The following is a 72,089-nucleotide window of genomic DNA, read 5'->3' on the forward strand; positions in this document are numbered from 1 at the left end:
TGTTAACGGTGAAGTAGTCGCCAAAAGGGAGTACATTGTGATGTATGATTTTATGAACAACAGTTAAATCAGTTCGGAGGCAAGCCATTCCACTGGTTAATTGTTCTCACTGTAAGGAAACTTCTTTGACAGATCCTGGTTCTCCTTCCTGGTTTAGATCACACATAGCACTGAACTACCACTAAGAGTCCCTTTTTTCATGCAGACCTTACCTTCTCTTGAAAGAGAATTAAACTCATGTATCTAACAAGTGTGAATAATATCTGGAAATGAAAGCAGCGGTAAAGTCTCTCCTGGAATCAAAGGAAAAATGAAGATACCACCAACTAGAATGTAGGAGGAATCCTTGACATAGCACAACCGAACCTTGGTTGTATCATCAATCAGGCTGTCAATCAAGCATACAAAATCACTTCCATGTCAAAAATGTTTCAGAAGAGAAAAGTGCTACTGAGAGGAAGGGATATACTATACATACTTATTTTATTTTTTTATTTATTTAATCAAATATATGTTTGTAATATATATAGATCTAGCATTGTTTATATACAATGACCTCTTAGGAATCGAATGAGGTCAACAGTGAACAATATAAGGGTAAAGTTTTGAGGGTTTGGTGACAAAACCACAGTCAGGTAGTGAGTTCCAGTCATTAACCACTCTGATTGTTTGTTTGTTTGATTGACTGACTGACTGACTGACTGACTGACTGATTGATTGATTGATTGATTGATTGATTTGTATGCTGCCCTTCTCCAAAACCTCGGGGCAGCTAAAGTCATGTTTTCACATGTTGTCCACAGACAAGTTTGGGTTGGTTCAATTTGAGTTTGTATCTGCTGTGTGCTTGTGTATTGTTGTGGTTGAAGCTGAAGTAGTCATTGATAGGTAGGATGTTGTAGCAGATACTTTTATGAGCCATGCTTAGGTCTTGCCAAAAGCAACGTAGTTCTAAGCTTTCTAAGCCTAGGATTTCAAGTCTGGTTGCGTAAGGTATTCTGTCAAGAATAGAAGAGTGGCGGGCTCTTCTAGTAATTTGTATTTTCTACTAAAACCTTCAGATACAAAAGGACATTTCAATAAAGGACTGATAAAATAACCCAGAAAATAATGCAGGGAGCACAGGAGAGAGATCTGTGAACGAGATGATGGCATTAGTATTTTTACTAATTCCTTGCATATCATGCAAGACTTCCATAGTTAAATGTGGATTGCATATTCTTGACTTTCACCTCTCACCTCTTCATTTTTACATCTCATAGTTTTATTCTCTCCAATACATTAACATTTACAGAAGAACTTCTTCCAAAAGATTTAATAAAATTAAGTAAGAAACTAGGATTTTTAATATTTATTTTAAATGTGTTCCTTATGATTTTACCTATTACTTTACCCAGTAAAGACATTTGGATGGAGCAAATGTTGAAATATTATTCCATCCAAATTAATATATATTAGGGTCTTTTCTATATAAGTTCTAGATACCGTATTTTTCGGCGTATAAGACGCACCAGTCACACTAACTCCTCCTAATTATTTAAATAGATTTACTTCAAACATGACTAAGTCAGGGTTTAACTCAGCTGCCTTAATACTAAAAGAAGACACTATTACGTTTCAGATCATACTTTTACAGAACTTTAAAACTGATGTGGCTTTCTGGAAGTATTCTCTGCTATTTAAAAGAAGATACAATAGCACTGGGTCTCATCAGATCAAGCATTTAATTTAAAAAGCTTCTTCATTTTGTTAAGTTGTCTAGAACAATAATAAAGCAGTCTTTAAAAATAAGTCAAATAATTTGAACATTATATAGACATTTATAGTTATTGACTTACCTCCTTGCAGTTTCAGCAGCCCAACATTGCCAGCAGTCCATCTCCCAGCAATTTACCTCCTTGCAGCTGGTTTCACTTTTAATTTTAGCATGTGGCCTGCCTGTGCAAATGCCCCCTTTGCCACAGTTGAGAGGTGATGTTCTAAGTTCAGCTGTGGATCAAGGAGGACTCCCAAGTTGTAGACCCTTTCTGAGGGGGTCAAAAGTTTCCTCTCCCCAGGGTGATAGATGGACAGATGGAATTGTCCTTGGGAGACAAAACCCACAGCCACTCAGCCTTATTGGGGTTGAGCCTGATCCTGTTAAGACCCAAATTTATTTGTTTAGAAAATTTATATGATCACCCAGCTCACAGTGATTCCAGGCAGTTTTCAGAAATAAAACCCCAAATACAAACCCCAATAAGCTTTCACCTCTTTGGTGACAACAATCAAACAAGCCACTTTATGGGCTTTGCCAAAACTGCATTTTCAGGGCCTTATGGAAAGTATCTAGGTGGGGACTAGTGATGGGCAAACCAAACAAAATTCGGCGAGTTCGTGTGAACTTGGCAGCTGGTTCCGGCAAGTTCGCCGAACCTAAGCCCGAATCCACCAAACCCTTTGGGGGGCTGGGCTTTGACATCATTGAGACATCACTTCCTGGCTTTCAGTGCGGAGGCTTTAGGAGTGGGGGTGGGAGATTCCCCTCTGCCTGCCACCCCCCCTCCCCTTTGACATCGGAAGGCAGCTTTGATGGCTAATCCCAAATCCAGGAGCTCCGCACAGATTTCAGAAACTTACATTTTTGTCCAGCTTGATCTTTTGTCCAGCCTTCCTGTCTTTGCAGCTGACAGCAGAGCAAATGAGTGAGCAGGTCTTCCACCCCCCTACCCACTGCCGTGGAGGACTGGGCAAAAGTGGCAGTGGGGATCTTCACTGCTTTAAGGCCCCCCTTGCTCACTTGCTCTGCTGCTGGCTGGAAAGACAGGAAGGCTGGGTTTCAGAGGTTAAGGTGGGAGAAAATTTAGGTTGCAGTGACCATCTATGTTTGTGGTTTGATGTAAAAACTGAATGTGAGCAATCCTATACTGCAACCAAAGTATTAGATTTCAGAAAAACAAATTTTAATGCAATGGGGGAATATTTAAATAATGAATTAAAGGGGAGGGATAAAATGGCAGGAGCGAGCACCCAGTGGACTGTATTAAAAAAGGCCATCTTAAAAGCCACTGGACTGTATGTAAGGCAAATAACTAAAGGTAAAAGGAAGAAGAAACCGCTATGGTTTAGCAATGATGTAAGGGCTATAGTCAATGAAAAAAAGGCTGCCTATAGGAGGTATAAAGAGTCTGGAAGTACTGTATAGCTGATAGAGAGGTGTATAAAATGAGACAGAAGGAGGCAAAACAGATAATATATGCTGCTAAAGCCTCAAAAGAGGAAGAAATTGCCAAATCTGTAAGGAAGGGGGATAAAACCTTCTTCGGATATATTAGTGATATGAAGAAGAAAAACTGCAGCATCACGAAGCTTAGTACCAGAAATAATACATGCATTGATGGGAATAAGGAGATCGTTGACCATTTCAATAGCTACTTCTGTTCAGTTTTCTCAAAAGACACCTTACAATATAATACTATAGATGGATATAGCATTGCTTCCAGCTGTACAGATTCAGCTCCAGTGATCTTAGAAGCCGATGTCTTAGAAGAGCTTGAACGGTTAAAGATAAATAAGGCAATGGGTCCAGATGGCATCCACCCCAGAGTTCTTAAAGAACTCAGATCTGTCATTGCTACCCCCCTGACTGATTTGTTTAACCAATCCCTGTTAACAGGAGATGTTCCTGAGGATCGGAGAATGGCCAGTGTTGTGCCTATCCACAAGAAGGGCAGTAGAGAAGAAGCTGGTAACTACAGGCCAGTTAGCTTGACATCAGTTATAGTTAAAATGATGGAGACTCTACTCAAAAAGAGGATGATTTTTTCCGGACTTTGGTTCTTAAGTAGAAAATGGTTTTTAAGGAGAGGCAAAAAAATCTTGAACAACCAGTTCTTATCTAGAAAAGTTCTTAAGTAGAGATGTTCTTGCGTTGAGGTACCATTGTATAGGTAGTCCCTCTACTTATGACTGCAATTAAGCCCAACATTTATGTTGCTATCATCACATAAATTTACTAAGGAAGTTTTACTCCATTTAATTCTTTTCTTGCGTACTTTTAAGTGAATCATTGCTATTGTTAAATTAGTAACATGGTTGTTAAGTGAACCTGTCTTTCCCATTGACTCTGCTTGTCAGCAGATCACATGACCCTTGACTTCCAGTTTTGGTGCCATGTTGATAGCTGGGCAGTCTCTATTTCTCCTCAGGGCTGCTTCGGGGTTTTCTTGCTTTCTTGTCTGCCACAAGGTGATTGTAAATCTGTAGGAATTGCGATTCGAAAGGAGAAGATCCTGTGCCCACGGAGAAGCAGGCGTGCTCTCTGGACAGGAGAGGATACCTCTGGGTCAAGCATGAAAGAGATCTGGAGAAATGGCGAGCCAACGCCATTGAAAGAATAAGTAAGAGAAGCAGCTGGAGATGGTGAGATTTTGAGATAGTGAAAAGATTTGGAGGAATTTGGATGGATTGTCATTGATCGAAGTGGACTTTGAAATAACTCTTTCTGCTGAGTATCCTTGGAGATGGGTGTGGAGTTTTGCCTGGAGAACAGCTAGTGGTGACTATGTTTTAAAGGCTGTGATTTGAAGCTTTGTTAAAGAACTGGGGATGGGCAGAGACAAGACAGCTTAAATTAGCTAGATCGCCTGTGTTATTTTTTTACAAAGTTACCAAAGTGCGAAAAGTAAATTTAAAAGACAGCAGGAAGAGTAAGAAAGTTTCTTTTTGGAATGTTGCAGATGGTGTATGGATGTAATTAAAGAAAAACCTAAGGAAAACAGCATGTTTAAAGTTGACGTGCACCAGGCGAACCTGTGTGAACACCCTCCTTGCCACAGCCAAAATATGATGTTCCAATATTAGCTGTGGATCGAGGACACCCAAGTTGCAGACCCTCTCTGAGGGGGGCAATAATCCCCCCCAGGGAAATGGACAGACAGATGGAATTGTCTTTGGGAGGCAAAACCCACAGCCACTCTGTCTTGTCGGGGTTGAGTTTGATTTTCATTTTGTTAAATGTGAAAACTGATAATTATACTAATTACTATTAACTATTTGGGTATTCTTATCAACTAACAGACTGGTTTACTACAAATTAGAATAAATTTGGTTACATCTACCCTAAATATTATTATAACTAAGTTATTAATTGACCAGAGTTCGTTATAAATAGTCTGGGTAAAGTTTTCCTTGATTTTTCTCTCTCTGTAACTCTAATATTTATCTCCTTTCTTTCTTCCTTTGTTTTCTTTTTTTCTTTTCTTTCCTAACCTTTTCCTAAAGATTTAAAGTACGATAAACAGAAGCTGTAAAAGTGCTTAGATTGAAACCTGTTAAATGTGCTTTTGTGTATGGTAATTTTAGAACCCTTTAGAAATCTTTTGAAAATGTCAACAAACGTTCCTTCAGTTATAAGTAAGCAATTGAAGCAAACAACTGCACCTCCATTAACTCCTCAAACTCCCAGTTATAAGACAACAGGACAGCAGGATGCACCGACTCTTTCAACTTTGACAGCAATACAAGAAATGATGATCAGGATGCAAGAGTTGATAGACCAAAATTATGAAACTTTGACAGGGACTAAGGAAGAAATTTAAAAAATTGATGAAAGGGTAGGTCAGCTACATGCTATTCAAAACACGATTAGAGATAATCAGCAAAACATACAAAAAATTGAGGAACACAGTGAAAGAATAGAGACAAGGCTGCAATTTACAGAAAGTAGAACTGAATATGTAAATAAAACCCTAGAATAGGCAATTATAAACCTGGAACTTGAGAAGGTAGCTTTCTTCTTAAGATTTCAAAATGTTGAGGAGTCAAGAGATAAAAATCTACCCCAGATTATTTTTGATTTATTAACAACCATAACAGAGAGAACACTGCAGGAAGTATCAGAAGTCATAAAAGAGATGCCTGAAGAAATAGACTCCCAAGGAAAATTCATGTTCACTTTACAAAAAGATCTGTAAGAGATGAAATATACCACCTTTCCAAAGATAATACACTTATCTTCAGAGGAAGAGAAATAATAGTATTGCGACAAATTCCCCGAAGAGTGAGGAAAAATATAAGGAAATATCATCACCTATCAACAAAACTTAGCAGACACAAGATACCCTTCAGATGGCTAGTTCCGGAAGGAATGGTTATACATTTATTGGATAAAAAATATAAAATTTCCACCGAGGATGAAGCAAAGGAATTCTTTGATTGTTATATTAAAGATATAGAAGACCAAGAAAGAAAGTAAGACGGGGAGAGAGATAAAGATCATCTCGAGTTACTAAGCTCTGAGGAAACTTTATTGGACAAAAAGGATAGACTGAGGGAAAGCCAAGATGAAAGTAACAACAAGGACCTACAACCAGGGCAAGAGCAGAAGGTAAAAAAGAAAAACCAAGAGAATTTTCTAATTGAAAACCAAGAAGGTGGAATAAAACTTTTGTCAATAAATATAAACAGATTAAACTCCCTGCAAAAAAGGGGGGAAATCTATCACATGACCCTGTGCACTGTAACCATTATAAATATGAATCAGTTGCCAACCATTTGAATTTTGAGCACATGACCATGGGGTCATAAGTGTGAGAAATGATCATAAGTTACTTTTTTCAGTGCTTTTATAAATTTGAACAGTCACTAAATGAACTGTTATAAGTTTACTACCTGTATTGTTAGTTACCCCTAGTTTTGGAATATTTCTTTCTCAATAGGTTGCAATAAAAACAATGTTCAGACATGACAAACATGTTTTCTTTAGTAATCCTACAAGGAATTCTAGCTTTAAAATGATAGCAATTCCATTTTCCGTATAATATGTTTGCAATTAGCTAATCTGGCACAGTGATATGTTGTCAGTCATGAACAGTAATTAGATAGATTATTTCATTAGAGAATTATGCCATAAATACAAAGTCTATTCTAGTATTTGAAGCAGAGATAAGGATAAGAGACAGACGTGTGCATATTAATATGGTCCCTAGTATTTAGTATTTAGATATTTAAATAGATCAGAGAACTTTGTAAACTTTTGCAATAATTCACAAACTATTCCAGTGACCATGGGTAGATAGAAAAAAGATTTATAATGTCAGAAACAGGGTTAGCGTTGTTAATTCTTTTGTCATATATGCCATATGGAGCTCCTATTGTGAAATGCAATGTCCAGTATTCGGAATACCCAGTTCATGAATATCATCAAGATGGGGACCTCATCATTGGTGGCATAGCCTCTCATGGGGTTTTCCTCTCTTATGCCAAAAATTTCACAAAAAATCCTCCACCTCCAGGGCCTGAAGAGTTTATGTAAGGAATCCATTTTCATTTGTTATTGTAATTATGCTGGTCTTGCAGTGAATGCTGGTGTTCCATCTTATACTGCAGAACCAAAGCTAGTGTAATAATGAAATTCAGGGGTCTTTATGTACAGTTGTTAAATTGTGTACATAACAGATTACAGTATTTGCGTTCTGCAAAACTATGTTTAATTCTATGCAATTTGAAGAAATGTTACTCCCATGACATTTTTTATTAAGGAAATGTGTCTGAAATTAGCTTTGGTGTCATCTAGGTATTTAAAATTATATTAAAATAATATTTTATCAAAAGTACTTGTTTTATTTAAGAGGATGAATTTTTCTACTTATTATCAATAAGTTAGTACTTCAGGTTAAATATTGTACCTAAAAACCTAATATAACAAATACCATAAAATTCTACAGAATAAATCTAAGGAAAATATTGACTATGATGTATTAATTATTTCTTTGAAACACAATACAATATTCAGAATGCTTCCGAAGCATTATCAACATATCCTGGCTTTGGCCTTTGCAATAAAGAAGATTAATGATAATCCTCAAATACTTCCCAATATCACTTTGGGATTCCAAATTTTTGACAATTACTATAGTGGAAAATGGACCTATCATTCCACTATGCTCCTTTTGTATACATTGGAGAATTTCTATCCAAACTATAGTTGCAACATGGATAAGAAGCTGATTGCAGTGATTGGGGGACTGGATTCCCTTACTTCTCTTGGTATCAGGACTCTCCTGGAGATCTACAAAATTCCCCAGGTAGGAATTGCTCCTGAGAATTTAAATTTCTTTACTTTTTCTCTATTCTACTGGATATAACTCTGGAGTTTGAGCAACTGTTCATCATATTAGATGAAAGTAATCTCCAAAATAATAAAACATTCTTTAATTTCTTACTTTAACAAATCAATGATTTATTGATATATTCTTTATGAGATTAGATAAAGTGAGTTCCAAGACAATGAAAAGTTATTTAGTTTCTTACTTCAAGTATATCAATAAATGAGTCATTTATCAATTATTATTATTTTTTTGCATTTTCATCTTCTCAAAATTCCTGTTCCACTGGATACAATTCTGGAGTCTGAGTGAGTGCCATATTGTATGGAAAATGGATATTTATAGTATAGATTCAGTCTAACATTTGAGATTACACCGTCATCAAATACATACTTTAATAATTGAAGTGTGTTGATTATATTTAGTATCCTCCACAGCAATGAAACTTTTCTTTTCCTAAAAGCATAAGAACTATCAGATTTTGACTTTGACTTTGAAAAAATTAGTCAGGAGATAGAAAAAGGATATTTTATATTACATATTATGCTATTTGATAATAATTAACTTCCTCCATTAAAAAAATTCAAAATCCACATTTAGAAAATATTTTTATGTGGACAACAAAAATGACCCACATTATGGTTTAAGTTTTTATATTTTTAAAATCATTTATGATTGCTAGTTTACTTAGTTGGTCACTCCATAACTAATTATGAGCCATCTGGTGAAATTGTTAAGGAATCAAGTTAGAAATTGGAAGAACTTGAGTTCTAGTCCTGGGCCTGTCATTCTCTCCCAGCTCTAGGAAGGAGATCATGCCAACCCTCTTTGAAATCTTGCCACAAAATCTTCAGGAACTTGTTTGGGTTATTGAATACAAAATTGCAAATCCTATAGGTTTATTTTCATGAGTTCAATTAAAGTAATAACGTACATGTTCAGTGGTAAAAAGTAACACACATATGCAGATAAGCTGCATTCAATACCAAGCTTATGACATGAGGTGAATAAAAACTATATAAAGAACAAATAAACATTTACAGCAAGCCGATTTTGACCTCAGAAATGACAGAGAAGAATCTCTCTTTATTGACTAGTAAACAGATTGTTTCTATCTTGAACGTAATATGGTTAGCATACTGATCTTGTAAAACAGGATAAATAATTTCTAAATATCACACAAATGCGTTGAACTAAAACATTTCAACATTATTCAATAATTTCCATGTTTTTTTCTTTATCCATAATTTGCAAGTTATTAAACTAAATTTATATAAGCTCTAGTTCTGCTTTTGTTCATGGTTATTCAGCAAAGTGGAACATCTTGCTCAGAGGTTTTATGTACTATACATATATACTATACTAAATAACTATCTCAAAATTGCATTCTATCTTCAAAGAGAATTGGTTATTTTAAGTGAGCCAGGTTTTGGGTACAACAATAACATTAATTTGCTAAATTGAATAATAATTGGTATTAACATTTCAAAAGGATAGCCATATTTACCCAGGTAGTGTTGACATCTAAACTTAGAGTATGATTCAGGAAAAGTTGCTATGATTCTGGTAAAATACTTTGGAAACAAGTAAGTTTTGATTATGAGATATTTTCTTTAAAACTGAATATACTTTTTAATAGCTTTAATAGCTTGTTCTTTTGGTGAGGAATATGTTAGAATATTCCATGATAATAATTTCTTTGAAAAACCCATTTTTTTAAGATGGCTCTCCCTCATCCCCACATCACTTTCCCCAAGTAAAGGTGTTTTTGCAAGGAATTAGGAAATTTCTTTCTTAATGTGGACTGAGAAGATTACCAGTGTTGTATGAAATACAGTATAAACTTACCAAAATTGCTGGTCTTATTTTCCATTTAAATCTATAGTTATCAGTCCAGATTTCTTTAATGGCTTAGGTAAAACAAAACCATCTGCTGAAGAAAATTTCAAATCATCCACCAAACCTAACCCCAAATTTCTTCACTTAGTTGAGGAATTTTAATGATTATGACCATTTAGTGTAATCATAAGCATTTGCTATCTTTCATTTTTATTTGAAAATAAAGAGGTCAGTCATTGATTTCAATATTCCTCTTTCCAGTCTACAACCCATAATCATTCTAACATTAGGTAAATGATGTAGGATATTATTTATTTATTCATTGTTTGCTAGTTTTAATATATCTGCTATACTGTGTGGAATTTGTACAAAAGCCTCATAGGCTTTATATAAATATATTCATTCTTACTTGAGGTAGGTTTCTCATAAAAACATAGCATTGAAAGGAACACATATACGTATACTTCCAACCATTGAGTCTCCCAGCTGTATTTTTCTTTCTAGATATATTACTTTATTTATATATTTTAAAGGATATCCTGCTCCTGTCAGTCCATTCATTTTGCCACTCCAAATTAGAGCAGTCATAATCTGTTCTCCTGAGTGTTAAGCAGAGTTGTCAGTGTTCTGTTATTTGTAATTCTGGTGGTCAAAAATAATTTCCATTAAGACATTTTTAATAATGTTGAATAATACTGGCTCTTAGACAGCTCCCCACAATACCCCATCAGTTTAACATGTAGTTTGTAATGTTGTCTCTGGATGTGCTTATCAAGCTCATTATGGATCTAATTTTCTATAGCAGCATTCATACTATGATATAAAAACTTGTGAATGAAAATGCCATCAGAATCCTTGTCAAAAGCTTTGCTAATCAAAATAGATTCCATCCCCAGTATTTTCCCTATCTATGTGTTATCCTGAGAAGAAAATCAGATATATCTTACATGATATTTGTAGTAATCATAACACTGTTGTTAAGAGCTTTATATAGGGCCTGAAGAAAGAAGGCTGAGGTTTATTTATTTATTTCATGTATAGCATGTATTAGCCAGGGATCAACAAGGTGGCTGGCTGCCTCTGTGAAAGGATTTTTTGGGGGTGGTGTTATCTTTTCCTGCAGGATGCTTGAATGCTGGTAGATAATTGGGAGAGGCTCCTTTCTTGTCTCTCCATGCTTTATTCGCTGATGAGAATTGAGCCACTGAGCTGTTGACATTAGTGGTGAACAGACCTAGTTTCTTACCAAGTGAGCCACTGCTGCCCCTCAGGTATCCGAGATATAGTTTAGGACTCTGATCTGGAATGAAATTGTACTAGGTATTCCTGAGGAAATGAACAAAGTTGCCTATTTTTTAGATCTGTTTTGTTCAGGTTTAAAGCCAAGATTTAGTACTATAACCAAGATTCCCAACTCCTGATTAAAAGCATGTGGCAACTATGGCTGGGAAGCTCTTGATTAGATTAGATGGGAATTTTTTATTGGCCAAGTGTGAATGGACACACAAAGAATTTGTCATTGGTGCATATGTTCTCAGCGTACATAAATGAAAAGATACATTTGTCAAGTATCATGAAGTATAACACTTAATGATTGGCATAGGGTACAAATAAGCAACCAGGAAACAATCAATATTAATATAAATCATAAGTATACAAGCAACATGTTACAGTCATAAGTGGGAGGAGATGAATGATAGGAACTATGATTAGATTAATAGTAATGCAGCAGTGAATAGTTCGACAGTGTGGTGAGGAAATTATTTGTCTAACAGAGTGATGGCATTCGGGGGGAAAACTGTTCTTGTGTCTAGTTGTCTTGATGTGCAGTGCTCTATAGCAGTGTTTACCAACCAGTGTGCCGCGGCACACTAGTGTGCTGCGAGACATGGTCAGGTGTGCCGTGAAGAAGGAAGCTCAGCTTCTGGTCTCACAGATTTTTGCTGAGAGTGCGAAGAGCAAAAAGTTGTGAGACCGGAAGCTGAGCTTCCTTCTTTGCACCTTCCAAGTTTTCCGGCAGCTGCAGCGCCTTACCCAGCTGGAGCTTCCCTGGCGGCGGCGAGCTTTGGGGGCCGGTGGGAGAGCAGCGGCAGCGGGAGGGCGGCAGCAGCGGGAGGGCGGCGGCAGCAGCGGCACCAGGCAGTAGCTGCTGGTCGGCGGCAGGGTGGTCGGCTGTGAGCCAGAACTCCAGAACAGAGGCACTGATGGCGGCTGGACATGTTGCTGTATGCCGTACATGCTGGCATTGCATGGCTGGCACTTGCCTACTGGCTGGGCCTGGACAGAGGCTCCAGCCCGACGCCCATGCCCAGCGCAATGCCAGCCTGTATGACGTCTAGCAACACGTCCAGCCACCGCTGTCAGTGCCTCCATTCCGGAGCTCCGCCTCATAGCTGACCACCCTGCCACCGCCTCACGGCTACTGCTCAATGCCGCTGTTGCAGTGTGGTGTACGAGAAAGAGAGAGAGAAAGAAAAAGAGAGATAGCAAGAGAGAGAAAGAGATAGCAAGAGAGGGAGAGAGAGAAAGAGAGAGAAAGACAGCGAGAGAGAGAGAAAGAGGGGGGAAGGAGGGTGAGGAAAAGACATAGAGGGAGGGAAGGAGGGAGAGAGAAAGAGAGCAAAAAGGAGAGGAAGGAAGGGAGAAACAAAGAGGGATGGAGAGAGAGAGGGAAAGAAAGAGGAAGGAAGGAAGAGAGAGAAAGGGAGAGAGAGAGAAGTAGAGCGAAAGGGAGTAAGAGAGAGATTTTTTTGTCCAAACTTTTTTTAACCCCCCCCCCCCCCGCTCAATGTTCCCCAGGATTTTGCAAATGTCAGTAATGTGCCACAGCTCAAAAAAGTTTGGGAAACACTGCTCTATAGCATTGTTTTGAGGGTAGGATTTGAAACAATTTATGTCCAGAATGTGAGGGGTCAATAAATATTTTTCACTGCCTTCTTTTTGACTTGTGCTGTGTACAGGTCCTCAATGGAAGGCAGGTTGGCAGTAATTGTTTTTTTTTTTGTAGTTTTAATTATCCTCTGAAGTCTGTGTCTCTCTTGTTGATTTGCAGAAGTGAACCAGACAGTTATAGAGGTGCAGATGACAGACTCAATAATTCTGTGCTTTGTGCATTGATTATATCCTGTGCTAAATAAGGAAGCGCTTCAGACACTCTCACTTGTCCTAGTTATCCTGTACCTTGATTACTGCAAACAAATTGTACACTGAAAAACTATACTGATGAAAAATACAATGGACATTTTTTTCTCCCCTTTATCTTCAATATTTGGCCAAAAGCAAATGCAAAAAAATTAAATTAATAAGTAGAAAAATGTACATAATGATTAGGTTATTCTCACTCTTTTAAAAAAAGTACTAAAAGTATATAAAACAAAATAAATGACTGAGATATTTTTAAAAGGAAGGAAATAATGCCTTCTTTTCAAGAATTACCAACTTATTTTCCCCCCTCATTCTCATTGCCTATTTATAATCTTCGAAATCCAAGAATCAATTCAGGCTTTTCTTCCTTCAACAAAAATGTTTAATTCTTCTATAGAATATTTACAGTCCTTTAAAAAAATCTTTTTTTAATGACCAGACTGGGCAGCTTTGCCATTTCTGAAGATTTCAGCTAATTTTGTCTTTCACTGTAGCTTTTCATAGATTTTCCAATTTTTTGCATTTAGTAATCTAGAGTCACCTTATAGAGAAGATGGGTGGCATAAAAATTAATAAATAGTAATGGTACTTAGATGTATATAGCTCTTCATAGTGCTTTACAGCACCCTGCAAACAATTTACAAAGTCAGCATATTTCCCCTAATATTCTGGGTCCTCATTTTGCCAATGACGGAAGGATGGAAGGCTGAATCAACCTTGAGCCTGCAGCACTGCATTTTAACCACTGAATCATCATTGGTAATCGCATAAAAATATTATGTTTCCATATGTTTTTCTTAATTCTTTATCCAAACCCTACCCCACTCCAAATAGAAAAAAATATCTGGTTTCATTGTGATGTTAGTCTGCAATATATTTTGCATGATTAATAGATTCACTCAAAGTATTTCAACAGTAATTTGTAATTAAAAAATATTCTCTCTTGCTTTTCATACTTCCAACACTGGTTTGATGTTCCTTGAATCATTTTAGACAATTGAACCATAGTCATATAGCATTAATATTTAATTAAAATAATTCATTTAATAGAAAATCTCTTTTAAATTACAACACAATGTAAATTTAACACCAGTTTGCCACATTTTCTCCCAGATACCCATATTTATATCATTTGTACATAACTCTTTCAAATTCAGTTTTCTTCTATTCAGTTCTGCCCATATTAACCTGTCTTTCATTTTATTGTAAGAAAAATATTGGAAGGAATATCTTTCTGTTGCTAATTCACCTTCACATTTTACTCCTTGTTTCTCTTGCATTAAGTCCTCATGTTTGTCTTTGATAAAACATTTCTTATAAGAATATCAATAGTAATATCTTTGTACATAGCTTTGGTTTATAAATATTTCACATACTGAGCAACATGTTTTTAAAGTAATGTTTCTTAAAATCTACATTCATATTCACATTGTCATTTCATAAGAAATCATTCAACCCAAACCTCAGATTTTGAACATCCAGCTCTAAAATTCTATTATTTCTTTAAAATGTCAATTCCTTCATGCACATAAAACAATTTGCAGCAAAGTACAATTTGACATTAGGTACCTCGAATCTACCTTTTTTTCCCCCCTCTGGCATCCTGTAAAATCTTGTATATCCCTCTCATTTTTTACCCCCTTGTGCCATATAAACTGATTAAATTTTTTGACATTGATCAAAAAGTCATTTCCCATTATTGACATAGTCTGGAATAAAAATGTTTGGATTATTCTTTGACATATTTCCACTTTATGGATTTCTTTAGCTCACCTATAGTCCCACTCGAATGATGAAGGACAAATCTCCTGGTCTTCCCTTCTACCAGATGGTTCCTAAGGAAGAGCTTCAATATGAGGGAATTCTGGCTCTGCTTTTGAACTTCAGATGGATATGGATTGGGGTGGTGATTATGGATAATAAGAATGGAGAAAGATTTGTGCAAACTGTGCTCCCCATGTTTTCTCAGAAGGGTGTCTGCCTTGCTTTTATACATAAAATCCCTGTTGTAACGTTTATTAGTGATTTGTTTGAGATGCTGCATAAAGGGGAAAAGATTTATGATACACTGATCAGCAGTAAGGTTACAGTAACACTTTTCTATGGTGAATCTCATTCCATGGGATTGTTTAGATTTGCATCTTATCTATCAGATGAAGATGTAGACCATAAACCTAGGAAACCCCTAGGAAAATTATGGATCTTCACTGCCCAAATGGAGATTGTTTCTTTTGGATTTCAAAGGTATTGGGATTTAGGAATTTTGCATGGAGCTTTAGGCTTTGCATTTCATTCCAGTGATGTGCCTGGATTTCAGCAGTTTATTGAGAATCGAAACCCTTCCACCACAAAAGGAGATGGTTTTCTCAAAGGATTTTGGGAGCAGATTTTTAACTGTAGATTTTTAAGTCCATTTATCCATGAAGAAAAAGTGAACATTTGTACTGGGAAGGAGAAACTGAAGAGAGTCCCTGCCCTCTTTTTTGAAATGTCCATGTCTGGCTATAGCTACAGTGTCTACAATGCTGTTTATGCCATAGCTTATGGTTTACGTGCCATGTTTGCATCTGGATTCAAACACAAAACAATTGTGGATGGTGGACTACAGATTCATAACCAACCATTTTGGCAGGTAATGTACTATATAATACCTTGAATCTTAACTGGAAAAACCTGACAGTACTTGCTTTTCTTTTCCATCTCATGAAATTATTTCAATTTAATGCAGTCTTTCCATTTCCACTATTGGATTCTCTGCTTCCTTTTTGTTCTTAATATAAAGTACGAATAGTTTCTAGTATTAGTGGTTCTCTTAGCAAGAACTGGAAATGATGAAATTAATTTTAAATTTTAGATTTTAGATTTAGATTTAATTGGATTTATATGCGGCCCCCTCTGAGGACTCGGGGCGGCTCACAGCATGTATGGAAAGAACAGGAAACAATAATAACAATCCAATTATACCTTAAAAAACAATCTTAAAATTCTAATCATTCATTCAGCAGTCAAACTAAGCATTCATCGGTCAGGGGGAAAGGTCTAAGGAACCCCAGGCCTGGCGGCAAAGATGAGTTTTTAAGCTTTTTCGGAAGGCAAGGAAGGTGGGGGCAGTACAAATCTCTGGGGGGAGCTGATTCCAGAGGGCCGGGCCCCCCACAGAGGTCGATGGGACCCTAAGGAAACCAACTCTGTGGGACCTCACCGATCGCTGGGATTCGTGCGGCAGAAAGCGGTCTCAGAGATAATCTGGTCCTATGCCATGTAGGGCTTTATAGGTCATAACCAACACTTTGAATTGTGTCCAGAAACAAATTGGTAGCCAATGCAGTCCGCGGAGTGATGGTGAGATATGGGCATTTCTTGGAAGGCCAAGACTGCTCATGCAGCTGCATTTTGGATGAGCTGAAGTTTCCGAACACCCTTCAAAGGAAACCCCATGTAGAGAGCATTGCAGTAGTCGAACCTTGAGGTGATAAGGGCATGAGTGACAGTGAGCAGTAACTCCCAGTCCAGACATGGCCACAACTGGTGCACCAGGCGGACCTAATGTCAGCTGTGGAATGAGGAGGATGCCCATGTTGTGGACCTTCTCTGAGGGGGTCAATAATTCCCCTCCCAGGGTGATGGACAGACAGATGGAAGTGTCCTTGAGAGGCAGTACCCACAGCCACTCCATCTTGTCTGGATTGAGTCTGAGCCTGTTGGCACCCATCCAGACCCTGACAGCATCCAGACACTGGGGCATCACTTCCACTGCTTTGCTGAGTGGACATGGGGTAGAGATGTACAGCTGAGTATCATCAGCGTACTGATGGTAACTCACCCCATGCCCTTGGATGATCTCATCCAATGGTTTCATGTAGATATTGAACAGCAGAGGGGAGAGGACCAACCCCTGAAGAACACCACAAGGTAGGGACCTAGGAGTCGACCTCTGACCCTCCTCTAACACCAACTGTGACTGACCAGAAAGGTAGGAGGAGAACCACCTCCTCACACTTCCAACCCCTCCAGTTGGCGCAGAAGGATACCATGATCGATGGTATTGAAAGCCGCTGAGAAGTCAAGAAGCACCAGGACAGAGGATAAACCCCTGTCCCGGGCCCACCAGAGATCATCCATCGGCGCAACCAAAGCAGTTTCCGTGCTGTAGCTGGGTCTGAATCCTGACTGCCGAGGGCCTAGATAATCAGCTGAAGTTGGAGCGCCACCACCTTTTCAACAACCTTCCCCATAAAGGGAAGGTTGGAGACAGGATGGTAGTTGTTGAATATGGCTGGGTCCAGGGAAGGCTTCTTGAGGAGGGGGCACACAAGTGCCTCCTTGTACGGAGCCAGAAAGGACCCCTCCCTCAGAGAAGCGTTGGTAATCTCCTGGACCCAGCTCCATGTCACCTCCCTGCTGGCCGAAACCAGCCAGGAGGGACACAGGTCCAGCAAACAGGGGGCAGAACTCACAGCTCCAATGGTCTTGTCCACTTCATCAGGTGTCACCAGGTCAAACTCGCTCCAAACAGATGGACTAAGAGGGGCCCCTGTCACCTCAACTAACTCATTGTCAGCCGACTCTGCACTCCAATTGGAGTCAAGATCAGTCCGAATCTGAGCAATTTTGTCTGTGAAAAACTGATTACAAGCCTTGGCACTACCCTACAAGGGCTCCCCACTCCCCTGGTTAAGAAGGGAGCAAGTCACCCTGAACAGGGTGGCTGGCGGGATTCTGCAGACGCAATCAAGCCGACATTGTATGCCTTGTCGACCTGATCACCACATTGTAAATCTCAATATGAGCTTTTACAAGTGTTCGGTCAGATTCGGATCTGGTATTTCTCCAACGCTTCTCTAGAGTTCTCTTCTGGTGTTTCATTTCCCGGAGCTCCTCGGTAAACCAAAGAGACCTCTAGGGTCTGTTGCCAGAGAGAGATCGCAAAGGCGCAATTTGGTCAAGAGCCTCTGTTGCAGCCCTATTCCAGGCCTTAAAATCCAGCTGCAATAGAAAATGATCTGACCATGATAAAGGCAATGTCCCTAAGCCCTTAATATCGGATCATTACTCAACTGTCCCGAGAGGAAAACCATGTTGAGAGTGTGCCCCTTCTCATGGGTCGGGCCCTGAACTACTTGGGTCAGATCCATGGTTGCCATGGTGGCCATGAATTCCTGTGCCAACCCAGAGGATCCGCCGAGTGATGGCAGATTAAAATCCCCCAAGACAATAAGTCTGGGGGACTCCACCGCCAGCCCGGCCACCCCCTCGAGTAGCGCAGGCAGGACTGTTGACACGCAGCTGGAAGGCAGATACATGAGCAACAAGTCTACCTGTACCCCTAGGTCCAACTACATAAGAAGGGACTCACAACCCGCAATCTCAGGGGCAGCAAGCCTACACAGTTTGATGGTCTTCTTGGCTATAATTGCCACTCCTCCCCCCTTCCCTGGGGTTGTGGCTGGTGCCACACCTAAAACCCGTCTGGGCACATTTCCGAGAGAGGAACTCCTCCCTCTGGGCCCAGCCAGGTCTCAGTCACACATGCCAGGTCTGCCTCCTCCTCCAGGAGTAAATCCTGGATGAGAGGAGCTTTATTTAAAGCAGACCTGGCATTGAGCAGCCACAGCCTGAGCCCAGGGTCCAGATTTCACTTGTCTCCAGTTCTCCGGGTTGAGTCCATGGGGCCGGAACAAGGAACTGCTTTCAAGCAGTGGTACCTTCTTCCCCACAAGCGGCCTACCCCATGTCTTCCACCATATCTGCCTCTCCCTAGCACAATCGGAATATTTCAGCCCTCTTCCACCCCAGATAAACATATAATAAATATATTTTGAATGATTAATTAAATGCATATATTTTTACAAGCCCAAATCCATTTGATTTACAGAAGCCTTTTCATGTTCAGTATTTATAATACATTTCCTTTTTTATTGTATTGTAGCTTCCTAATTTCTTGAGACATTCTGCATTCAATAATAGTATTGAAGAAAAGATGACATTTGATGAGGATGGGAATTTAATAGCTGGATTTGATGTAATCAACTTTATTTTTTCTGAAAACCAAACAGTGGTGAAAATAGGACAGATACATCCACATTCTTCTCTAGACAAAATGTTAATCATCAAGAAAGATGCCATAATATGGAGTAGCTGGTTTAACCAGGTAGATTCCAGGAATTGATTACTTGGGAAATTTTTATTCCATGTGTGATCACTGAATCTTAGCCATTATTTTAAATATGGTTGAATTATGAAAGATAGTTTGTTATGATATTTGGTCTTATTCATTAATAGAATCTATTGTAACTGCTCTCTAGTAGATGTGTTAAGTTCATTAAGTAGAACAATACAGTTAATAGAATAGAATAAATGTTTTATTGTGTGATTTGACACACAAGGAATTTGTCTTTGTGCATAGGCTCTCAGTGTACATAAAAGAAAAGATAAGTTCATCAAGAATCATAATATACAACACTTAATGATAGTCCAGGTACAAATAAGCAATCAAATCCTATTAGGAATTAGTCAATATCAATTGTAAGGATACAAGCAACAATATTATAGTTACAGTATATAGTTTTCAGTGGGATGAGATGGGTGATAGGAACAATGAGAAAATTAACTGTAGTACAGACGTAGTATGTAAATACTTTGACAGTATTGGGGGAATTATTTGTTTAGCAGAGTGATGGTGTTCAGAGAGAAAACTGTTATATCTAGTTGTTCTGGCGTGCAGTGCTCTATAGCATTGTTGTGAGGGTAAAAATTGAAACAGTTTGTGTCCAGGCTGTGAGGGTCTCTAAATATTTTCATAACTTTTTTTTAAGAGAGTGCAATATACAGGTCCTCAATTGAAGGCAGGTTGGTAGCAATTGTTTTTTCTGCAATTCTAATTATTCTCTGGTGTGTGTCTGTTATGTTACTTATGTCTTACAATGTAAAAAACATAGTAAGCTAAAAATCACATTTATCTCTAAATATGGTGAAATATACAGATATGAACAAAACAGGCATTATTTCAAAGCCAACAATATGCAATTATTTTCTTGCTGAAACTATTTCTACATACAACTAGGACAATTAATTATATCAAAGTTGACTAATACTAGGAATATTCAAACACTCTTCAAACCTTTAGGGGAAAGTAGAATGATTTTCATTTTCATTTAAAAAAAGTTAAAATACAAAGCTAAAATAACAGATTAATGACCAAATGGTTAACAGATAGAACATCAAACAAAAAAGGCAAGAGTGATATCTATTTACTTACTTACTTACTTACTTACTTACTTACTTACTTACTTACTTACTTACTTACTTACTTACTTACTTATTGGATTTCTATTTCTATATTTATTTATTGGATTTCTATAATATATCAAGTTACTCTGTTATCCAGAGTATACGGAGAGGGGCGGCATACAAATCTAATAAATAGATAGATAGATAGATAGATAGATAGATAGATAAATAAATATTCAAATGGTATTCAACTGTATAGGAAATTTGCCATGAATTTTTATCTATCCACAATCATCTCAAAGATTAATTCTGATTTACCTAGGATCCAGTATTTTATTAATTATCCTTTGTCAAGTGGAGTATAATGCTGTGGTCTAGAGGTGGAACTCTTGCCTCACAATCAGGGGGTTGTGAATTCGATCCTAGGTATGAGCAAATGTAAGGATCTCCTGCTTGGGCAGGGTTGGACTAGATGACCTGCAAGGTCCCTTCCAACTCTGTTAATCTGTAAATCCATTTTCCAATCTTCTTCATTTGACCATTTAGTCAGATTTCTGCTGCTATAAGAGAATGAAAACGTGAGCTTCAGAAGGTACACATAATTCCCTCAGTCAATGCTATGTTTTAATATCAATATCTCTTTCCATCTCCTTCACTGTATTTACTATTTTCAAATCTAGTTCCTTTTGTGAATCTAATTTAACTCCAATTACTTGCATTGGAACATTTTTTTGCAAGCATTATTGTTTCATCAAACTGTTTTAAAAACATTTTCAACTTGGATTTGCATTTTACTGAATGGTCTTTTTTCTACCAGTCACAGTTTGTTGCTTGAAATCTGATACATTTTAGCTCTGAAGTAACTTGGCAATGGAAAGATAACCCTTCTCAGAGTCACTAAGGATATTTCTCAAAATAGAGGTAGCAAGAATATTTTCAAATGTTTCGATCTAGGATAAAAAAAGATTTTTGAAAAAACAATCTCCAAGGCCAATATAGATGTAAATCAAGTTCAAACCTTGCAGTATTCCAGGGCATGCTTTTCTTTGAATAACAAAGGTTATTCAAAACAAAACAAACAAAAGTCAAAAACAACAAAGGAAATAAATAAATAAATAAATAAATAAATAAATAAATCCAATAGGGGGTTAAAATAAGTCAACATTCAACCAGCTGATCAATTTTTAGAGATAAGAAACACAGCAAAATAGAAGCTTTAAAAATGTAGCTAATACCCATGCATCCTTAAGAAAATGTTCTGCCAAAAGGAAAAAGATGGATGACCTGGTTTTCTATAGTTCCCACTAGGAATTGCAATCTTCAAAATTCATCATATTGGATGAGTTCATGGTCATCTGAAAAAAAATTGATCATTCCTAAATGCTGTCATTCAAAATCTGGTAGCAGGACTATAAAATTGGCAGATAGTCAGCAGGAGAGAAACATCTTATTCCTGTTTAGCAGCCACGTTGGAGAAGTATCCCAGCACTGGGAGGATTCTTGAATGTTACCAGTTGTGCAACATATATTCTATTCATCTTTCTCTTGCCATTTGTTAGTGGGCTTCTTAAAACCAATCACAGATATAATCAAATCAGAATAAAATGGGAGGATTATTTTTCTGTTATATGAATGCTGAATATCTTTTGATGTAAACAAGAGAGAATTAGTATTTCTCTTCATTCTTTCTTTATGCAGACACAATTATCCTGTGGCTCTGGGTCCACTTATGAATACTATAGTAGTTTTAAAAGCACATGTCCTTAAAAAGAAATCTTTTCTTAATTATATTTATATATATTACTGAAGTTGGATACATTTTTTAAACTATTATGATTCCTGAAAATTGAAATTGATCTTACAATGATTAAAATCAATGAGCATATGGCATAGTTAGTTGAAGAAAGTAACACCCCCCCCCCGTATTATGTATTATAAAAATATTTGAAAATCTAATCCATGGAATTTGAGTGGCAGTTCAATATTTCAAAAATGATTTAAATCAATGAGATTATGACTTAGTTTGTTGAGGACCGTTATGTAACATTATAAAAATATTTGAAAATCTAATCCAAGAAATTTAAGTGGCAGTGCAATATTTCAAAAAGAATATGCCCTAAAAACATAGATGCAGTGGTGAAATCCAAACTTTTAAAATACCGATTCTTTGGGCATGGTTTAGTGGACATGGTATGGCTTGGTAGATAATTTTCCAGAACCTGTCAAAACCTGCTGGATTTCACCCCTGCATGGATGTATTACAGATATATTAAACAGAAAGAAAAGCCCCCAGAAAAGCAATGTTTCTCTCAGAGTATCAATTTTAAGACCATAATTTATGTTGTTGGTTTGTTTCTTTATGAGCTAGTCACAGCCCGTTTCTCTCTGTACGCCAAGCTGTTTTCCAGGTTCTAGTAAACAAGTCATAGAGGGTAAACCATTCTGCTGCTACTCTTGTATACCATGCCCAGAAGGAAAAATTGCAGAAAATGAGGGTAAGGATAGAAAATTATTTTCATTCTTTTGCTTCCAGAAAGATACATTATTGTATATTTTATATACATGACTGTATGTGTATTTATGTAGGGTTCTCCCGGTTTGGACCTATTCACCCGATGACATCATGATGATGTCACGGAACCTGATTGGTCAGTGCTGGTCCGTGGGCATTGCCTTCTCTTTTTAAAAAAACTTTTTGGGGGTTTATTTTCAAATTTAAAAAAAATCCTTCTGTACATGTGCAGAAGCTGAGTTTCCGGCACTGCACATATGTCACCATTTTGATTTTGATTGGGTTTTTGGGTGTGTGTGCGTGTTTGTTATAAAGCACGTCTGCAGCCATGCAGTATTGTGAGGAAGCAAACCGACACTCAGGTAAATTGGAACCTACCCTTTATATTTATATATAAAGAGGATATGAATATCCATACACATACACATACACATACACATACACATACACATACACATACACATATAAATATACATATTATAATGCTTTTCTGTCAAAAAGTATCAAGTACAGTGGTACCTCTACTTAAGAACGCCTCTACTTAAGAACTTTTCTAGATAAGAACGGGGTGCTCAAGATTTTTTTGCCTCTACTTAAGAACCGTTTTCTACTTAAGAACCTGAGCCCAGAAAAATTTCCCACAAAATTTGAGAGCAGCATGAAGGCCCGGCCAGTTTCCTACCCCCCCCCCTTTAATCCCAGCCATCTCCAGCTTTTCTGGGTTGCCACAGGAGCCTTTCGGTGGCGCTTAAGGAGGCTTTGGCAGCCCAGAGCAAATGGAATGTTTTCCTTTCTCTGGACACTTGGAAAGGGAATAAACCACTTCACTGTGGTGACTCCCTCGCACTGCCTCCCATACACCCGGTGCAAAGTTGCCCCCTGGAGCATATATTGTGCAGAAAGGCAAAAGGGAGCACTCACCTCACCTTCTTCCTTCAGCAACGACTGTCCTCCTCCTCCTAATCTTCTTCCTCCTCCTCCCACCCAAATTCTGAGCTTTTATTTATTTATTTTTCCTAATGGGTTTGCCCACATTATTTGCTTTTACATTTATTCTTATGGGAAAAATTGCTTCTATTTAAGAATGTTTCTACTTAAGAACCTGGTCACAGAACGAATTAAGTTCTTAAGTAGAGGTACCACTGTATACCCAAATATGGAAGGGAGCATACATTTCAGTTCTTCGTAAGTTTGAGTATATTTATAGGTTGACTTTACAAATGGTGTGTGTCTATTCATATATATTCACACACACATACATACACATATACACATACACTATGTCTGTGTCTGTATCTGTATTTATTTCTGTGTGTCTATGCATATGTCTGTTTATATTTCTATGTGTGATCCTGTTTGTGTGTGGTTGTTTGTGTATGTCTGTATGTGTCTGTATTTGTACCTTTGTGTGTGTATTTGTGCATGTATGTGTGTTTGTGTGTGTGTGCATGCACGTGCACACACACAGAGAGACACATAGACAAACCTATTTGAATGGATGAATGAATGAATAAATGAATGAATGAATGAGCTGGAAGGAACCTTTGGATTTTCTACTCAATCCCCCTGCTCAATCTATACTATTTCAGATAAGTGACTATCTAGTCCAGTGATGGCGAACCTTTTTTCCCTTGGGTGCTGAAAGAGCTTGGGTGCATGCTATTGCACATGCGCAAGTGCCCACACCCATAATTCAAAGCCTGGGGAGGACAAAAACAGCTCCCCCTGCTCCCTCCCTCTGGAGGCCAGAATGCCCCATTTTCCAACTTCTGGTGGGTCCATTAGGCTCGTGTTTCATCCTCCCCAGGCTCCAAAAGCTTCCCTGGACCTGGGGCAGGATAAAAACACACTCTCCCATTCCCCCAGAGGCTCTCTGGAAGCCAAAAACACCCTCCCAGAGCTTCTATGTGAGCCAAAATTCAGCTGGCCAGCACACACATGCATGTTCAAGCTATGGAAACAGCTTGCGTGCCAGTAGATATGGCTCCATATGTTCGCCATCACTGATCTAGTCTCTTCTTAAGAAAAAACTGTGATGAATTCACCACAATTTCAGGAGGCAAACTCTTCCATTTTCTGTTTGTCAATTGTAAAGCAAATTTGGGAAACTTATAAATCCTCTTCCCCCCATTCCTCCTCTTCCTATTCTAATAATAGAATATTAATGTTGTGCTATTCCTTCCAGAAATATATTTATTATGTATTATTTATGAATGTACACACACACACACATTTATTTTCTGTTTGCCAATTTGTAAAGACAGTTTTGCACATTTGTAAAGCCTGCTCCTGCTCCTCCTCCTCCTCTCTGTGAGGTTTTATAAACTTTGTTTGGGCATAAAGACTAGACTGGAAAAAATGATTGAAACCTGCTGTATTGCATAGATAAAATATATGACATACATGATTCCATTCCCTAAAATAATTTTTATAAGCCAATATTGGCCAATATTTTTGCATTGTACTTTCAAATAGCAATATAAGTATGATGTTATTGTAATTGTTTAGATAAGAGATACATATCTGATTTCATAAACCTGACCATAATTAAGACATTTTTTTTCAATTTGCAGTAAAACATAATGTAATATTTAACCCTATATAATATTATAAAGGTTATAAATATTTATAAATTCATATGAGTTCCATGATACATTCTTTCCATTACAGATATGAATGACTGTTATGATTGCACAGATGAAAATTATCCCAACAAAAAGAAGGATTCATGTATTCCCAAAGATATAAGTTTTTTGTCATATAAAGAACCTTTGGGGATCATTTTAGCCTGTTTTTCTCTTTTCTGTTCCACGATCACATTTCTGATACTAAGGACATTTTTGAGGTATCACAACACTCCCATCATCAAAGCCAGCAATCGGGATCTCACCTATATTCTCCTCATCACCCTCCTGCTTTGCTTCCTGCATACACTACTATTTATCGGTCAGCCCAATAAGGTGGCATGTGTTCTCCGTCAGACTGGTTTCAGCATCATCTTCTCTGTGGCTATTTCCTGTATTCTGGCCAAGACTCTGACTGTGATTCTAGCTTTCATGGCAACCAAGCCAGGAAGCAGGATGAGCCGGTGGGTGGGGAAAAGATTGGGCTATGCTCTTGTTTTATCTGGCTCATTAATTCAGGTTGGGATCTGTGTTATATGGCTGTCGATTTCTCCTCCTGTCCCAGATGCTGACCTTCACTCAGGTAGTGCAAAAATCATCCTACAATGTAAAGAAGGGTCCTTGATTTTGTTTTACTTTGCAAGATGTTATATGGGCTTTTTGGCTATAACTAGTTTTATAGTGGCTTTCTTTGCCAGGAAATTACCAGATACATTTAATGAAGCCAGGTTCATCACTTTCAGCATGTTGGTCTTCTGCAGTGTTTGGATATCCTTTGTTCCAACTTACCTGAGCACTAGGGGGAAATACACAGTGGCTGTGGAGATCTTCTCAATGTTAGCCTCAAGTGCTGGGCTTCTGATCTGTATCTTTTTCCCCAAGTGCTACATTATTCTTCTAAGACCAGAGCTGAACAACAGGCAGCTAAGAAAAAAAAGGAAGTAGTTGAATATGTCCAAGAATATAGCTGAAATCTTCATTACAGATTGATTTTCATGTTTATGTGTATTTTACGGTGAAAATTGTGTTGAATATTTGTCCTATCATCTATATTAATTAAGTTCTTAAAAGTCTGTATTTCATTTGGAACACATTCATTCTGAAGACACCTGAAAAAATAACCAGGAGGTATCTTTAAAGTAATGTTTCCTTTTCCAAGAAACCTTTTTCAGTCTGTGATATTAATATAAAGTTTGGGTGGTAACAATGATAATAAAATTCATAGAAAACATTTTACCACAATTTGTATTGTACAGAGTGAATTTACAGGCAGTCCTCAATCTATGACTATTCATTTAATAACCATTCAAAGTTACAATGGTAATGAAAAAGTGATCAGGCACCAGCCTTCACACTTATGACTGCATCCCTATGGCTACATGATCAAAATTTGGGTATTTGATCACCACCCTATATTTATAATGCAGCATCCAGTTTAAATGATCTCCAGTTAGAATTTTAAGAACTTTTTAGTATATTAATTGGATAACTGTACTGTTGTGTTTCTCTATATGTTGTGAGCCTCCCCGAGTCCATGGAGAGGGGCGGCATACAAGTCCAATTAATAATAAACAAACAAACAAACTTTTAAGACTTGGGGACTTCAGCTCTGATGATTGGAGAATTCTGGGAGTTGAAGTCCACAAGTTTACTAAAGTTGCCAAGTTTGGGATCTCCTGACTTAAACAAAGCACACATTTTTACAATTTTTTGTATTCTTATGATTGAACAGTAAGAAATGGAAACTAACTCAACTAGTTGGTTCTGCTCCAGGTGTCTGATGGACCCGGGGGGCTTTCAGAGGATGCTTGGGATTTTATCCGGATTTGCTTGTACACAGTTTGGCAGAGTCCCTTGCTTCAGCCTGGAATATGGCAGTGGCAGGGGCTCTTGATTGGATTGTGCCTTTGCGACCTCACTGTGGCAGTAGACCCTGGAGATCTCCTTGATTTACTGAGGAACTTCAGGAGATGAAATGCCAGAAGAAATGTCTAGAGAAACATTGGAGGAAAAGCAAATCTGAATATGACCAAACACTTGTAAGTGCTCATGTTAAGACTTACAAAGTGGTGCTCAGGGCAACAAGATGCGCATATCATGTCACCCTGATTGCATCTGCGGAATCTTGCCCAGGGTGACTCGCTCCTCCTTAATTGGAGCGGCGGGGGGGGGGGGGGTAAACAAACCCTTCCAGGGTAGTGTTGAGGATTTTAATAAGGTTTTTTGCAGATGAAATTGCCCAGATCCAGATGGACCTTGACTCCAATTGGAATGAAGTGTCGGCTGACAATGAGTCAGTCGAGGTGACAGGGGCCTGTCTTAGTCCTGTTGTGTGTGAGCAGTTTGGTCTGGTAACACCTAATGAAGTGGACAAGGGCATGGGAACTGTGATATCTACCACCTGTTTGTTGGAACTGTGTCTCCCCTGGCTGGTCTTGGCCAGCAGGCAGGTGACATGGAGCTGGGTCCAGGAGATTATCAATGCTTCCTTGAGGGAGTGGTCTTTCCTGGCTCCCTACAAAGAAGCACTTGTGTTCCCCTTCCTCAAAAAGCCTTCCCTGGACCTAGCTGTATTCAATAACTATCATCAGTCTCCAACCTTCCCTTCATGGGGAAGGTTGTTGAAAAGGTGGTGTCACTCCAGCTCCAATGGTCCTTGGACAAGGCCAATTATCTGGTCTCTCATCAGTCAGGATTCAGATCCAGCTACAGCACAGAAACTGCTTTGGTTGCACTGGATGATCTCTGATGGGCCCGGGATAGGGGTTTATCCTCTATCCTGGTGTTTCTTGACCTCTTAGTGGCTTTCGATACCATCAACCATGGTATCCTTCTGCACCAGCTGGAGAGATTAGAAGTGGGAGGCACTGTTTTACAGTGCTCCTCTTTCCTGTGCTGTTTAATGTCTACATGAAACCACTGGGTGAGATCATCAGAGGTCATGGAGTGAGTTATCATCAGTATGTTGATGATATTCAGCTATACATCTCTATCCCGTGTCCACTCGATAAAGTAGTGGAAGCAATGTGCTGGTGTCTGGAGGCTGTTAGGGCCTGGATGTGTGTTAGTAGACTCAGACTCAACCCTGACAAGATGGAGTGGCTGTGGGTTCTGCCTCCCAAGGACATCTCCATCTGTCCATCCATTACCTTGGGGGGAGACTTTTAACCCCTTCAGAGAAGGTCTACAATTTGGAATCCTCCTCAATCCTAAAGTGACCTTGGACCATCATCTTTTGGCTGTGGTGAGGGAGACGTTTGCCCAGGTTTGCCTGGTGCACCAGTTGTGACCCTATTTGGACAGGGAGTCTCTATTCACAGTCACGCATGCCTTTATCACCTTGAGATTTGACTACTGCGATGCTCTCTACATGGGCTACCTTTGAAGAGTGTTTGGAAACTACAAATTGTGCTAAATGCAGCCGCATGATTGTTCATGAGCCTTCCTAGATATGCCCATGTTTCTCCAACACTCCATGGTCTGCATTGGCTGCCAATTGGTTTCTGGATACAATTCAAAGTGTTGGTAATGATCAGGCCAGATTGCTTGTGGGACTACTTTCTGCCGTATGAGTTCCAGTGACTGGTTAGGTCCCACAGACAGGCCTTCTCCAGGTCCTGTCAACTAGACAATATCATTTGGTGAGGCCTGGGGAAAGAGCTTTCTCTATGGGGCGCCCAGCCCTCTGGAATTATCTCCCCACAGAGATTCGCACTGCCCCACCTTCCTTGCCTTCTGCAAGAGTCTTAAGGCTCATTTATGCGACCAGCCTTGAGGCAATTAGATCTTAGTCCCCTGGCCAATAAATGTTATTTGTGATTGTTGTCTGAATGGGTATGATTGATTTTTTAACAGTATTGGGGATTTTAGATTAGTTTATCTAGTTTTATCTAGTTTCAAATCCCCAATGACTTGATATTTCTTAAGGTGCGGTTAATATTAAACGTATGCAGAAATAATCTTTTGCATCTCCTTCCACAACAGTAATTCTTAATTTGTGGTAAACATAATTTTATAACATTTTACACAGCCTATTTAATAGGTCACACAGAGAGGAAAGTATAACATTCCATATTTTTCTCTGTGATCTTTGGAATATTTCCATGCAGAATATACAAGTCTATTAATTCTCTATGAAACTGATAATTCATTAACATACATCAGCTGAAACCACAACCCCTCTCTCTCTAAGTGTATACTTCCATTGTTTGCCAGATCCGAAAACAGTTATGCTCAGAGATAATTATGTTTACATGAATTGTGAAACTAATATTCTGAATTTTTTTTCACATATTTCAAATATGAAGTTATTGTACTGATTGACTATAATAATATTGGTGTAGTCAGAAGCAGGCCATTCCTGGACATGAGAAACTGTAAGATGAGACAGACTTTCAGTGACTAACCATGTACATTACCATAAACATTATGCAAGTGTTTTAATATTGCAGACTTGCAGTATTATAATTGTTATTGATATAGCACTTTTAATTAAGCAGGTACATTGAATAAACATAACTTTGACTTTAAAATAACACTGATTTCATTGTTGTCTTGGGTAACATCTGTGAAAAAAAATCATGTACTTAAGCATGAAAATGTGCCGCTTAGACACTATACTTTTCCACACATACAGAAAAAAAAATTAGAGAGAACATTGGTCATGCATATTGAGGCACTTTATGAATTATGTACCACATAAATTATCTGTCTATTTCATTCAAAACCAGGTCTTAGATCTTAGATTTTTTTCTGTTTTCTAAATGTTATAATGGAATAATTTCTATTTTCTTTATGCACATTGGTTTCATTAGAAAGATATTCACAGAAACATTTTTGGTAAATATTTGTAATTCAAAATAAAATAATATGTTCTTGTGTGTGGAATGCCATTGTAGTGGAATTGGGCTTATATTCTTAAGGAATATAGTATATAATTTTCCTGTTGCTTCCCAGTTGCAGCATCAACAAAAAAAGTACACATGGTTTGGAGGATCTTGGAAACTTTGGGTACATGATAGAAAATACTGCTGCTACTGCTGGAAATTTAATTAATAATCAAATCAACCAGATATCTGTTCACATATATATGTAAAAAAATCCCATATGACTATGCTATAAAGAAACTGCAAGGGTAGACAGGAGCCAAATTGCAGCCAGTTTTAGTGGGACTGAGGAAATTTGGATGTGAAATGTGACAAAAAAAGAAGAAGCCCCATTGAGCAATATCTTATCCCAGAATGTACAACTATATTCTAAAGTTTGAGGATTATGTTAAAATGTTCCATAGTTTTGTAATTAAATGTATTACCACTGCATTGTAATATAGTGAAAGAAGAAAGTGCTCCATATCAAAAAATGTCTCAAAAATTCATTATAAGAAAATATTATATGCCTCCCTAGAAGAGTTTCTACGAATTTAACTCAGGATAATCCAAATCTCATTTCCTTGATTTGTTATAAACATGTTTGAAATTAGAGTACTGTACTCCTATAATAAATGTAGTAGTGTTTAACTGTAAATCCAAATCTTTCCCCCCAAAAAATAATTTATTTATTAAATTAATAAAAGGGGGGGGATATAACCAGAAAAAGAAGAGGGGAGAGGGGAAAAGATACAAATCCAATAGTTTAGAAAAATAGTAGAATTATTACATAATAATACATTTAAAAAATTGTGTCAATAATCTATTTCTCAAACTATATAGGTGAAAGGTATCCTTATTATTACCATATATAACTTATATTGTTATTTAAGTGAAGTAGTTGGAGAAAATTGAAATCTGTTTAAAGAAGAAAAGATTAAGAAATAGTAAGAGGGGTAGATCTGCGTGTGACGCAGACTTTTTAGGTGATACAACATGGTATAGTAAAAAGATAGGGGGTGTATATGTAAGATATAATAAATATATTCTTATGTGGAAAAAAGTATGAAAATTAATATAGGAATTGATAAGTAGTTGCATTGACCTATTATGTGGTGCATAAAAATTTCTGTTTGGTTTAAAGACGAATAAAGAGAGATATAATGTAAATCAAAACCTTAATATTGTTGGTTACTTTTGTTCGTTTTTGGACTATTTATAGAAAATAATGGTTTCTTTCTCAAGAGGATACAATACAAATTATTCTAATATGACAAACATGCTTTCTTTACAATTCTATAAGGAATTTTACCATTGAAGAGATAGCAATTCCATTTTCCATACAATTAGTTTGCAATTATGTGATCTGGCTCCACAATTTGTTGTAGCAGTATATCATTTCATCCGTGAATCATGGCATAAACACAATATCTTCTTTACCATTTGAAGGAAGGATAAGGATAAGAAGAAAAGCATGCATGTATTTATATGATCCCTAATATTTAATATTTGGATATTTTTATTGGTCTAAACCTTTATAATAGTTGTGAATTTTTTGCCTCTGACTCTGGGTAATTAGAGAAAGGAAATTTTGCAGAAATGAATTAATCCTGATTTAAGTTTAGGATGTCAATATCAGGGTTAGTGCTGTTAATCTTTTTGTCATACATGCCACATGGAGCTCCCACAGTGAAATGCAAGGTTGAATATCCAGAACACCCAGTTCACAAATATCATCAGGCTGGTGATCTCATCATTGGCTGCATAGCCTCTCATGGAGTTTTCATTTCTTATGCCAAAGATTTCAGAATAAAACCTCCACCCACAATGCCTGAAGAGTTTCTGTAAGGAATCCATTTTCATTTGTTATCCTAATTATGTTGGTCTTGCAGTGAATACTTGTTGTCTACTTTATACTATAGAAACAATAGCATGAAATAATGAAATTTGGGGATCTTTATGAAGAGTTGTCAATTGTATACATATATAGCATTGACTTAATTAAACAATGTGTTTAATTCTTCTAAATGCAATTTTAAGAAATGTTGCTTCTCAGGCATTTTTTTATTAGGCAAAACAGAATGTAATTACTTTGGTGCATCAATATATCTTTAAAATATATTAAACTAATATTTTATAAAGAGTACTTGTTTTACTAAAGAAAATTGGGCATTGCAGATTAGATTTCTGATTGTTTTGTCCTACCAACATCTGTATCACAAAAATTTGCTTTATGATTCATTTGCAGCTTTTTTAAAAATTCATTTTACTATCATTTTCAGTTACCGTATTTTCCGGCGTATAAGACGACTGGGCGTATAAGACGACCCCCTAACTTTTCTAGTTAAAATATAGAATTTGAGATATACTCGCCGTATAAGACTACCCCTCTTCTGACGCACATACCTTCGCTCCCCTTCTGTGCTGCGGCGGCGAGGGAAAGGAAGGGGGGGAGGAACGAGCGAGCGAGCGAGAAACAGGGTGTTGGTGGAGACGGCGGGCTGAGGCAAAGGGCTGCGTTTCCCTTCCCTCCCTCCCTCCTGCCCCCGTCCTGAATGGAAGCCCCGCTCGGCCAAGCAGCCCTCTTCTGACGCACATGCCTTCGCTCCCCTTCTGTGTTGCGGCGGCGAGGGAAAGGAAGGGGGGGAGGAACGAACGAACGAGTGAGCGAGCAACGGGGTGTTGGTGGAGCCGGCGGGCTGAGGCAAAGGGCTGCGTTTCCCTTCCCTCCCTCCCTCCCTCCTGCCCCTGTCCTGAATGGAAGCCCCGCTCGGCCAAGCAGCCCGGGATCTCCGCCACTTGCAAACCGGGCGGGCGGAGCGGACCCGCGCTCACTTTCGGCTCCGGGGACTGCGGGTGGCTACGGCGCCGAAAGGAAAAAGAAGTTGCTGAGCGTCCCTTCGTCGTAAACCCGACGGGAGGCAATGCCACAAGACGCCGTCTCCTCGAGCACTCCCTTGCCGGCCGAAAGCTCCCCGAACTCCCGCCTGTGAAGAGAAACCAAAGGGGGAAATAAAAAAACAAGGCGTCGGGCGAGCGGCAACCGATTCCGGAGCTCCCTTGCCGGTTTCATCGACGCGCTGCTGTTGCTGCTATCGCTGCCGCCTGAGGAGGCGGCACTCGAATCTGGCGTGGTGGAAAATCTGGAGGCAGGCAAAGATTTTCCACCATGCCAGATTCGAGTGCCGCCGCCTCAGGCGGCAGCGACAGCAGCAACAGCAGCGCGTCGATGAAGCCGGCGAGGGAGCTCCGGAATCGGTTGGCGCTCGCCCGACGCCTTGTTTTTTTATTTTCCCATTTGGTTTCTCTTCACAGGCGGGAGTTCGGGGAGCTTTGGGACGGCAAAGGAGCGCTCGAGGAGACGGCATCTTGCGGCATCGCCTCCCATCGGGTTTACGACGAAGGGACGCTCAGCAACTTCTTTTTCCTTTCGGCGCCGTAACCACCCGCAGTCCCCGGAGCCAAAAGTGAGCGCGGGTCCGCTCCCTCCCCCTCAATCCCGCTCCCGGCCTCCTCCCGCCCGCGGCTGTGGCTGCTGCGTATGAATGACTTCGGCACCGAATGGGCGCAGTATCCGGCGTATAAGACGACCCCCCACTTTGGAAAAGATTTTCAGGGGTTAAAAAGTCGTCTTATACGCCGGAAAATACGGTACTTTTATTTCAAACACATGGGCTATGTATCTATGTTAATGGTAGAAAGTATTAGATTTGATTGGTTTACTCTATATTGCTAAAAATAACTTTTTGTTTTTCAAAATGGAGTATTTAAAATGTGTCTTCAAGAAAGGTAAATATACCGTATTTTTCGGTGTATAAGACGCACCGATGTATACGACCCACCAAGATTTTAGCTGAGGAAAACAAGGAAAAAAGCATTCTGAACCAAATGGTGTAGTATTATATTGTTTAATAAAATACCAGTGTAGCAGAATACTTTTTACAACCATGTATACTTTTTAAAACCATGTACACTTTTTACAAACTTCAAACTTGACAGCTTCAAGACTTGTGGACTTCAATTCCCAGAATTCCTCCACCAGTCATGCTAGCTCAGAAATGGGAGTTGAAGTCCACAAGCCTTAAACCTGCCAGGCTTGAAGACCCTTGCACTCCTAACCTCTAACTCAGGGGTCTTCAAACTGACAGCTTTAAGACTTGTGGACTTCAACTCCCAGAATTCCTCCACCAGTCATGCTAGTTCAGAAATGGGAGTTGAAGTCCACAAGCCTTAAACTTTCCAGGTTTGAAGATCCTTGCACTCCTAACCTCTAACTTGTGGGTATTCCAACTTGCAGCTTTAAGACTTGTGGACTTCAACTCCCAGAATTTCTCCATCAGTCATGCCAGACTCGGTTCTCCTCCTGGTTCTCTCCCCCTACCCACCACTCCACGGTTCAGATTCAGCCCCCTTCTGCTCTAGCTGGACTTAGAACTGGCATCACTCTGCAGCTGCATGACAGCTCCAGGTTCTGAAGACATAGCAGCCACAAGTGGGAAGCCAAGCCCAGCTGAGGAAAATCTGATGAAGATTATTCACATGGGATTGGCTGTAGTGTGAGTTTGGCTGGGGGCGGCTAGCTTTCCACCAGATTCTTTTCTTTTAAAGAGAGAGAGAGTGAGTGAGAGAGAGTGAGTGAGTGAGAGAGAAAAGGGAGCAGGCAAATAACCAGCTTCTCTAGAGAAAGAAATGTGTATCTCCCATCAATTGCAGTGTAATTCTGTCTTTCTTTCTTTCTTTCTTTCTTTCTTTCTTTCTTTCTTTCTTTCTTTCTTTCTTTCTTTACATTGCAATTGATGGTAGATACACATTTCTTTCTCTAGAGAAGCTTGTTATTTTCCCACCCCCTTTTTTCTCTCTCTCTCTTTAAAAGAAAAGAACCAGGTGGAAAGCTAGCCATCCCCATCTGAACTCACATCCCAGCCAATACCTTCCTCAGAGCTTCCTTACATTGCAAGTACAGCAATGGAAAAAACCCTGCAAAGATTTAGGGCTTGGAAAACCTTATTCTTTGCAGAGAGTAACAGTGAAAGAGCTGAAAGAAACTTGCTCAGAGCAAGTCAGAGTAATAAAACAAACCTTGCAAAGACTTAGGGCTTGAAAACATTCTTCACAGAGAGTAACAATGAAAGAGCTTGGATACATTAATAGCACCTGGTTAGGGCTGGAAAGAAATATCTGGAGCAAGTAAATGAAAAAAAAAACCCTACAAAGACAGATTTTGGAATACATTCTTGGCAGAGATTAACAATGAAGGAGCTTGCAAGCTGTAAAAGCTGGGAACAACATTACCATCTGGTTAGGGCTAGGAAAAAACATTTGGAGCAAACAGAGAATGAAAAAAAAATCAAAGGCAGGGTTTGGAATACATTCTTGGCGGAAGTTAACAATGAAAGAGCTTGCAAGTGGTAAGATCTGGGAACATCATTAGCACCTAGTTAGGGTTAGAAAGAAACTTACTCAGAGTAAGTTAGAGTAATGAAACAAACTCTACAAAGATTTAGGGCTTGGAAAACATTCTTCACAGAGAGAAACAATGAAAGAGGCTGCAAGGTAAGAGCTGGGAAGATCATTAGGAGCTATTTAGGGCAAGGAAAAAAGCTACATTCAGTGTATAAGATGCACCCTAATTATCAGCCCATTTGGGTAAGGAAAAAGATGCATCTAATACACCGAAAATATGGTAAGTAACTCTAATCTTCATAAATGTATGTGTATGGCACTTTATGTTATATATTGTACATAAAACTGTGATGTATTTTAGATATTTATACAATAGGTTAAATGTGATATATTTGATGTATGAAACATAACACAATATTCATTCCAGAATAGTTCCGAAGCATTATCAACATATCCTGGCTTTGGTCTTTGCAGTAAAGAAGATTAATGACAATCCTCAAATACTTCCCAATATCACTTTGGGATTCCAAATTTTTGACAATTACTATAGTGGAAAATGGACCTATCATTCCACTATGCTCCTTTTGTACACATTGGAGAATTTCTTTCCAAACTATAGTTGCAACATGAAAAAGAAGCTGATTGCAGTGATTGGTGGACTGGATTCCCTTACTTCTCTTGCTATGAAGATTCTCCTGGATATTTACAAGATTCCTCAGGTAGGAAATACTTGTGAAGTTTCTCTTTTCTTCATTTTTTTCTCTGTTCTCTATTTTTTCTCTGTTTTTCTATTTCTATTTCTCTATACAATTCTGGAGTCTGACTAACTGTTCATCAGATTTGATGCAGCTAATCTCCAAGATAAGGAAATGTTCTTTAGCTTTTTATTTGGAGTATAATAATAAATAAAGTTTTCTTTACATTTTCATCTTCTCAGCTAGACATTCATTCCTTTTAAAGTTTTTTCTTATAATGTTCTTATAATGTTCTGTGGAGAGGGGTGGCATACAAATCTAATAAATAAAATAAATAAAAAATAAATAAATAATGTACATATAGTCAATCAAAAATCCATCAAACAATTTCAGAGATAGGATTTATACTCACAACAGAATATCTTACGCAACCAGACTTGAAATCCCAGGCTTAGAAAGCTTAGAACTACATCACCTTCGACACAACCTAAGCATAGCTTATAAAATCATCTGCTACAACATCTTACCTGTCAATAACTGCTTCAGCTTCAATCACAACAATACACAAGCACAGGATAGATACAAACTCTAAACCGCTCCAAACTTAACTGTAGAAAATATGACTTCAGCAACTGAGTAGTTTATGCCTCGAACTCACTACCTGAGTCTGTATTTTCGTCACCAAACCTACAAAACCTTACCCTTAGACTATCCACTGTTGATCTCACTTGATTCCTAAGAGGTCAGTAATGGGCATGCATATACAGCATGCCTACCGTCCCTGTCCTAATGTTTCTCTCTTATTAGTACCCATCTCATGTATATAAACATATACATATATAAAAATATATCACTGACGCTAATTACTACTAATGGCAGATGTATAATTCCATATACCAAGCCAAGAATGATTTCCCCCCCTCTTTATATAGGACTGTTTATAATGAAAAGACATATGTAGAAACACTATTGCCTCCTCATTTAGAGGAGAGAGTAGACTCTCTGGTGGAGGGGGGCAACTTTTTTTTACATCTGTGGCCTTGTGTTTTAATTTTTGTTTTAAGGGAGGTTTTGTTTATGGAAGGTTGTCTATTTGTTTGAATGTATATAGAGTGTTAGGGTATGTATGGATTGGATGAGTTTGAACAGAGAGAGAGAATTGAATGGCCTACCAAGGAGTGGGGCTAGCTGCAGACCCGAATGGATGGAACGGAGTGGAGCTCTGAGATATTCCAGATGCCTTGATTGATTGGGTGCTTCTCGGGAGCCGTAGATTCCCCGGAGAGAGATCGGAAGATCGGGAAGTCCTGGTAGCTTATGCTGAGACAGCAGTCTGGTCAGCAGACCAGAGTGACCCTGGAAAAGTGATTGGACAAGGAGATGATGCATAATGGTGGACGGAGGGTGCTCCCAGCTTGCAGTCAGTTGCAATTAACTAGCTGAATGACTTTGTGATAAAGACAGGCAAAGAATTACATGATATTCTACATGCTTTGGATAGAAGATCATTATAACCTGGGATTGAACCTCGGGAGTGTCTTATACAACAGAAGAGCCAGCAAGGAATGGAGGGGAGAGTCCCCCTCTGAAAAGCAGTGAACGGAGATGACAGCATAAAAGGAGGAAAAGAGACACTGACTAAATTTTGTTTTGGATCATGTAGAATCAGGCAAAAACCCAGAAAACTGAGGTATGAAGAACCAGTAATAGATTTTTTCATATTATATGGATCTACTACTAAGATCTGCTACCAAGGAGCACATAACATAAAAAAACCTTTAAAGAACTTTATAGAAGCTGTTAAATTAAAGAACACTGAGTCATATTGAAAGGCTTACTGAAAAGAAACTTCAATTTAGGACTAGCAGGATTAAAAGTAAGATTAAGTGTGATTGGACTACTGGTTATTTTGGACTGAGATAAAACTTTGATTAGTCAATTGATTTTGATCTGGTGTGACTGGGGAGGAAAAAAACTTGTAAGAACTGAAAGAATTGAGAACTGAAGGGATTGTTTTGTATTGGAAATAGGAACTGACTGGACTAAATGAAATGAAATGGACTGATTGACATCTGAAAGTGTTTCATTTGTTTATATTTGTGTACATGCTTATGGTCTGATTTTCTAATTGTTGAATTTTCTGACTTCTTATAGAAAAATGAATTAGAATTGATTAACTGATTAATTTAACATAAATAGCATTAATATATTTATTAGCATAATTAGTAATATATTGATATTTATACTAGTTAAGAGAAAAAACTACTGACTAGATATTTGCATTTGAGCAATTGTATATTTATATTTATACATCCTATTTATATTTGTACATACTAAAAACCATATTTTGATATAATATAGAGCTGTAACACAAATCAGATTATAAAATATGGAGTTAGACCAATTTATAGAAAGGAAGCAAGATAGGAGATTAATAGAGTTATATTGTTTTTATATTGTTATTGAATTGTGGAGAAATATAAGGAAAAGAGTACTAAATTGGAGGGATGGTGGAAGTGGTGCAGCAAAATGATGAGTGTATCTAATCCAACAAGGCTTGGGTCAGTAAGAAGATCAATTAATCAATCATTATCAGTGATCCCCAGGCCCTCAACACGGAGATCATTAGATGATATGATTTAAGGGAGAGATCCAGCTCATTTAAAGATTTGCAGGTGATGCTCTTAAAAATGCAAGAGAATATGAATAAAAGTCATAATGACATTAAAAAAGAAATTGGAGAGATCGGAAATGACATGGGGAACTTAAAGAGAGAATACAGAATATGGACAAAACCCCCCGAACAATTTCAGCAACAAATATTGAAAAATGAACAAAGGTTACAAGAGATAGAAAATAAAATGGATGCTGAACAAAAAAGACTAGATGAAATGAATACAAGACTGACCCTACCCAATAAGGAATTAGAAAATACGGTTTCTCTTCTTGAAACTGAAAAGGCCAACCACTATCTATGTTTCCAGAATTTAAGAGAAGTGGAGAAGATCTTTCAGAGATTATGTCATAAATTTTGGTGAAAGTGTTAGGCACCGGAAAAAAGGAAATGCTCACTGAGATTTATGAAATTTACCACATTCACACTACGCAAAATGTCACAATATCCCCAAAGAAATCCATGTAAAATTGGTCAAGAAATTAATCAGGGATGAGATATTACACAGGGCAAGGTACGATCCAATTGAATATAAGGGAAGACAGCTGGCAGTTTTGAAACAGGTGCCAAAAAGAATTAGAGACCTTAGGAAACCCTATTTCTTCTTCACATCAAAACTAATATGACATAATGTAAATTTTAGATGGTTGGTACCAGAAAGAATTATGGTCTCTTGGGAGGATAAAAGGGTGAGAATTGATTTAATGGAAAAGGCAGAAGAATTTTATTATAAAAATTTTGGGGGAGAACAAGAAATAGAGGAAAGGGAGATGAGAGCAGAAAGTGAAAGAAGTAAAATAAAGATGAAAGGTATGAGACAGAAGGAAGTATTAGATAATGAAAGGCAAGAAGAGGTGATAGTGGTGATAGGAAGAAAGAATAATGGAGATGGCAGGATAGGAGAATCAAAGGAAGTCAGAAGTACTAGGGCGGTTAGCCCCAAATATAAGTAAAGTAACGGGACAAAGATTAGAAGTATATTCTGTGAATGTTAACAGATTAAATGCACCACAAAAGAGGAGGAAATTGTTCAATCAATTAAACAAAAAACAATTATACATAATAATACATAATAACATTTCAAGAAGTACACATTAAAAAAATGACATAAATATTTGCTATGGAAAAATAAACTTGGGTAATTATTTTCATCACCCAATTTGCACTGAAAGATGTTAAAGAAAATGCAGGGCATCCTGCATAAGCCACACCCACAGTGTGGTAGTAAAAATTTTGGTAGCCCTTCACTGAATAAAAGTATATATACAGATAGAGAAAATAGAAATAAAAACTAACCTAATCATAGATCATAATGCGATCAGTATGAGTTGGAAAGGAAAGCTAATAAAAAACATGATGGACACTAAAGAGGTTGATAATCAAACACCAAAATTTAAACAAAAAATGAAAGATTTACTGTACAACTATTTTTCCAAACCCATAAAAAAGAGCAAACTAGTTTACAAAATCTATGGAATATAACTAAAGTTATAATAAGAGGAATGACACTTACTTACATGGCTAAAGAACAAAAAGGAAAAAGACTAAATAGGGAAAAGTTAGAAGAAGAATATAAAAAACGAGTAAAGGAGCTACAAGAAGAACATGACAGGTAAGAAAAGAAACAGCAGATGATATTAATAAAACACAAATTGAACTTATTGGAAAAGGAAGAATTAGCATCAGCCTATGTAGGTTTCAGCTGCCAATGGAAGTCCGGAGGCAGGGATTCCCAGTGAGGGGAGGCTCAGGGAAATCCCAGCGCTTCAGGGCATCCCAGCGGCAGCAGTGGCTCAAGTTCGTAAGGTGAAAATAGTTCAGAAGAATAGGCAAAAAAATCTTAAACACCGGGTTCATATCATGAAAAGTTTGTATGAAGAGGGGTTTGTAAGACGAGGTATCACTGTATGAGCAAATTACCATAGAGATACACGGACTGTTTTCTGCAATCTCTCTGATCACCATATGCATACTACTCTTTTTTTATTATTTTGTCTAAAATAAAGTTTTTTCCCTTTTATTCTCCTGGAAATTTTTCTAACACTGAGCAAACTAGATTGTTTCCATTCACAGACCATATCTCAAAGATAGTAGGAAAGAATAATGGGTAGAATTAGGCTGCTCTTTGGCTCCAGTGGAAGGATCTTGCTATGGACTATGTTAAGGAATTTGGGCTAGTGGGCTCAAGGAGAATAGCCTTTTTTGCTGTGGCCCCCACCTTGTGGAACCTTGTACCATATTCTTCCACACTCCTGGCCTTAAAAATACTTTAAAATTTGGCTTTGAATATTTGATTTGGAATATCATAGCCTTTTTAAAAAATTGATTGTTGATAGGGAGAAAAGAAGATCTCACTCCTTGGCCATCTATCTCTTCAGTCTTAGTTTTCATATAACTCTTCCTAACATTAATTCTTTTGATATTTAACTTTTTAAAGTTTGAAAATGTTAGACAAGTAGCATATAATTAACAAATAAAAATACGGAAATATTCCCTTTCCCTTTTCATACTTCCAGCGCAAGTTTAGTATTCCTTGAAACATTTTAGACAATTCAAACATTGATATATATTTTCAATACATAATTTAATAAAAGTTATCTTTTTATATGACACAAGGTAAAATTTAACTGCACTTTGCCACATTTTCTTCCATATTCCCATATTTATATAATTTGTATAAACTGTCCATTTGTACATATTAAATTTGTCTTTCATCTTTAACATATCTCACCTTTATGGATCTCTTTAGCTCACCTATAGTTCCACTCCAGTGATGAAGAACAAATCTCCTGGTCTTCCCTTTTATCAGATGGTCCCTAGGGAAGAGCTTCAATATGAGGGGATTCTGACTCTACTTCTGCACTTCAGATGGATATGGATTGGGGTGGTGATTATGGATAATGAGAATGGAGAAAGATTTGTGCAAACTGTGTTTCCCATGTTTTCTCAGAAGGGTGTCTGTCTTGCTTTCATACAAAAAATCCCTGTTGTAACTTTTATTAGTGATATTTTTGAGATGCTACATAAAGGAGAGAAGATTTATGATGCTTTGATCAGTAAAAAGGTTACAGTGATACTAGCCTATGGCGAATCTCATTCCCTGGGCTTGTTTAGATTTGTATCTTATCTATCAGATGAAGATGTAGACAGTAAACCTCGGAAACCCCTAGGCAAAGTATGGATTACTACAGCTCAAATGGAGATTAGTTCCTTTGGATTTCAAAGATATTGGGATTTAGAAATTTTCCATGGAGCTTTAGGTTTTGCATTTCAATCCAATGATATGTCTGGATTTCAGCAGTTTATTGAGAGTCGAAGTCCTTCCACTATTAAAAGAGATGGCTTTTTCAAAGGCTTTTGGGAGCAGGTCTTTAACTGCCGATTTCTAGGTATGTTTATTAATGAAGAAGTGGAGAATATTTGTACTGGGCAGGAGAAACTGGAGAGAGTCCCTGCCCTCTTTTTTGAAATGTCCATGTCTGGATACAGCTACAGTATCTACAATGCTGTCTATGCAGTTGCCTATGCTTTACATGCTATGTCTACATCTGGACTCAGACACAAAACAGTAATGGATCGTGGACTACAGATTCATTCATTTTGGCAGGTAATGAATCTTAACTAAAAAACCTGGCAATTATTTGCTTTTCTTTTTTGATCTCATGAAATTATTTCAATTTAATGGAGTCTTGAAGTTTCCATTGCTGGTCTTTGTGGCTCCTCTTTGTTCTAATACACTTCCCCAACCTTTCCAGGTTTGTAGCCCAGCCAGAGTGGTTGATGGTTCCATGTGAGTCAGCCCGCAAGAGCATGCATGTGCACAGCTCCATTTGCAAGAGTGGCAGGCTAACCTGACATTTTGGTGGCCTGATTCCAAACAGCTCAGGATCCAATAATGGGCCATGGCCCAGGAGTTGCTGACCCCTGCACTAAAGCAATAATAATTGATAGTTTCTAATGTATGTGATCCTGTGTAATACATGGACTATTATGTTTTGATTTCCAAAAGACATACCTAACATTCTGCTTTATTCTAGCAATCAGACATTGTCCACAGGATTTATTAGCCATTGAAACAGTGTTTACTTGCACCTGACAGAATTCGGTGCAAAGAATGTACCAAGAATAGGGAAACTATGGAATTCATTTAAATAATAAATATCCTTTCAACGAATAACTAAAGGCATGTTATTTAAATATTGAAAAATACCCTTGATCATTTGATTTGTAGAGGTATTGCCTTTTCATTTCAATTTAGCTTCCTAACTTTTTGAGACGTATCACATTTAATAACAGTATTGGGGAAAAAATGGCTTTTGATCAAGATGGCAATTTGCTAGCTGGATTTGATGTCATCAATTTTATTTTCTTGGAAAATCAGACAGTAGTAAAAATAGGAAGGATAGATCCACATTCTCCTCCAAACAAAATGTTAATTATCAAAGAAGATACCATATCATGGAACAGCTGGTTTAACCAGGTAGGTTCCGGAAATTGACTACTGTACTTGGGATGTTCTTTTCCATGTGTGACCACTTTATCTTAACTATTATTTTAAATCCTAATTGAATTATGAAAGTGATGCAAGTTCACTTGCTCTACAGTTCATAGGAATTGGTGTATAATGGTTGAATTAAATTCATAGTTAGAGTAGTTAAAAATCACATTTAGATGACAATCAATTTACCTAAATCAATTAAATAAAAAGTACTGATATAGGCAAACCAGGCACTATTTGAAATGAGTCAACAGTATGTAATTCTTTTAATTTTCATACTGTTTTGCTGAATGTATTCCTGGGTATAACCAGGACTAACAATTAATAATATCAGAGTTGAATAATATTAAATATACGTGAGTTCTTCCCAAATTTTCAGAAAAAGAAAACCTAGAGTAGTTTAGTTCCTCTGATTTACACTGAATTTTTTCTTTGAGCAATCAAGGAAAAAATAATAATATTTAGTTTCAAAATGTAAATAGAAATCAATAAAAATAATAAACAGTATACTAGAACTGGGAGAAATCTTGGAGATCTTGCAATTACCTTCCTATGCTCTGTTATCCCTAAAGCTTTCTCTGCAGATGGTCATATTAATATTGGTGCAAGTCCATAGCATCAGAGGGAAGCTTTTATAATGATTTTTTAAAAAATAAAATACAATTCCCTATTCCGGTTTACAACTTTGCTTATTGGGAGTGGTGGAAACAAGACCAAATCAAATCTGCTAGCTGTAGAAGTGCCAGCTATTAAAGCTCTATGTAATTTCTTTTGTGGATGAGCCCTTCCTCATAGACGTATTTTCCAGACTACTCTCAAACTTCTTCTTCTGTACATTTGTTGATAATCTTCTTCAAATATCAGTATCAGAACCAATCACAGGATACAATCAAACTAGAATAAAATTGGTACATTATTTTTCTATTATCTGTATGTTGAGTATCCCTTAGTATAGACAAGAGAATTATTATGCCTGTTTTCTTTCTTCATGCAAACATAATTATCCTGCCGAGTCTATGTCCAGTGTAATAGTTTTAGTACAACATGTCTTATAAAAGAAATACTTTCTTGATCATATTCAAATATAGTGATATTGGAATATTTATTTATTTTTCTTTTTACTTATCATTCTTGAAAATTGAAATAGCCTTTTATCAATAGCTTTTTTGACATAGTTTGTTGAGGTTATTAAAACAAAACTAACTATATTATATAATATTATAAAACTATTACAAAATATAATCTATGAAATTTAAGTGGCAATTCAATATTTTAAGATGTTATTATTAGTAGAAATAATCCCTTAAGACATGGATATACTTTATGGTTGACATAAAATACAGGATAAAAAGCCCCCTAAAAGCAATGCTTATAAAGAAAATCATTTTAAGACTATAATGTATGTTGTTGATTTGTTTCTTTGCAAGCTAGTCACAGCCCATTTCTCTCTGTACCCCAAGCTGTTATCCAGGATCTAGTAAACAAACCATAGAGGGTAAACCATTCTGCTGCTACTCTTGTAACCCATGTCCAGAAGGAAAAATTGCAGAAACTGAGGGTAAGAATATTAGTCAGTCTGTCTCTTCCAGAAAGATATACTGTTTGTCAATGTGTAAAGCAGTCTCCATTGCCCCTCCCCCCTTCCCTTCCTCTCTCTCCTCCTCCCTCTCATCCTCTCCTTTTCTTTGTCTTCCTTCTCCCGATTAAAAAAATGCATTTAAATCAGAGATACAGTTTATCTTTCTCTGGATAACTGCCTATACCAGTGATGGCGAACCTATAGAATGTGCCACAGGTGGCACAGGGAGCTATATCTGCTGGTGTACAAGCCATTGGCCTAGTTCAGCTTCAATGTGTAAGTGTGTGTAGGCCAGCTGATTTTTGGTTTGCCTGGAGGCTCTGGGAGGGCATTTTCAGGTACTGGAGAGTCTCTGGGGGTTGGTGAGGGAATTTTTGCTTCTGGAGCCTGAGGTGGGTGAAAAATGGGCCTATCAGGCCCATCAGAGTTTGGAAAATGGGTTGTTTCAGGCCTTTAGAGGGCCTCCGGGAGGTGGGAGAGGCCATTTTGGTCATCTATAGGCATTGAATTATGGGTGTGGGAACTCATGCATGTACACGCACATTTGCTTTCAACAACCAAAGAAAAAAAGTTTGCCGTCACTGACCTATATCAAACTAAGTTCCTAAATATTTTACAAAAATAATGATAACTGTGGGATTTTATAAACTTTATTGATAAGGACTCCACAACTAGAGAGGAAAAAATATCTTGAGATCTGCTGTATGGCTTCGATAAAACATTTGATAGCCACAATTCCATTCCCTGTGATGGGAAATTTTTTTGTGTGGTGCTTTCAAATAAGAGTATATCGATAATATTATTGCTCAAATAAGAGATATGTATGCTGATTTCACATACCTAGCCATAATTAAGACAATTCTTTTCTACTTGGAGTAAAGTGTAATGTAATCTTTAATCCTATATAATATTATAAACATTTATGAATCCATATGAGTTTCATGATACATTCTTTCCATTTCAGATCTGAATGACTGTTATGATTGCACAGAGGAAAATTATCCCAACAAAAAGCAGGATTCATGTATTCCCAAAGATATAAGTTTCTTGTCATATAAAGAACCTTTGGGGATCACTTTACTCTGTTTTTCTCTTTTCTTCTCAACAATCACAGTTCTGGTACTAAGGACATTTTTGGTGCATCACAACACTCCCATTGTCAAAGCCAGCAACCGGGATATCACCTATATTCTCCTTGTTACCCTTGTGCTCTGTTTCCTTTGTGCATTGCTATTCCTTGGTCAGCCCAATCAAGTGGTATGTCTTCTCCGACAAACTGGTTTCAGCATCATCTTCTCTGTAGCTGTTTCCTGTGTTCTGGCCAAAACTCTGACTGTGGTCCTGGCTTTCATGGCAACCAAGCCAGGAAGCAGGATGAACCAGTGGGTGGGGAAAAGATTGGGCTATGTTCTTCTTTTATTTGGCTTCTTAATTCAGGTTGGGATTTGTATTGTATGGCTGTCCATCTCTCCTCCTGTTCCAGATGTTGACTTGCATTCAGAGCCTGGAAAAACTATCCTACAATGTAAGGAAGGGTCCATTATTATGTTTTACTTTGCAAGGTGTTATATGGGCTTTTTGGCTATGACCAGTTTTATAGTTGCCTTCTTTGCCAGGAAATTACCAGATAGTTTTAATGAAGCCAAGTTTATCACTTTCAGTATGTTGGTTTTCTGCAGTGTTTGGATATCCTTTGTTCCAACCTACCTGAGTACAAGGGGGAAAAACATGATGGCTGTGGAGATCTTCTCAATGTTAGCCTCAAGTGCTGGGCTGCTAATCTGTATCTTTTTTCCCAAATGCTACATTATTTTTCTGAGACCAGACCTTAACAAAAAGGAAATAAGAATAAAAAGAAATTGCTGAATGTAGTCAAACATTTTGTTTTGATCTGATACGCACATAGAATATTTGACTAAATTGGAAAACATAGTCAGAAAGTTATATTCTCCATTGTTATTCCAAATTGAAAGAAATACTAATAAATTATAATATAATAATATAATATAATATAATATAATATAATAATATAAAGTATAATACAGTGATCCCCCGGTTATTGCGTCCCCGACCATTGCGAACAGGGTAATTCGCGATTTTTCAACCCGGAAGTCAAAATACCATCTACGCATGCGTGCCCTTTTTTTCTATGGGCACGCATGCGTAGATGGCAACCGGGAGATCAGCTGCTGGGCAGCTTCCCTGGGTCTTCCCCCTCTTGCTGGCATCAGCGAGGAGTTTCCCCACCGCCCACGCAAACTCCTCGCTGCCGCTCGCCCGCCCTTCGCCTGCCCACGCCGTTCGCTCCCCCTCTTGCTGGCGGGAGGGCGAGAAGCCCTCCCCAGCACCCGCTCGCCCGCCCTTCGCCCTGGCGGAGAAATTCCAGCCCCCACCTGGTCCCGCCCGATCCTCCTCCCTGAGGCAGCTCGCCCTCCCATGGCCGCTTCCTCCACCCTCCATCGCAAGCCCTCGCCAGCGCAGCCAACGCGCGCTGCGATCTTCAAGCCCGGCTCCTTTCGGCCCAGCATCCCGGGCCAAGCGGCTGCCTTCCGTGACTGAGCCTGGCTGGCCCGGAAGATCGTAGCGCGCGTTGGCTGCAGCGGCGGCGACATTGCTGCCGGCTTGCCTTCGCTCGCCGCGCCGCCCCCCAATCTTCGGCTCCTCAGCGGCGAGCGAGCGAAGCCAAGCCGGCAGCAATGTCGCCGCCGCTGCAGCAGCCAACGCGTGCTACGATCTTCCGGGCCAGCCCGGCTCAGCGGATCAAGCCCGGCTCCTCTCGGCCCAGCATCCCGGGCCAAGCGGCTGCCTTCCGTGACTGAGCCTGGCTGGCCCGGAAGATCGTAGCGCGCGTTGGCTGCAGCGGCGGCGACATTGCTGCCGGCTTGCCTTCGCTCGCCGCGCCGCCCCCCAATCTTCGGCTCCTCAGCGGCGAGCGAGCGAAGCCAAGCCGGCAGCAATGTCGCCGCCGCTGCAGCAGCCAACGCGTGCTACGATCTTCCGGGCCAGCCCGGCTCAGCGGATCAAGCCCGGCTCCTCTCGGCCCAGCATCCCGGGCCAAGCGGCTGCCTTCCGTGACTGAGACTGGCTGGCCCGGAAGATCGTAGCACGCGTTGGCTGCTGCAGCGGCGGCGACATTGCTGCCGGCTTGCCTTCGCTCGCTCGCCGCTGAGGAGCCGAAGATTGGGGGGCGGCGCGGCGAGCGAAGGCAAGCCGGCAGCAATGTCGCCGCCGCTGCAGCCAACACGCGCTACGATCTTCCGGGCCAGCCAGGCTCAGTCACGGAAGGCAGCCGCTTGGCCCGGGATGCTGGGCCGAGAGGAGCCGGGCTTGATCCGCTGAGCCGGGCTGGCCCGGAAGATCGTAGCGCGCGTTGGCTGCTGCAGCGGCGGCGACATTGCTGCCGGCTTGGCTTTGCTCGCTCGCCGCTGAGGAGCCGAAGATTGGGGGCGGCGCGGCTCTTTTAAAACATCGCCGCTGACATGGGGGGCTTGCTAGCACCCCCCCAAACCTTCGGGGGGGTACTAGCGAGCCCCCAATGTTGGCAGCGATGTTTTAAAAGAGCCGCGCCGCCCCCCAATCTTCGGCTCCTCGCTAGCGCTGCGGAAGTTTAAAACACCATCTGCACATGCGCAGATGGTGTTTTTACTTCCGCAGCGCTACTTCGCGAAAACCCGCTCGTTGCGGGGGGTCCTGGAACGGAACCCTCGCAACGAGCGGGGGATCACTGTAATTAAAATAGTTTAGTATTAAAAGGTAAATTACACTCAACTTTCCAAAGTGAAGTATACAGTAATCTACGTTTTACTTTAAGATCATTCTATGGTTGCTTTTGTTTTTCATTTTGGGGTTGTTGTTGGGGGATTTTTTGCTGTTTTTTATGTTTTACATGTCTTCAGAAATGAACGTTGAATGAGTGGATACACAATATTATTTTCAGTCTTTAGGAAAAGTTGGTTTTAATGGATATAAGGCAAAATACGTATTATATGTATTTAATAATAAATTACAGTAATCGTATACATATACAGTATTTAATCATTAATTACAGTAGTAATCGATCTAAAGTAATAGAATAGAATTCTTTATTGGCCAAGTATGATTGGACAAAGGAATTTGTCTTGGTGCATATGCTCTCAGTGTACATAAAAGAAAAAGATACATTTGTTAACAATCATGTGGTACAACACTTGATTGTCATAGGGGTCAAATAAGCAATGAAGTAACAATCAATATTAATAAAAATCTTAGAATACAAGCAACAAGTTACAGTCATACAGTCCTAGGTAGGAAGAAAAGAAAGATAGGAATGATGAGAATAATAGTAGAAATAGAAGTGCAGACTTAGTAAAAATTTTGACAGTGTTGAGAGTATTATTTGTTTAGCAGAGTGATGGCATTCGGGAAAAAACTGTTCTTGTGTCTTGGTGTGGAGTGCTCTGTAGTGACGTTTTGAGGGTAGGAGTTGAAACAATTTGTGTCCAGGATGTGATAGGTCAGTAAATATTTTCACTGTTGCCTTTTTGACTTGTGCAGTTCTTCAATGGAAGGCAGGTTGGCAGCAATTGTTTTTTCTGCAGTTCTGATTATCTTCTGAAGTCTGTGTCGGTCTTGTTGGATTGCAAAACCAAACCAGACAGTTATAGAGGTGCAGATGACAGACTCAATGATTCCTCTGTAGAACTGTATCAGCAGCTCCTTGGGCAGTTTGAGCTTCCCTAGTTGGCGCAGAAAGAACATTCTTTGTTTTTTATGATGTTTTTTATGTTAGGTGACAATTTTAGTCTGATAGAACCTAGAAATTTGAAGGTCTCTACTGTTGATACTGTGTTGTCTAGTATTGTGAGAGGTGGAAGAATGGAAGGGTTTCTCCTAAAGTCTACCACCATTTCTACGTTTCTGATTGTGTTCAGTTCTAGATTGTTCCGGTTAGTTGTTCAACCTCCCATCTATATGTATCTCCCATCTAATTGTACTATTCAAAGTACAATGGCACTGAATGATGTACAGTGCATAATAATTCACATTTTACTTTAGGGTCATTCTATGGTTGTTTTTAGCTTTGTCTTGGTTTTTTGCTCTTTGTATGGTTCTCTTGTCTGTGGAAATCAACTGTGAATTGATATTATTTTCAGTCTTTAGGAAAAGTTGCTTCTAATGAATATAAAGCAAAATGGAAATTACATAAATGATTTCCAGGTGATAATCAACCTAGACCATTCAAAGTTATAATGATACTGTACAAATGATAGCTAGCACAGGAAGTTATGTAGTTGCTGTAGGGCACAGGGGTGCCATAGAGCAGTGTTCCCCAACCTTTTTTGAGCCACGGCACAGTATTCACATTTACAAAATCCTGGGGAACATTGAGCGGGGGGGGGGGGAGTTTGGACAAAAAAAATCTCTCTTTCTCCATTTCGCTCTATTTCTCTCTCTCTCCCTCTTTCTCTCTCTCCCTTCCTTCCTCTTTCTTTCCCCCTCTCTCTCCATCTCTCTTTGTTTCTCTCTTCCTTCCTCTCTTTTTTGCCCTCCTTCTCTCTCCCTCCTTCCCTCCCTCTATATCTTTCCCTCACCCTCCTTCCCCCTCTTTCTCTCTCTTGCTTTCTCTCTCTCTCTTACCAGTTTTCCCTCTCAGATTTATGCTTAATAAGACTCATAACGTTTTGTTGAAAAGTCTCTTTTTCATGAGGTTCATTACAAAAATTGTATTGTACACTAAAACCTAAAAAATGTTTTATGGTACCATTTAATATGTTTAATATTACACTGCATAAAATAGAAATCAGTAATAAATATGACATTATCTTTTGGACATGTGAAGCATTTCACTGACAATACAATTCTCATTGTAGAATACTTCCAATGAATTACCAACATATTCTCGCTTTGGCCTTTGCAGTAAAGGAGATCAATAAAAATTCTCAGATATTACCAAATATAACATTGGGGTTCCATATTTATAATAATTATTACAATGCAAAATGGACATTTCATTCCACGATGCTACTTATCTATACACTAGAAAGATTTTTTCCAAATTACAACTGTAATGCGAAGAAGCTCCTTGCTGTGATTGGTGGATTAGATTCTCTTACTTCTCTTGATATGACAATAGTCCTGGAAATCTACAAGATTCCTCAGGTAGCACATACATAAAACACAATATGTTTTTTAATTGTCATTACTATTGTTCTGCTGGATGCCCTTTTGCAGTTTTAATCTCTCTCTCTTGCTGTCTTTCTCTCTCCCCCTCTCTCTTTCTCTGTCTTGCTATCTCTCTTTCTCTCTCTCTTTTGCTTTCTCTCTTTCTCTCCCCCTCTCTCTCCCTCTCTTGCTATCTCTTTCTCTCTCTTTCTATCCCCCCTCTCTCCCTCTCTTTCTCTCTCTCTCTCTCTTGCTATCTCTTTCTCTCCCCCTCTCTCCCTCTCTTGCTATCTCTTTCTCTCTTTCTATCCCCCTCTCCCTCTCTCTTTCTCTCCCTCTCTTTCTCTCTCTCCCTCTCTCCCTCTCTTGCTATCTCTTTCTCTCCCCCCTCTCTCCCTCTCTTGCTATCTCTTTCTCTCTCTTTCTATCCCCCCTCTCCCTCTCTCTTTCTCTCCCCCCTCTCTCCCTCTCCCTCTCTTTCTCTCTCCCTCTCTTGCTATCTCTTTCTTTCTCTTTCTCTCCCCCCTCTCTCCCTCTCTTGTTATCTCTTTCTTTCTCTCCCCCCTCTCCCTCTCTCTTTCTCTCTCTCCCTCTCTTGCTATCTCTTTCTCTCCCCCCTCTCTCCCTCTCTCTTTCTCTCAACAGCAGCATTGGGCGGAGCTTTGGAATGGAGGCACCGACCGGCGGCGGCTGGACATTTTGCTGTAGCCATGGGGCGACTGCAGGGTGATCAGCTGTGAGGCGGAGCTCCGGAAGGGAGGCACATTTCTAGCATTGCGCTGGGCATGGACGTGGGGCTGGAGCCTCCATCCTGGCCCAACCAGCAGGCAAGTGCCAGCCACGCAATTCCAGCATGTCCAGCCGCCGCCGTCCGTGCCTCTGTTTTGGAGCTTCGCCTCACAGCTGATCACCCTGACGTCGCCCCACGGCTACAGCAAAATGTCCAGCCGCCGCCGGTCAGTGCCTCCATTCCGGAGCTCCGCCTCACAGCTGACCACCCTGGCACCACCCCATGGCTACTGCCTGCTGCCGCCGCCATCACCCTCCCGCTGTGCGCCGCCCTCCCGCTGCCGCTGCCCTCCCACCAAGCCCCAAAGCTCACCTGCTGCCATCGCCAGGGAAGCTCCAGCCAGGCGGGGCGCTACAGCTGCTGGAAAACTTGGAAGGCGCAAAGAAGGAAGCTCAGCTTCCAGTCTCACAACTTTTTGCTCTTCGCAAAAAGTTGAGAGACCAGAAGCTGAGCTTATTTCTTCGCGGCACACCTGACCATGTCTCGTGGCACACCGGTTGGGAAACACTGCCATAGAGGGACCACAGTGGGCAAAAATGTGACAGAAAGTTATTATAGACTGCAGGCAAGTACATGAGTACCACAGAAAATATATTTCAGTGTAGAAATCCATCCAGCTTTACTAAAGTAGAGTAGGAAGGAGAATCTGGAAATTCTCTCTCAAATGCTCCAATTTATGCAAAGAAACTTAGCATTATTTTTCACAGTAATGAAAATTTTACAAAAATATGTCTTTCCAAGTGTTTCCAAAAGCCAATTTATTCCAGGTATTGATACTCATTCCTTTAGTTTTTATCAATTATGCTGAAAAACTGATTGAATTTATGATGAACTGTATGATTATCACATCTAACGTAGTCTTGACTTTTTATTTATTTATTTATTATTTCATTTATTTTTGGGATTTGTATGCAGCCCAACTCCTTGCAGGCTCTGGACAGCAAACAGCAACATAAAAACAATAAAATAATATTTAAAAAACTTTATTTTAAAAACATTTATCCATTTAGCTGGGACAAGATAGATCATTCAGCTGGGACAAGATAGTCCCAGGAGATGGGCGGTATAGAAATCAAATCAATCAAATCAATCAATCAAACAAACAAACAAACAAACAAACAAACAAACAAGTTCACCAGCTCCAGACCTGCCAGAAAAGCCATGTTTTTATAGCCTTTCAGAAGTCCATGAGAGTGCGGATCATGCAGATCTTAGGGGGGAGTTGATTCCATAGAGCCAGAGCTGCTACAGAGAAGGCCCTCCTACATGGCCCCACCAAAGTAACCTTGGGGAGACCAAAATCTGTGATCCCTAACTGGCCACTAGGAGTTATGTGGAAGAATGCAGTTCTGTACATAATTTGATTCTAAGCCATGTAGGGCTTTAAAGGTGATAACCAACACCTTGAATTGTGTCCAGAGATCTGTTGGGAGCCAATACAGTTCATGGAGTGTTGGTGTGACATAAGTGTACCTAAGCACATCCATAACTACTCGTGCAGCAGCACCAATTGTAGTCTCTTTTCAAGGGTAGCCCATGTAGAGTGCATTGCAGTAATAAAGATGAGAGATGATGAGGGTGTGAGTGATTGTGAGCAGAGACTCCAGATCCTAATAAGGCCACAACTGGTGCACAATATAAACTTGTGTAAAAGACCCCTAGCCACAGCTGAGAGATAGTGGTTCAGTCTCAGCTGCAGATCTAGGAGGACACCCAAGTTGTGGATCCACTATTTCCCTGAGTCAAGGATGGAACAATTGAACTATCCTTTGGAGGCAATGCCCCTAGCCACTCAGTCTTGTCTGTTTAAATTTATTAACACCAATCAAGACCATCACAGCTTCCAGGCACTGGCACATCAAGCCCACTGTTTCACTAAATTGGCATTGTGAAGTAGACAAGGCCATTGGAGCTGTGAGTTCCACCACGTGTTTGCTGGATCCGTGTCCCTCCTGGCTGGTCTCGGCCAGCTGGGAGGTGACACGGAGCTGGGTCCAGGACATTGTTAATGCTTCTTTGGGGAGGGGGTCCTTCCCAGATCCCTACAAGGAGGCACTTGTGCGCCCCCTCCTCAAGAAGCCTTTCCTGGACCTAGCCATTCTCAACACCTATCTCCCAGTCTCCAACCTTCCATTTATGGGGAAGGTTGTTGAGAAGGTGGTGGCGCTCCAGCTCCAACGGTCCTTGGAAAAAGCCGATTATCTAGGTCCTCAACACTCAGGATTCAGGCCCTGCTACAGCATGGAAACTGCATTGTCGCACTGATGGATGATCTCTGGTGGGCCCAGGACAGGGATTTATCCTCTGTCCTGGTGCTTCTTGACCTCTCAGCGGCTTTCGATACCATCAACCATGGTATCCTTCTGCGCCGGCTGGAGGGGTTGGGAGTGGGAGGCACTGTTCTTCAGTGGTTCTCCTCCTACCTCTCTGGTTGGTCACAGTCAGTGTTAGTGGGGGGGTCAGAGGTGGACCTCTAGGTTGCTTCCTTGTGAAGTACCTCAGGGGTCGGTCCTCTCCCCCCTACTATTTAATATCTACATGAAACTGCTGGGTGAGATCATCCAAGGGCATGGGGTGAGGTATTATCAGTATGCAGATGATACTCAGCTTTACATCTCCACCCCTTGTCCAGTCAGTGAAGCAGTGGAAGTGATGTGCCGGTGCCTGGAGGCTGTTGGGGTCTGGATGGGTGTCAACAGACTCAAACTCAACCCTGATAAGACAGATTGGCTGTGGGTTTTGCCTCCCAAGGACAATCCCATCTGTCTGTCCATTACCTAGGGGGGGTAGTCACTAACCCCCTCAGAGAGGGTCCGCAACTTGGGTGTCCTCCTTGATCCACAGTTCACATTAGAGAAACATCTTTCAGCTGTGGCGAGGGGGACGTTTGCCCCGGTTCGCCTGGTGCACCAGTTGCGGCCCTATTTGGACCGGGAATCACTGCTCACAGTCACTCATGCCCTCATCACCTCGAGGCTGAACTACTGTAATGCTCTCTACATGGGGCTACCTTTGAAAAGTATTCAGAAAGTTCAGATCATGCAGAATGCAGCTGCAAGAGCTATCATGGCAATATCATCATGACAATAGAGTTGGCCTTCTACGGAGAGCCTGTATTACCTGGTTAGGTTGTAGAGCTACCAAGCGACAGTAGGTTGAAGTCCCCCAGGACCATAGGTCTGGGGAACTCTGCCACCAGTCTGACCACTGCCTTCAGTAACACAGGCAGGGCTCTTGCAATGCAGCTGGGAGGCAGGTACATTAGCAGCAAGCCCATTTTAACCCCTAGGTCCAACCTCACAAGAAGAGACTCACAACCAACAATCTCAGGAGCAGAGATCATGAGAGGGCTCAGAGTCTTCCAGACTATGACAGCCACTCTCCCACTCCTTCCCTGGTGTCATGGCTGATACAGCACCTGAAATCGGTCTGGACACATTACTCAATGTTCAACAAATGATAAATATGTTTTCTGTAGAAATTCCAAACAAAACATAATAATTTCTTACTCAAGCAAATTCATGACAAATTATTTTTTTTCAAAAATGACAAATATGTTTTCTGAATAATTCCACAAAGAATACCAGTTCTGAATAAATAACAATTCCCTATTCACTGACTTGGTTTAAAGAGCTTAAATAAATTAGCAGGTATGAAACTGGTGCTATTCCCACAAATCAGGGCAGTAGCATACTCAGTTTATTATACCATAAATATGAGCTCAAGCAGTTGGAAATGGATATAAGGAATGGCTGGTGTTGATATATTCATTCATATTTAACACTTAGAACTCTAAGTCCTTGTAGAGAATTGTTCTTGTATAAAAGTGATTTTTATAAAAAATGACAACTGTGATAACCATGGCAAGATAGAAAAGAACCTGCAGAAAGACATTTTAATTGGTATTAAACATGTTAATAGTGGTTATAATCCTAGTAACACTACTTCAATGCATGGCATACAAACCACTCAGTTTGAAATGCAGTGTCAAGTACCCAGAACAACCACTTCACAAATATCATCAGAATGGGAACTTCATTCTTGGGGCTATTGCATCTCATGGACTTTACCTCTCATATGCCAAAGATTTCACAAAACAACCTCTACCACCCTTTCCAGAAGAGCTGATGTAAGAAATTCATTTTTGTACATCACCCTAGTTTATGTTTTTCTTGTAATGTTTTGTCTGTCAAGGTTCTGACAAATGTCTTAATTAACTCATGAGACTTGAGCCAAGTTTCAAAAGAAATTCAATGATTTATTAGGAACATTGTCATTTTCAAACTATAGAAAAATATCAATGCAACTAAAATAATTTTCAATAGGTAGGCAGCTTTGACTTGGATATTTACACATAACTTTCACTGTAGAGTTTGCTACAATGCAGAAGGAAAGTATTTAATTTTTCTAAATGTTGTTTTACAGAAATATTTGTTCACCACCATGTATTTTTCTTTTAGTCAAGGAAACTCTTTCCAAATTCAACAAGTTAACTTTTAAGCTTTTGAAAAACATATTCAAATAATACTTTAAGAAAAATCTTGAAATGTGTATATGATAAAATTAAATCAATCCTTTTCCAAACTCCTGTAACATAGCAAGTTCCTCTATTCATGTGACTTGGGTTTCAAAGCATATTTCTACCCTATTCAAGTTATTTTCAATTTAACTGTTCTATGAGGTATATATGTGTCAATTGTCTATATATTTACCTGTTTTCCCTCTCAGATTTATGCTTAATAAGACTCATAACGTTTTGTTGAAAAGTCTCTTTTTCATGAGGTTCATTACAAAAATTGTATTGTACACTAAAACCTAAAAAATGTTTTATGGTACCATTTAATATGTTTAATATTACACTGCATAAAATAGAAATCAGTAATAAATATGACATTATTTTTTGGACATGTGAAGCATTTCACTGACAATACAATTCTCATTGTAGAATACTTCCAATGAATTACCAACATATTCTCGCTTTGGCCTTTGCAGTAAAGGAGATCAATGAAAATTCTCAGATATTACCAAATATAACATTGGGGTTCCATATTTATAATAATTATTACAATGCAAAATGGACATTTCATTCCACGATGCTACTTATCTATACACTAGAAAGATTTTTTCCAAATTACAACTGTAATGCGAAGAAGCTCCTTGCTGTGATTGGTGGATTAGATTCTCTTACTTCTCTTGATATGACAATAGTCCTGGAAATCTACAAGATTCCTCAGGTAGCACATACATAAAACACAATATGTTTTTTAATTGTCATTACTATTGTTCTGCTGGATGCCCTTTTGCAGTTTTAATGTACCTGAATCAGCATATTTGTAGTACTGTATATGTACAATAACATCCAATGTAAGAGTATAGAATCATTGTTCAGTTTTTAACTTTATATATGATACTTGATTTACCAATTATTTCTTATATTTGAGAAAAATAATAATTAAAAATCACATCATTAAATTTCCCACTTTTCATAAAATATGTAGTTGAATCAAATTATTAAAATGAATTTTCTAACTTCTGAGTTTTTCAGAGCATAATAGTTCATCAATCTAAATCTTTAAAAATCCCAGAAAACTGAGAAGAATTAGATTACAGGGGTGGGCAGACCTAGAAATGGAGAGGGATGCCCTTCCAGTAGTGAAAATGGAACTGCACATGCAGCTTCAGCTGACCAGTGGCCATGCACGCACATTGCATGCACGCAACCAGTGAGATTTCAGTGATGATTGCCATTTTTTGCTTCTGTGCATGCACGGAAGCAAAGAAATTGGTGGTTTTTACCAAAATCTCACTCATATGAAGACGCTTTCACAAGATTTCAGTTGCTGTGCATGTGCAACAGCCAAATCTTACTGTGGCACCTAGAGTAGCAGAGCTCCAGCCAGCAGCAACAGCGGCGACCCCAAGCTTCAGCCACCCAGAGTGCTCTCCTGTGCCGCATGTCATCCTCTTGGTGCGTCCAGCATGATCAAGTCAGCAGCCATCTCAGAGTCTTGTGGCCTTTGGAGGCACAGCATTGGAGGCCTGGCTAAGCCCAAATAATGGATGGCCGCAGCCAGTGCTGCTCGGCGGGCAAAGGGAGCAGAACCCCTCTGCCAAGCGACATCCTCCCTCCTCCTTGCCCACTTCTGCACAGGTAAGACCTCCAGACACAGAGGTAGTAGGGGAAACCTTTCGGAACAAGGGAAGGAGGGTGGCTGGAGGTGGTCTTACCTGTGCAAAAGTGGGTGAGGAGAAGGGAAGATCTCGCTCAGTGGAGGGGCTCTGCAGCCATGAGCCATCCAATTTCCAAGCTCAGCAGAGAGCAGCATGCTGCCTAGCCAAGCCTCCAGCGCTATTCCCCCAAAGGCCATGAGGCTCCGAACCAGCTGCTGACTTGCTAGCACCGCTGTGCCGAAAAAATGGCATGTGGCACGGGGAGCATGCTAGGAAGCTGGAACTTGGCACCACCACTGTTGCTGAAGCCTGGCATGGAAATTTCATGCATTTCTTTGCTTATGAGCAAGTGCGGAAGCAAAGAAATCATCAGTAATTTGTGAAATGTGGCTTCTGCGCATGCACAGGAAGGTGAAGCATGCATGCACATGCATGTGCACCACCAGTTGGAGCCATCAGTAACACCAGCAAGTGGCAGTCTGTCACTGGAAATGTACAGTTTATTAGAGACACAGGTTTTGCAAGAAGATGAAAATAGAGATTCAACTTCCCACAAAAACTGCAGATGAAATGAATATGATATTGTAGAGAGAACACTACTTTTAGCATCTGAAAAAAATGTTTTTAGGGAGAAATTGTTAAGTGTACACTCTGTCTTCTGGGATAATGGGAAAATTACCAAATCCTGATTATGTTAGAGATCATGAACTATTTTCTGAAAAGTTGCTACTAAAATGTTGGGATTTTATTTGGTAAATATAATGTCTGAAAACTCAAGACTATCTTTCATAATATTATTAAATTAATCAACTAAAGAGATCCAGAAATACAAAAATTAAAAGGCAATGAAGTGATTTTTTCCCCCCATTATAGCAATAGCACTTAGATTTACCACTTTTACAGCCCTCTCTAAATGGTTTAAAGAGTTAGCATATAAACCTCTCTAAATGGTTTAAAGAGTCAGATTTACCACTTTTACAGCCTTCTCTAAACGGTTTAAAGAGCTAGTGTATTGTCCCCAACAATCTGGCTCCTCATTTTACCTACCTTGGAAGGATGGAAGGATGACTCAACCTTGAGCCTGGTAAGGATGGAAGGATGATTCAACAAATTGCAGACAGCTGACTACCTACAGTACTTATAATGGAACTGGAAAAGGTGGAAAAAAGAGCAACAAGTATGATCAAGGAAATGGAGCATCTCCCTTATGAAACCAGGTTGCAACGCCTTGGTCTCTCCAGACTTGAAAGACAACATTTAAGGGGTGACTTGATTGAAGTGTATAAGATTATGCATGGGATAGAAAAGGTGGATGGAGAAAAATTCTTTTCTCTATTACACAATACTAGGATGAGGGGGCACTCCCTAAAGTTCATAGGTAAGAAAATGAGGATAAATAAAGGGAAATATTTCTTCACTCAGAGGGTCATTGGTTTATGGAATTCACTTCCAGAAGAGGTTGTGACAGCTGTCAGCCTGGATAGTTTCAAGGCAGGATTACACAGATTTGTGGATGCCAAGTGTATTGGTGGTTATTGAAACAGGTGTCCATGTGCCACCTCTATGTTGGTTGAGCCAGGCAGGATTCCCTTGGGTACCATTTGTTGGGGGTCAAGGGAAAGGGAGGGTTTTGCCTTTTCTTTCTGCTCAAGATCCCCATGTACAACTGGTGGGCCACTATGTGACACAGAATGCTGGACTTGATGGGCTTTGGCCTGATTCAGCATGGCTCTTCTTATGTTCTTATGTACTTCATTCTAACCACTGTGCCACAAGGCAGAGGTGGGTTCCTCCCAATTCAGACTGGTTCTCCCAAACTAGTAGCAAGCCAGTGGGGTTCTCATGATGACATCATGGGACTGGTTCTATTGGTGCCTGTCCATGGATGCCATCATCTTTGATTTTAATTTTAATTTATTTTAAAGTTTATTTTAATTCTTTGGGGAATTTTTTTTTTCAGTTTTTTCTTCTTCTGTGCCTGAGCAGAAGCTGAGTTTCCTGCACATGCATCACTATCTTGTTTTTCCCTCCTGCTTTCCTCCCTCCCTCTCTTTCTCCCTCCCTCTCTTCCCTCCCTCCATCCCTCCTTCCTATTTAAAGGCAGATTGAATTATATGCCACTCAATTATGCTTCTATTTGGAGATAGAATGTCTTTTCTGCCTGCATAAGCACAGATATAATTTGATGACAATGATTATAAAAATCACATTGCTTTTATATATTATTTCAATTGCAGTTATCTTTTCATAAGATCAAAAAGAGCAAGGTTGAATTAGATATGCCTAATCACCATATATTATTATAAATAGTTTTCTTCCTAGAAAAAAAACCATTTCTCCTTAGCTTTCAGTATAAGTACTTTTTCCACATTCTTCACTACGTGCAGCACATAATGAAATGATAGAAATACTAAATAGAAAGAAGTTATATCCCATAGTTTAAACAGTTTGGCATACCTATGATTAGTATACTTGTTCCTTTTCTAATCTTTTTAAATGGATCTCTTAAGCTCACCTATAGTCCCACTCCAGTGATGAAGGACAAATATCCTGGTGTTCCTTTCTACCAGATGGTTCCTAAGGAAGATCTTCAATATGAAGGGATTCTTTCTTTGCTCCTATATTTCAAATGGATATGGATTGGGATGGTTGCCATGGATACTGACAGTGGAGAAAGATTTGTCCAAACAGTGATACCCATGTTTTCTCAGAAGGGTGTCTGCTTTGCATTCATACAAAAGATCCCCATTCCAACCTTTATAACGAATATTGAGTGGATGCTAAAACAGGGGAACATAATGTATGATACACTGAGAGAAAATAATAAGGTTAAGGTGGTACTGGCCTACAGTGAATCACATTCCTTGGGATTTTTTAGATTTCTATCCTTTTTATCAGATGAAGAAGTAGAAAGTAAACCCAAGAACCCCTTAGGCAAAGTATGGATAACCACAGCCCAAATGGAACTGACTTCTTTTGGATTTCAAAGAGATTGGGATTTAGACATTTTCCATGGAGCTATAGCCTTCAACTTTCATTCTAATCATGTACCTGGCTTTCATGAGTTTATTGAGAATCGAACACCACCTGGTGCAACAGGAGATGGCTTTATCAAAACCTTTTGGGAGAAAACATTTGGCTGTCTATTTCCAGGTACAGTTGTAAATGAAATAAATGTGAAACATTGCACAGGGGCAGAGAAATTGAAGAGTCTCTCTCCTCCCAGTTTTGAAATGGATATGACTGGCCACAGCTACAGCATCTACAATGCTGTTTATGCCATAGCCCATGCTTTCCAGGATATGATTACATCTGGATTCAAATACAGAAAAATGGTTGATGATGGACTGCAGCTTCACAAACAATCATTTTGGCAGGTAATATGTCCATTATCCTCTTGAGACCTGATTCTCCAGTACAGAAACACAATAACTTTATTTTTCTTTCCATTCTTAGAATCATGACTCCTAATTGACTCCTAATTAAAATGAGTCTTTCTTCTACTATCCTTTTTAGTTCAAAAACCATTTCAATTTGTTGATAGTATCAGTTTCAATTTGAGAGCATATTCCAGGCATTGTACAATCTTCCATAACAAAATAACAGAATAAATACTTGGAAGGATTCTTGGAGATTTTCTAGTTGAACCCACTCAATATAGTCTTTGGAGAGGGGTGGCATACAAATCTAATAAATAGTAGTAGTAGTAGTAGTAGTAGTAGTAGTAGTAGTAGTAGTAGTAGTAATAATAATAATAATAATAATAATAATAATAATAATAATAATAATAATATCATTCCGGACAAATGGCTGTCTAATCACCTTAAAAGCCTGCAGTGATGGTATACCCACAACTTTTGAAGGCAATTCATTCAACGGATTAATTGTTGTCACTGTCAGAAATTTCTTATTAGTTCTAGATTGGATTTCTCCTTCTTTCTGTTATTTGTGTTATTCTGTTATCTGTTATTATCCTTAGTGGGTGGAGCTGCCCTCCAAAGATGGGAAGATACTGCCCTTTAGCCAATCCGGACTGAGTCTAAAATGTATAAATTGTGTCCTTCTGCCTAGTAACCCCCTTCTTTAGGCTCAATCCTCAGCCTAAGGATGTGTGCTTCATTCCCATCCTTGGATATTAGCTACTGTAGCTTCTAAACCTCATCTATACATCTAGTCTGATTTTTTAAAGCTTGAATCCACCTTCACACCACCCCAGTGATTGCTGTCATCTGCTCCTGGGTTGAGAGCAGCAATAGGTGCTAGGTCCAGCCACAGGGCAAGCCTCCAGCCAATGTGATTACTCTGAAGGGCTTGGACCATAGTTTGCTGCTGTGGCTCACAGGATGCACTGGCTCCATAGCTGGCTGGCTGATGTGCATCATACATGGCAGCTAGCAGTGGTGCCAATCAAGAATCAGTTGCTATTCAGGGAGGTCCTGACCCCAGAGTGGTCAAGTCCCAGGACAAACATAAGGTGCTCCCTTCATGTACCCATAAGGCTACTGCTAGGTCTTTCTCCTACTCTAGATGGGGCCCAAGGGTTCAGGAGTCCTCATACAGGTGGTTTTCTAGCCAATAATGGATTCATCAATACCCAGCCCCAGACCAGTCATATTGGGGTACCTCATTTAAACAGCCCATTTGGGGAGCCCGTGGTTGCCCCTTCTGCCGGAACTGCTAATCCAGACCCTCCCATTGGGACTGGCTGCCCCTCTTTGCTAGGCAATGGGAGGACATCACCCATGACATCTGGGTCAGAGAGAGGCTAGCATCTGGTCTCTCACTAGAATTCCTTTTCAATCCCCCCCCCCCGAGCTTTTCCTCTGGTGTCCTCTGCCCTCCAATTCTACCAAGAGGATCCTTATGTCTGAGCTCATCCAGCACCTGCTAAACATTCGAGCCAACCATCAGGTGCCTGAGAGCCAACATGGGCAGGGGTTTTACTCCATACTCTTTGTTGGATAAGTGGAGAGCTCATCCTAAATGTAAAATGCCTTAATAGCTATTTGATATATTCAAAATGCACATCCTGCAGTCAATCTTGGCAGGCATAAGGAGAGGTGACTCTGGGGGAGAAAGATACCAATGCCATTCACTGTGGCTGGCTTCCAGGTCTCCTGTATATCTTCCCCCCCACTCCCAATGCTGCCCAAGGAGGTCAGGAAAATCATCCAGGAATGAGCCAAGGTGAATTTGCTGGCTGCCCATTGGCTCTGGAGAGCCTGGTTTGTGGATCTTATTTCCCTGTCTGTCTCACCCTTGTGGAGGACAGACAGAGTGGTCACTTGCCCAGGGTCCAGCATCCCAATCACAGGTCTGCTGTGCAGCCAACTGTTCATCCCTGACTCCATTTATTTATTCATTACAAGATGGACTCATTTGTTGCCACTGACACAGCGTTTGGATGATGGGTACTCCAGCAGGTGGCACCTGAACTTGGGGTTGCCAGCCAGACTTAATTTCCCCCCCTAGGGTCATGGGGCTTTGGTATATACCATCCATGGAGGCTAGCTCCACCCATCCGACCTACCTGATATACCCCTTCTCATAGAGTGGACCTAGCCTCCAAGACTCCCTGTATTGTTTTCTGTACTGGCTGGCACATGGAGGCTTGTGTTTTGTTTTATGCATTATATTCTGTTTTATGTGGGAGCTGCACAAAGAATCTACTGTTGTCCTTCACCTAAAGAAGGGGGTTACTAGGCAGAGGGACACAATTTATACCTTTTTAGACTCAGTCTTGATTGGCTAAAGGGCAGTGTCTTCCCATCCTTGGAGGCTAGCACTACTCTCTGAGAAGGGACATATTAGGTAGATCCAATGCCCATTTCCTGACTAGCTCTTAGGTGCATTGTGAATAAATTGACCCCTCTCTGTGACAGCCCCATAAATATTGGAAAAACTGCAATTTTTTTACCTGTTCAACTGTTCATCATATATTTTAGGGTCCAGCTCTCTATCTTTTTTTTGCTCTTCTCTGCACTCTAGAAAGAATCTCAGTTTCTCTTTTGTATCACAGCGACCAAAACTAGTACTTTTATATATTATTTATTTGTTAAATTTACTTGCCGCCTATCTTGACTGAGGCTAGTCAAGCAGCTACCCAGTGTGCCTTACTATAATAAAATGGAAAAAGTGAAAAAAATATAATCATACCAATAGCAAAAAATAAAACAATTAAAATTAACCAATCTAGAAATAAGGAGAAATTTCTTGAAAGTTAGAACATGAGCCGAGGTAGCACAGTGGGTAGAGTGAAGTACTGCAGGCCACTAAAGCTGACTGCTAGATCTGCAGGTCAGCAGTTCAAATCTTCCATCCTTCTGAGGTGGCTAAAATGAAGACCTGGATTGTGTGGGCAATTTGCTGGCTCTGTTAAAAAGTGCTATTGCTAACATGTTGTAAGCCATCCTGAGTCTAAGGAAAAGGGCAGCATAAAAAATTGAATAAATAAATAAACAACTAGTTATCAATTGTCCAACACAGAAAGCTTTTTAAAAAGAGATTGGACAACAATTTCTATACTTGAGCAGATGTTTGGACTACAATATCTCCAAGTTCCTTCCAACTCTGTTATTGTGTTAAATTATAAAATATGGGTGAAAGGGGAGCAAGGAACAGGTTACCCACGGGACCATCTCCAGCCTCAGGTATCCCAGTGACCGGTTAAAGCCCACAGAGTTGGCCTTCTTCAGGTCCCATCAACCAAGCAAGGTTGCCTGATGGGGCCTAGGGAAAGAGCTTTCTCAGTGGCATCTCTGACTCTCTGGAATCAACTCCCTCCAGAGATTTACACTGCCCCTACTTTCCTGGCCTTCTGGAAGGCTTTAAAAACTTACCTTTGCCGGCAGGCCTGGGGCCATTGGACTTTAACATCTAACCCCAGTCTTCAGTATGACTGTGGTGTGAGTGAGTAGGGTTGTATGATTTTAAATTTGTGTGTTTTTTAGATTGTTTTAAATATTGGACTTCTGAACTGGCTTTTGTATTTTTATATGTTGTGAGCCAACCTGAATCCTTGGAGAAAGGCAGCATAGAAGTCATACATACAAACAAACAAACAAACAAACAAACAAACAAACAAACAAACAAACCAAAAAGCACAGATGTGAAGTGGAGTCAGCTAATTAGTCCAGTAGCCACCTCCAGTTATGTACAGCCCTTGTTTCCTAATTCTTTGTTGATGCAGCCTAGGACTTGATAAATAGATATTATCACATACATATCATCATCATCTCAAATAAAGGCTGTCATTTTATGCAATTAATGCTATCATAAAATAAATATTTTGGGGCAATATTCAAAAGAGATAAGAGATAGAATTTCACTGCCACACTTCAAAATATTAACAGAAAAAGTAAAGACAAACAGAATGAGAAGAGAAACCCCAAAAGTAATACAAGTAAGAAAAGCAAATTACCTTGAACGAATCAATAAATGTTTAAATGAATGAAAGGAGAACTGGGGGCTTTCCAATTGCATATGGTTTTAATCTACAATTTTTTCCTCAACATTTGTCATTTGTAATTTAGCTTCATCACTTTTTGAGACAGGTCACATTTAATAACAGTGTTGGATACAAGATATCCTTTGACCAAGATGGAAAGTTAATAGCAGGATTTGATATCATCAATTTCATTCTTTCTAAAAAGATGACAAAAGTGAAAATTGGAAGGATAGACTTTCAGTCTTCTACAGATCAATCATTCTTCATTGAGGAAGGTGACGTAATATGGCACAGCTGGTTTAACCAGGTAGTCTTTTTAGGAAGTATTCTGAATCAGAAATATTCAATTGATTTTTAAGTATAGAAATAAAATCACAAATAGCCATTAAATTTTTAACATTAAATTGATTGATCAGCCTAGATTTCTTTTTTGTTGTTGTTGCTATTGTATATAACCATAAACATGATGTTTAAGTTAACATAGTACATTTTAATTCATGAGAGCCATGCTGCAGCTAAATAAGATTTCAGAAATACAGTGCTCAAAGATTACTAATTTTTGATATTTTTTATTTATAACTTAGACACGTCCTGTTTCTGTGTGTACACCAAGTTGTTATACAGGATCCAGGAAACAGGCCATAGATGGGGAGCCATTTTGCTGTTACTCTTGTGTGCCATGTCCAGAAGGAAAAATTTCAGAAAAGGAGGGTGAGGTTATTTTATTAATTTGCATCTAACTCCTTATAAAATGGAAAACATTAGTTTAAAAAAGATTGTCTAATTGTTTTTTTTACTTCTTATACACTTATAATATTATTAACAAAGATAGTGTGAAACTACCTTGATTTTTTTTCAGGTATTTTTTCTATTGTTTTCATTATTCTGAGAACCAGTTTAGTGTGGTGAGGAAGGCATCAGGCTAGAAACCAGAAATCCATGAATTTTAATCCTAGAATGGAATTCATATTCTCTCCTTTCATCTTCAACAAAAAAAAAGGAAAGCCGAGGAAACAAAAAAAAAATTAAATTAGCCTTTAAGAAAAGTGCCACATAAAAGTGGTACCAATATATGATTACTTAACAGAGAAAGTTGGCCCAGGGATTTGGAAGAGATGCTCTGTGTGTGTGGATGGGAAAGTGTGTGGATGGTTGTCAGGGTGTGTGGGAAGGGTGATGAATGAGTGAGAGGTGTTATATAGGTCAAGAAGGGCATTTGGGGGAGTAGGGGTGGTTTGTGAAAGATATCTGATGATAGAATGTGTGAAAAATTCCATGTGAATCAGATACTTTACTGTGGGGATTGATATAAGTTGGGAAAGATCCATGGCAGTAGTTGGGAGTGCATGAGAGGAGCAGTAAGAATCAGGGAGTTAGCACTGATAGAGAAGAGTGAATGGTGTTGTGCAATAGGTGTTGTATGGGTTGGGGAAAGTGCACAGGGGGCACAGTTCAGTAAAGTACAGAGCCGGGGTGGCACAGCAGGTAGAGTGCTGTATTGCAGGCCACTGAAGCTGACTGTAGATCTGTAGGTCAGCGGTTCAAATCTCATCATCGGCTCAAGGTTGACTCAGCCTTCCATCCTTCCAAGGTGGGTAAAATGAGGACCCGGATTGTGGGGGCAAATATGCTGGCTCTGTTAAAAAGTGCTATTGCTAACATGTGGCATAAAAAATTGAATGAATGAATGAATGAATGGATGGATGGATGGATAAATAGATAGATAGATAGATAGATAGATAAATAAATAAATATTATTATGATAGGGAAGTGCCATAGATCATTAAAATGAGAATCATTTTTCTCATTTTACAGTAGCAGTTGCAGCAATAGCAGTTGTGACTGCAGTAGCAGTTGCAACAATAGCCATAAAATAGCCAGAACTCCCAAAGAGTCATTGTCTTAGGAGGCATGGATCCTGGATTTTGTAACTATTCTGTAAGATAGCGCATTTGAGCTATGTTTACTCTTTGTTTTCTGAGTTAAAGGTTGTAAAAATGAGAATTTTAGAAGCATATAGATTTCCAGTAAATATTCCAATTAAGTGAACATTTTTATGATGTATAACATTTTCTTCTATTGTATCTAGTCATTTCTATAAGATTATTACTTTCAATTTCTTATTTAGTAATGTGTACACTCCTAAGGTTTATCCATTCAACTGAAACTTAGATAAGACCCTTTCAATTTCAGATATGAATGACTGCTATAGTTGTACAAAAGAAAAATATCCCAACGAAAACCAGGATTTATGTATTCCCAAGGACATAAGTTTCTTGTCTTACAAAGAACCTTTGGGGATCAGCTTAGCTTGTTTTTCTCTTTTCTGTTCCACAATCACGATTCTCATACTAAGGACATTTCTGATGCATCACAACACTCCCATTGTCAAGGCCAGCAACCGAGATCTTACCTACATGCTCCTGATCACTCTCCTGCTCTGCTTCCTCTGTGCATTACTATTCATTGGTCAGCCAAACAAGGTGGCATGTATTCTCCGACAAACTATTTTCAGCATCATCTTCTCTGTGGCTATTTCCTGTATTCTGGCCAAGACTCTGACTGTGATTCTGGCTTTCATGGCAACCAAGCCAGGAAGCAGGATGAGCCAATGGGTGGGGAAAAGATTGGGCTATACTCTTGTTTTATCTGGCTCCTTAATTCAGATTGGGATTTGTATTATATGGCTGTCCATCTCTCCTCCTATTCCTGATACTGATCTGCACTCAGAGACTGAAAAAATTGTCCTACAATGTAAAGAAGGTTCTATGATTATGTTTTACAGTGCAAAGTGTTATATGGGCTTCTTAGCCATGATCAGCTTCATAGTGGCTTTCTTTGCTAGAAAATTACCAGATACTTTTAATGAAGCCAGGTTCATCACTTTCAGCATGCTACTCTTCTGCAGTGTTTGGATATCCTTTGTTCCAACCTACCTGAGTGCTAGGGGAAAATACACAGTGGCTGTGGAGATCTTCTCAATGTTAGCCTCAAGTGCTGGGCTGCTGATCTGTATATTTTCTCCCAAGTGCTACATTATTCTTCTAAGACCAGAGCTGAACAACAGGCAGTTAAGAAAAAAGAGGAAGTAGTTGAATATGCCCAAGAATGTAGCTGAAATCTTCATGAGAAATGGACTTCTATGTTTATGTGTTTTTTATGGTGGAAATTGTGCTGAATATTTTTCCAAGCATTTATATTAATTAAGTTATTAAAGGACTATATTTCATTAAGAATGCATTAATTCTGAAAATACCTGGAAAAGTAACCAACATGTATCTTCAAGTCATCTTTCCCCTTCCTCATTTGCAGTTCATAATATGACTATAAAGTTTGTATAATAATAATGGTCATCAAATTGACAGAAAACATTTTACTTCAATTTTAATTTTTTTTAGAGATTTCATTACAGGAGATTTTCCATTTATGATTATTTATTTACCAATCATTCAATTGACTTATGACTACTAGGACTATCACAGCATCCCCATGATCAGATGAACAATATTTGGGTATTTGACCAACACCAAGTATTTACAATAATTGCAGAATCTTTGGTCACATAATTGCCATCTTCCTACCAGTGTTCCCTCTAATTTTTTTCTGGTGTGGCCGGAAAAGTATAGTGTCTGAGCGGCAGTCCCTTCGGGACTGGGCGGCATAAAACTCTAAATAAATAAATAAATAAAAAGTGTGGGCGCACGCTATTACGCATGCGCGAGTTCTGACATCCATAATTCACTACCCCTCCTCTCTCTCTTTCTCTCTCCTCCTTCCTCTCTCATCTCTCTTTCCTTTCTCTCTCTCCCTCTGTCTATCCTTTCTATCACTCACTTTCTTTCCCTTCCTCCTTCATTTCCTCTTTCTCTCATTCCCTCTTTCTCTCTATCCTTTCTATCTCTCACTCTTTCTTTCTCTCCCTCCCTTTCTGTCTCTTTCCTTTCTCTCATTCCCTCTTTCTCTCTATCCTTTCTATCTCTCACTCTTTCCTTCTCTCCCTCCCTTTCTGTCTCTTTCCTTTCTCTTATTCCCTCTTTCTCTCTATCCTTTCTATCTCTCTCTTTCCTTCTCTCCCTCCCTTTCTGTCTCTTTCCTTTCTCTCATTCCCTCTTTCTCTCTATCCTTTCTATCTCTCTCTTTCCTTCTCTCCCTCCCTTTCTGTCTCTTTCCTTTCTCTCTTTCCCTCTTTCTCTCTATCCTTTCTATCTCTCACTCTTTCCTTCTCTCTCTCCCTCTATCCTTCCTTTCTCTCATTTCCTCTTTCTCTCTATCCTTTCTATCTCTCACTCTTTCTTTCTCTCCCTCCATTTCTGTCTCTTTCCTTTCTCTCATTCCCTCTTTCTCTCTATCCTTTCTATCTCTCACTCTTTCCTTCTCTCCCTCCCTTTCTCTCTCTTTCCTTTCTCTCATTCCCTCTTTCTCTCCTGGGGCTGCCTGCACCTGCCCTGCACCCCCCACCGCGGAGGGAAAGCATTCGGTATCGGCACTGCTAACCCGCCCCCCTCCACGAGCAGCAAAAGCCTCAGCGACGGAGCCGAAAGGCAAACGGCGCGATCCGTCGCTGAAGCTTTTGCTGCTCCTGGAGGGGGGGAGGATTTAATCCTCCCTTCCCCCCGGCAGCCAAACCTCGCTGAGGCTTTTGGCATCGGCCCTCTCCCCTCCACGAGCAGCAAAAGGTTGCAGGTTCAAGTCCCAATGGGTATGGCTAGCTGATGAGGCCAAAATAAGGCTGAAATAGATCTATCCTAGTCTCCCTTAATGTTCAAATTCAGCAAAAAACCATGTGACACATATAGATAGAATTGTCGGCTATCAATAAAATTAACTGCCTTGGAAATGGCCCTGAGTTGGGCCGAGAGGCAAATAAGGAGCTGTGATGTTCCTTCAATATACCAGGGAGATTTGACACAAAAATATGTAACCCTTCCTTGGTGCAGAGCTGAAGGGATTGGATACTGTAGCCTAGAGGATAATTCTCTACCTTACAAGGCAAAGGTTGCAGGTTCAAGTACCAGTGGGTATGGCTAGCTGATGTGGCCAAAATAGATCTATCCTAGTCTCCCTTAATTTTCAAATTCAGCAAAAAACCATGTGATATATATATATAGAACAATCTACATATATATATATATATATATATATATATATATATATATATATATATATGTCACATGTTTAAGCTCCTTGTCAATCCTTCTAATAATTATGAATTTGGAATTTTGAAACTTGGAAACCAGCCTTAAACAAAAAACACTTCATAAATATCACCATGTCAATCCTTCTAATAATTATGATTACACCAACCAATCAGATCACTAAAACATAATCACCCAATCTATTTGCTACATTCAAACCAAATCTCCACCCCCACACTATATACTAGGAAGAAATGACAGTTGCAAACATTCCATTTTACAACAGCACGAAGCTTGGAAACTTCAGCCTGATGATGGTGAATGTGATTTCACCGAAACGTCGCATAGACATGCAAAATATTACACAGGGCAAAACCCGAACTCAGAACAATCTACATACATATACCCGTGAAAATTTACGAAAACAAAGATATATATATATATAGATAGATAGATATAGATATAGATATATAATAACTTATTATATATATAATAACTGTAATGTAAATGACTTTTTAAAACTTAAACTTAAAAAAAATACTTAACTAAAGTGAAAGGTGAAAGATTCAATAGGCTTAGCCATCCTGTATTGGGGTGTATCAATCAATAATTTGAGGCTCACCAATGAGTGATCTATGCATTGCAGGGCAGAAATCAAAATCTCCCTCAAATTCAGTACACTTTGGAATTGCTCCAACATAAAAACCAGTTCATTCATTCACTCATTCAATTTCTATGCCGTCCTTCTCAACCGACTCAGGCTAGCTTACAACAGAGTTAAGTACAAATATATTACCATCACTATAAGTTAAACCCTGGATGACGTGGGTTAGCTCCATGGCTGCCATAATGGCTATAAGAAACTGAGTTGCTTTTGATTCCACAGCTAGGGAGGGAAGGTTGAAATCCTCTTGTATCATAAGTCTGGAGCACTCCACTGACAGCCCAGCCACTGCATCAAGGAGTCCAGACAGGGAGGTTGCTATGTAGCAAGGAGGGTTATATAACAGCAACAGTTCTGACATGTCCTGCTTCCCAATTTAAGTAATAGCATCTGACATCTAGAAATCTGTGGAGCAGATCCCTCCCTGGACAATCACCAGTACTCTACCTCCCTATTTGGGAGTTGGCTGGTATCAAACCTGGAAACTGAAAATGAGCAGGTCTCAGAGAGCACAATCCATTCCTCTTGCCCGAACCAGGATTCAGCAAGGCACACCAGACCAGATCAGCCTTTTCCTCAGCATAAGTTGTG

At 39.3% G+C, this 72,089-nt stretch overlaps 2 protein-coding genes and 1 pseudogene across 2 annotated transcripts; all 3 read left to right on the forward strand.

Moving 5' to 3' along the window:
* Nucleotides 1-7,114: 7,114 nt before the first annotated feature.
* Nucleotides 7,115-26,381, forward strand: LOC139155286 (vomeronasal type-2 receptor 26-like). Its single transcript, XM_070730408.1, has 6 exons — nucleotides 7,115-7,290; nucleotides 7,775-8,066; nucleotides 14,839-15,702; nucleotides 19,000-19,221; nucleotides 22,669-22,795; nucleotides 25,483-26,381. Exons 1-6 carry the CDS (start codon nucleotides 7,115-7,117, stop codon nucleotides 26,379-26,381), a joined length of 2,580 nt encoding a protein of 859 aa, XP_070586509.1.
* Nucleotides 26,382-34,756: 8,375 nt separating this feature from the next.
* Nucleotides 34,757-47,016, forward strand: LOC139155287 (vomeronasal type-2 receptor 26-like; annotated as a pseudogene).
* A 10,158-nt stretch (nucleotides 47,017-57,174) lies between these two features.
* LOC139155288 (vomeronasal type-2 receptor 26-like) lies at nucleotides 57,175-68,791 on the forward strand. Its single transcript, XM_070730410.1, has 5 exons — nucleotides 57,175-57,315; nucleotides 60,763-61,629; nucleotides 65,785-65,979; nucleotides 66,284-66,410; nucleotides 67,893-68,791. Exons 1-5 carry the CDS (start codon nucleotides 57,175-57,177, stop codon nucleotides 68,789-68,791), a joined length of 2,229 nt encoding a protein of 742 aa, XP_070586511.1.
* Nucleotides 68,792-72,089: the final 3,298 nt, after the last annotated feature.

The sequence above is a fragment of the Erythrolamprus reginae genome, unplaced genomic scaffold (assembly GCF_031021105.1).
Source record: "Erythrolamprus reginae isolate rEryReg1 unplaced genomic scaffold, rEryReg1.hap1 H_1, whole genome shotgun sequence".
Lineage (NCBI taxonomy): Eukaryota > Metazoa > Chordata > Lepidosauria > Squamata > Dipsadidae > Erythrolamprus > Erythrolamprus reginae.

Coding starts and splice junctions, on each gene's coding strand:
- LOC139155286 (XM_070730408.1), top strand. CDS start 7,115: ATGCCATATGGAGCTCCTATTGTGAAATGCAATGTCCAGTATTCGGAA. Junction 8,067..14,838: donor AGATCTACAAAATTCCCCAG/GTAGGAATTGCT, acceptor GGATTTCTTTAG/CTCACCTATAGTCCCACTCG. Junction 19,222..22,668: donor GGAGTAGCTGGTTTAACCAG/GTAGATTCCAGG, acceptor TTTATGAGCTAG/TCACAGCCCGTTTCTCTCTG.
- LOC139155288 (XM_070730410.1), top strand. CDS start 57,175: ATGCTACTTATCTATACACTAGAAAGATTTTTTCCAAATTACAACTGT. Junction 65,980..66,283: donor TCTTCATTGAGGAAGGTGAC/GTAATATGGCAC, acceptor TTTATAACTTAG/ACACGTCCTGTTTCTGTGTG. Junction 66,411..67,892: donor AAAAATTTCAGAAAAGGAGG/GTGAGGTTATTT, acceptor TTTCAATTTCAG/ATATGAATGACTGCTATAGT.